General features: G+C 33.5%; 6 protein-coding genes across 9 annotated transcripts; 2 read left to right on the top strand and 4 right to left on the bottom strand.

Moving 5' to 3' along the window:
- The first annotated feature begins 650 nt into the window (after nt 1–650).
- On the top strand, nt 651–5,170 carry LOC105777084 (uncharacterized). Of its 2 annotated transcripts, XM_012600144.2 has the most exons (3): nt 651–1,251; nt 1,355–1,412; nt 1,986–5,170. In XM_012600144.2, the coding sequence occupies exon 3, from the start codon at nt 2,028–2,030 to the stop codon at nt 5,019–5,021; it is 2,994 nt and encodes a 997-aa protein (XP_012455598.1). In that variant the 5' UTR covers nt 651–1,251; nt 1,355–1,412; nt 1,986–2,027; the 3' UTR covers nt 5,022–5,170. The 2 variants fall into 2 exon arrangements, with proteins under 2 accessions (XP_012455598.1, XP_052478021.1); XM_052622061.1 differs by having other exon boundaries at nt 1,355–5,170.
- A 1,381-nt stretch (nt 5,171–6,551) lies between these two features.
- On the bottom strand, nt 6,552–16,086 carry LOC105777083 (kinesin-like protein KIN-UC). The gene is made up of 21 exons (XM_012600143.2): nt 15,469–16,086; nt 15,014–15,114; nt 14,661–14,783; nt 14,257–14,442; nt 12,640–12,861; nt 12,411–12,555; nt 11,838–11,987; nt 11,377–11,465; nt 10,952–11,164; nt 10,626–10,760; nt 10,085–10,264; nt 9,776–9,955; nt 9,106–9,225; nt 8,839–8,967; nt 8,629–8,764; nt 8,440–8,532; nt 8,102–8,227; nt 7,609–7,734; nt 7,205–7,348; nt 6,996–7,124; nt 6,552–6,832 (listed from the first exon to the last, which is right to left on the bottom strand). Exons 1-21 carry the CDS (start codon nt 15,698–15,700, stop codon nt 6,678–6,680), a joined length of 3,114 nt encoding a protein of 1,037 aa, XP_012455597.1. The 5' UTR covers nt 15,701–16,086; the 3' UTR covers nt 6,552–6,677.
- LOC105775618 (plant UBX domain-containing protein 4) lies at nt 15,906–21,415 on the top strand. The gene is given in 6 exon segments (XM_052622522.1): nt 15,906–15,934; nt 20,039–20,349; nt 20,467–20,518; nt 20,520–20,559; nt 20,719–20,783; nt 21,072–21,415. Coding segments are annotated over 6 exon segments (825 nt in total). The 3' UTR covers nt 21,400–21,415.
- Nucleotides 21,416–28,807: 7,392 nt separating this feature from the next.
- On the bottom strand, nt 28,808–32,147 carry LOC105777545 (uncharacterized). Of its 3 annotated transcripts, XR_008189651.1 has the most exons (7): nt 31,869–32,147; nt 31,504–31,577; nt 30,761–31,017; nt 30,471–30,678; nt 30,083–30,120; nt 29,547–29,999; nt 28,808–29,062 (listed from the first exon to the last, which is right to left on the bottom strand). XR_008189651.1 is itself a non-coding variant. In XM_012600884.2 (6 exons), the coding sequence occupies exons 1-6, from the start codon at nt 32,008–32,010 to the stop codon at nt 29,807–29,809; spliced, it is 912 nt and encodes a 303-aa protein (XP_012456338.1). In that variant the 5' UTR covers nt 32,011–32,147; the 3' UTR covers nt 29,319–29,806. The 3 variants fall into 3 exon arrangements, 2 of the variants coding, with proteins under 2 accessions (XP_012456338.1, XP_012456339.1); XM_012600884.2 differs by lacking the exon at nt 28,808–29,062 and having other exon boundaries at nt 29,319–29,999; XM_012600885.2 differs by lacking the exon at nt 28,808–29,062 and having other exon boundaries at nt 29,319–29,999; nt 31,504–31,571; nt 31,869–32,146.
- A 6,823-nt stretch (nt 32,148–38,970) lies between these two features.
- Nucleotides 38,971–41,854, bottom strand: LOC105777547 (uncharacterized). Its single transcript, XM_012600891.2, has 5 exons — nt 41,715–41,854; nt 40,463–40,719; nt 40,173–40,380; nt 39,785–39,822; nt 38,971–39,700 (listed from the first exon to the last, which is right to left on the bottom strand). The coding sequence occupies exons 1-5, from the start codon at nt 41,745–41,747 to the stop codon at nt 39,508–39,510; spliced, it is 729 nt and encodes a 242-aa protein (XP_012456345.1). The 5' UTR covers nt 41,748–41,854; the 3' UTR covers nt 38,971–39,507.
- Nucleotides 41,855–48,504: 6,650 nt separating this feature from the next.
- Nucleotides 48,505–50,344, bottom strand: LOC105778483 (short chain aldehyde dehydrogenase 1). Its single transcript, XM_052621633.1, has 2 exons — nt 50,177–50,344; nt 48,505–49,450 (listed from the first exon to the last, which is right to left on the bottom strand). The coding sequence occupies exons 1-2, from the start codon at nt 50,203–50,205 to the stop codon at nt 48,655–48,657; spliced, it is 825 nt and encodes a 274-aa protein (XP_052477593.1). The 5' UTR covers nt 50,206–50,344; the 3' UTR covers nt 48,505–48,654.
- Nucleotides 50,345–53,236: the final 2,892 nt, after the last annotated feature.

Here is a 53,236-nt window from a genome sequence, read left to right on the forward strand (position 1 = left end):
CATTAACTTTTAAATAGAAGGGTAATACGTTTCAATGCACTCGAATCCATATCTTCTTGTGTTGGTAACAATACCAATACTAATTGAACTAAGACTCAATTGACCACTTAAATTATTTTTTTATTTTAATATAATTTCAATTAAATTTTGCAGTCATTAATAATGATTTATCCATATTTCACTTTCACAATTTAATAATGCCAAAAAGTAGGTGAAATCATGTTAATTGAATATATGGATATATTTAGACAAAAAATTATATATTTTTCCATAAATACAAATTAAATTATTTAATCAAAATAGAATCGAAACTGAAAAATCGAAAATAATCGATTTTATGGATTTCTTTACCAATTTGCTCATCCCTTCATGCAATATCATCATTAAGAATACAAAAGAAGAAAAAATCATCATGAAATTATTAAATGATATTTTGATTTTTAAAATATTTCTTATTATATATAATGATATTTTATATTAAAATAAAAATTTTAGATTCCATAAAAAACCAATAATTATTATGTTAGATTTTCTAATATTAATTATTGAAAAACATATTAAATTTTTATAAACAAAATCTATTATTTCCCTTTTTAAGATTAATAAGAAGAAGAAGAAGAGGAATCAGCAAACAACAATAACCACAACAACAGTGACAAAACCAAAAACCCATGCTTAAATGTGAACCCAAAAGCCGAAAAACACAGTGGATTTTGTTCTTCTCAGCCAAAAAAGTTTTTTTTTTTTCAGAGCTATAAAAATGGAAGCAGTGTAAACTGTAATGGAGCCTACCAACCCGTATATATCGTCAGATCCGTCCTTTCGGGTCCCCATTTTTGCCCTTTCTTCAGTACTTCACTGCTTCTGCTTCTTCTTCTGCTTCACCATCTTTTTGAAAAACAATCAATAATTAAAACCCATAGACAAAGACACTGAAAGTGGAAAAAAAAGCCCTTGTTTTAGATTTGAACTATATTTTCAAGAGACAAGGGAGAGAGAAAAAAAGGGGTCCATTTTTATTGGACAAAGGAAACAAACAAATGTGTTTTTTTAAAGCTTTTGGATCACTATGTTGGGTTCATATAATTTCTTTGAAATTTACTGAGTTAAATTTGGTTTTGGGGGGGCATTGATGAAAACCTTTACTTTGTTTAGTATGCTTTTGAAAATGGGTCTTTATCAAATCTAACTTTTAATAGTAAAAGCTTAGCTAGCTTCATTGTTTTCATTCTCTACCTTGATTGCAATACTGTGAGTGTTTGTCTCTTTCATTCTCAAACAGTTTATCAACTTTGCCTTCAAAAATTTCATTTGAGTAACTATTTTTATTGTTAAATGCCCCCTTGTTTTGTAGTCTGTCGAAGTTAAATTTGGTTTTTTTGATTGGTTTGGCACCCATAGTTTGAAGCCAAGTAAGTTCCTCAGATCTGAATTACCGTGGAAATGTTATTTTATTCTACTAAATTCAGAAGTGGGTCTTTGTATCTAAATTTTCCTTGTATATTTAATAGTTTCTTTAGATCTGTAAGGGTCTTGAGATTATGCTTCACTCATTGCCCTTTTGGTTCTTTAATCTTTCAAAATTTCAAAACTTGGGGTCCTCTTTGTTCTTTATGTGTTGTACACTTGTATTTAGCTTTCATGACTTTAGGTATATGATTATTGTAAGACTTTAGGTTATATTGCATATATTGCATATATTTCGCTTCTTTTTATTTCTTCTCCATCACACATTGCTGGTTGATTTTTTTTGTTCTTAGTGTTCCAAATAATTGAATCGTTTGGAAATATATGAATTTTTTTCTGCAATTGTTATTTCAAGTTTTTTCTTTCTTTCTTTTTTAGCATTGATGTTTCTCAACTAAAACATTACTGGTATGGATTTATAGCATTAAATTGTGTATAAATTAAATTTAAAATTGCAGGTCTTCCTATGGTAATACCCTTTTTTTGCTAATGATTAATTTCATTCCTTTTTATCTCAGAGTGGCTTCTTATACCTTGATTATATTCATGGGATTTACCTAATGGAGATGGGAAGTACCTTGAATATGGATTTCCAAGAAGATAGCGGCACGTTGGGGTCGCTACCAGTGACAACCTCTAGAAATATGTCATCATCATCGTCGGCATTCTTTTCTGCGAACCAATCACCGTTCTTCTCTCCTAGATCATCAACCTGTCAGTTTTCAGAATCAACAAGGTCTGATGCTCAATGTGATAGTGCTACTTTAAGTGCTGATCCTCCAAGTTCCTGTTCCGGAATTCAGGGAACTGAATGCCTCGGAAATGCTCGGTTTGATTTGCCAGATATGAAATTGGAACCTACTGCTTGTATTTCAAGTGACTTCCGGAAGTCCGACCATGTTGTCTCCAATGGCACCTTATCTAGTTATGGTCATGTAGGTGACAACGGTTACTATGACCTTATAGCAAAGCACAGAAAGCAAATGAGAAGCCACGACATGTCATTTTCCCCGGTTCCGATATCATTATCTTCTAACAGAAATAGAAGCTATGACATTTACATAGGTTTGCATGGTCGAAAACCTTCCTTACAAAGATTTGCAAATTGGCTCCGTGCTGAGCTGGAACTTCAAGGGATGAGTTGTTTTGTATCTGATAGAGCTCGGTTTAGGAGTTCTCGTAAGCTTGGACTTATGGAGAAGGCAATGGATGTTTCTTCCTTCGGGGTTGTAATTTTAACGAGGAAGTCTTTCAAGAATCCATATACTATTGAGGAGCTTAGGTTTTTTTCAAGCAAGAAAAATTTGGTGCCAATCTATTTTGATTTGAGTCCCGGTGATTGTCTCGTCCGGGATATAGTTGAGAAGAGGGGAGAGCTGTGGGAAAAACACGGGGGTGAATTATGGTTTTTGTATGGAGGGTTGGAGAAGGAATGGAAGGAAGCTGTTAATGGCCTCTTTCGAGTCGATGAATGGAAATTGGAAGCTCAAGACGGTAGTTGGAGAGACTGCATATCACGAGCTGTTTCACTTTTGGCAATGCGGTTAGGAAGACGAAGTGTTGTAGAGCAAATGATGAGGTGGAGAGAAAAGGTAGAAAAAGAGGAGTTTCCATTTCCTCGAAATGAGAACTTTGTTGGCAGGAAGAAAGAATTGTCTGAGCTAGAGTTTATACTTTTTGGTGACATTAGTGGAGAAACGGAAAGAGATTATTTTGAGCTCAAAGCTCGATCTAAGAGAAAGAATTTGATGATTGGCTGGAGCAAGAGCAGTTCAGTAGAGGAAAGACTCGGGAAACGACAGTGGGGGAGTGGCAGTAGGAAGGGTAAAGAACCAGTCATTTGGAAAGAGTCGGAAAAGGAGATTGAGATGCAAAGCACTGAAAGGCAACAGAATCAAAGACCTAAAGGTGGTGGATGGACTTCACGGAGAAAGAAATCAGCAAAAATTGTATACGGAAAGGGCATTGCCTGCGTAACTGGGGACTCCGGAATAGGGAAGACAGAGCTTCTTCTGGAATTTGCCTACAGATATCACCAGAGGTATAAGATGGTTCTATGGATAGGAGGGGAAAGCCGGTATATTAGGCAGAATTATCTAAATCTCCGATCTCTTTTAGAGGTTGATGTTAGGGTCGAAAATTGCATAGACAAAAGCAAGATGAAAAGCTTTGATGAGCAGGAAGAGGCTGCCATTTCTAGAATCCGGAAAGAGCTAATGAGAAACATACCTTTTCTGGTAGTGATTGATAATTTAGAGAGTGAAAAGGATTGGTGGGATCAAAAGCTCATAATGGATCTTCTTCCTCGTTTTGGAGGAGAGACCCACATTGTGATATCCACTCGGCTTCCACGTGTGATGAATCTGGAACCTTTAAAACTCTCATACTTGTCTGCAGTAGAGGCTATGTCGTTAATGCAGGTAAGTGCAAAAGAGTACCCTATTGCAGAGATTGATGTGCTGAGGACTATTGAGGAGAAAGTTGGAAGGCTGACTTTGGGCCTTGCAATTGTAGGCGCCATTCTATCTGAGCTACCGATAAATCCGAGCCGGCTACTGGATACTATCAATCGTATGCCCTTGAGAGACATTTCATTGAGTGGTAGGGAGGCTCACTCGTTGAGGAAAAACACTTTCCTTCTCCAACTCTTTGAGGTATGTTTTTCCATATTTGATCATGCCGTTGGACTAAGGAGCTTAGCGACAAGAATGGTCCTGGTGAGTGGTTGGTTTGCTCCTGCTGCCATTCCAGTTTCCCTGTTAGCCCTAGCTGCTCGCAAGATACCCGAGAAACATAAAAGAACCTGTTTTTGGAGAAAAGTATTGCGTTCCCTGACATGTGGTTTTTCTTCATCATACTCCAAGAGATCCGAAACAGAAGCATCTTCCATGTTGCTGAGATTCAACATTGCACGAAGTAGTACCAAGGAAGGTTATGTCCATTTCAATGAGCTCATCAAGGTTTATGCTCGGAAGAGAGGAGTTACTGGTGTTGCACATGCCATGGTTCAAGCTATTGTTAGTCGTGGATCTCTATCCCTCCACTCGGAACATATATGGGCAGCATGTTTCTTGCTATTTGGATTTGGTAATGATCCGATAGTTGTTGAACTCAGGGTCTCGGAACTGTTATACCTTGTCAAAGAAGTGATTTTGCCTCTTGCAATTCGGACATTCATCACATTCTCTAGATGCAGACCTGCTCTTGAACTGCTCCAGCTATGCACCAATGCGTTGGAGGTAGCAGACCAGGCATTTGTTACCCCAGTCGAGAAGTGGTTCGACAAATCACTTTGTTGGAGGCCTATCAAAACTAATGCTCAATTGAATCCTTGTCTTTGGCAGGACTTGGCATTATCAAGAGCCACTGTGCTCGAAACTAGGGCCAAGTTACTGCTAAGGGGGGGGCAATTTGACATAGGAGATGACCTAATTAGGAAAGCTATTTTTATTAGAACTTCAATCTGTGGTGAGGATCATCCAGATACTGTATCTGCTCGTGAAACTCTAAGTAAACTCACCCGGCTTCTAGCAAATGTTCAAACTCATACTTAACCATAGGTTCTATGTTTCTTGTTAGCAAATTTTACATTAGTTTATACAAGGTTTACAAATAAAAGTCCTGTAAACAATTCTGAGAATTTTTATACCATTTTAACTTTGAATGATATGCCCTAAAGTACTGAATTTACACAATGTTGCAATATGATTTTTCTTGTTTCAAACTAGTATTTAACACGGAGAGCCTGTTGACCAAGATGAGGACTTCTAAATCTCAAAAGGTAAACTCTTACCTCGATGAATTTACTGTTTTCTAACAATGTCTCACATTTTGATAGTGCTATGCTTTATTCTCTTCAATGGCTCAAAGTTTGACAACTTAATTGCATTAGCTAAGTCAAAAAAGTTAGCTTGTTAAATTCCAAGGTACGTTTTCTGTGTCAAGCATGGTGCATAACATTACAATACAGGCTAAGAGCACCATTGGCATGTTCATTTGATTGTAGTCTCTTCTTAAATGATTAACCGATATTTGATTGGCTTATTTAGTTGTCATCATAAATTTTCTGACAGAAAGTATTTGTTGAATTACATATTTCATGCAGGTTTCTATGATATGTTTCCGAATGCTAAAGGGCAACAACAAGGATCTAAATCTTGTACCATTCTTATAACATTTGTCAGATACTAATCTTCAGAAGGAAATTAAGAACATGCTTTATTCCTGGATCAATCAAGTACTTTTTCATTCCCATTATTTTATTGTTTGGTCTGTTTTTGGCATTCCTTTTGTTTCATTTTTACTAAGGTAATACACTTGTCTAATGCTGTTGACTAAAAACTTCATACCTATGCTACTCAAGCAGTGAGCATTAAATACGGATATGCAGATGACAAAGGTACGTCTATTTCATATATTTGGAGGATCTTTAAGGGTTACATAGTTTTTAATGTTAAATAGATGTTATACTCAATATTTCCTCTTCCTAGTTGCATAGGTTTAGGGGTTATTTGACACCTAAAGATGTGATTCAAACTGGCTAATGTTACTTTGAAATGTATAGCTAGTGAAGTTGCCGCTGCAGTTCAGCATGTTCTTTCAAGGTGAGATCACATCTTTGAAAGGTTTTGAAGCCATTGACAAGCAGCCAGAGCCAAGTCTATTTACCCTGGAACGTGCTAGTGCCTACCATAGTACCTTGTAGGTAAGACATGGGGCAAGAAGCCCTGCTCAAAGAAGAAATGCCTGTGTATATCGATCAAACTTATTCCCTTTTCACACTTTTGTTCTATTTTAAGTGATGCATTGCCCCGCCATATCTCCATAGTGATATACTAAATGTTCACCGTTTTCTTGCAAATGAGCTTTCAACATGTGATTTCGACATTCTTAAGTAACAGTCGGATTGTATTGCCAAATCAAAATAGAAAGTTCTGAAAGTTCTTTTCATGACGATTTGGATCTTTCATTTCAGTTTTAAGGTATAAGATCAATGAATATGACCGGTTCTTCATGCTCAAGGAGTTTGTTCAATTTCAGAATTTTTAAAATCGAACCGACTGAATGTTTAATGTCATCTTGAGTTGATGGATTGAAGTTATTTGATGATATATATTAATAACTTAAGGTGAAAGCTACTACCCCTAATAGAAATCTAGTAACTTAGAGAATACATAAACAAATTGTAAGGTTCATACTGTATGTACATCTTACTGCTGTCCTAAACGCATCTCACTCTGAAACACAGGGTTTGATTTCAGCATCTTCTTTGCCAAGTTGCGGATATCCTCTCTGCTTGATTCATTTGATATCCGTTGAAGCTCTTGTAATGCTCCACTCGATATAAAATCCCTGGCATTGTCCTCTACAAGAGGCAGCAGATTAAGAAGTCAGCATTAAAAGAAACTGATAAGTTTCAGCCATGAAAATTTTGGCCCTTACAGTTTATAATCCAAGAATGAGAATGACCAGATTTGGATTTTAGTGAAGTACGTTTTTTGTATCAAATTTTGGCCCTAGGCCCTTACCATTTTGTGCTAAATGAGAAAGCGCCAGCTCGATGTGACGTCGGGTTGAAGCCGATGTGGTGTTACAGTTGTCAATCAACCATTCAAGTGCATGATCTTCCATTAGAAGTGAACGGCCTTTGCGATGTCCTGCAGCGACCAAAGTTCGTTAGAATTGTGAAGAGAAGATAACCTACATTGGCTATCAAACTTCAGAGACATGGATAAACCTTGAACCATTGCTCGGGATTCGCATTTAGCGAAGTTAGCCAGTCCTCTAGCAACCTGCGCAACCACATCACTATTCCCTGATCTAACCATTCCCAACATTGCCTTGATTCCTCCATCTTCTTTTAGCAATGTGTGTAGTTTTTCTGTTGAATGACGAAAACATCCATAATGAACAGCATAAATCAAGATGAGGACTTAACTTCCTGTTTCGATAAGATCAGTTATCTTAATGTGTATCAGGTGCATTGCGAAACATTAAGTTGCAAGACGGATTCTACGGTTGAAGGAAACTACAGTTTGAACAAAACAGTTCCTAAATTCCAATTGGTATGACTGACTGGTTAATGTCTCGGCTCCAGCCACGGTCAAAAGAATTCCATAGTGTACATAAAAAAAGGCATACCATTTCCACATAAATTGGCAAGTGCACCGGCAACCATTCTAAGAGTTTGTGGATCATCTGTCCCAGAAGCTGTCTTTGCTAGTAACTTAGCACCTCCTCTGCTCATTATTAGACCTTGATTCATCTCTGAGAATGATTCGGAAACAGGTTAACATAGGAAGTCTCTGAACATTATGGAGGATTTAAACATCTCAGCATGGAGAGAATGCAACAATGAGATGATTGACTTTGGAGTGAAAAACTATATTTATTTGCATGCTAAACCATAGTACATCCTGAGATTTTCTTGTAAAGGTACTTCTGGAAATGAAAGTGGTGATATGCATGTGAGCTAATTCTTCATACGAAAAAGTGTTGCCATTTATAACTATAAAAGATATTATGTGGAAATGTTTAGAAAACGGAAAAGAGTTCAATTTGAATCCATCATTGATAACCACTTGCCAGATTCGGAGTGCATAATATACCAAGGAAGATAGTAATTTACAATTACCATTCATTGCCAGATTAGCAATGGCCCCAGAAGCCACTCTAAGTATAGTAGCATTTTGAGATGATCTCAACATCGTAAGCAGGGCATCTAAACCGCCTTCCTCCACAATAGACTCCTGGTTAACATCTGCAGTATATAAAACCATAATCAACTCGGGGGAAATGATTTTAACTTTCAAAGCACATAAGGAACAAAAAGATGCAGAGATGAAAAAAGAGAAGGAAAATAGCCACGCATTAAAATCAATCCAAAAACACGATTCCATCAGAGGGTTGTCCAAGCAAGGCAAAAGGAATGAAAGCAATTTATTCAAATCCAGTAGTCATATTGAACTCCACCTTCAGCAGCAAGATTGGCTATCACTTTCACAGCATGGATTTGCACATCCGAGTCTTCAGAAGTTAACAATTGTATTATCTTTTGAAGTCCGACTGCATTTAAGAACCAAAAACATGTAAATCAAGATTGATCCTCGACTAGGAGAAATATTTTGATGGTATACGATTTTATTACAGCAGAAGTCTTACCTTCTTCACATATCTTTGCAATTGTAGCCCTCTGAGCAGATTGCGTGACCCTTAATGTGCCTGACTTATTGAGGCTTGCTGAGGTACCTAACACTGAAGTTCCTCTGATATTTTCCTTCATGTACGATTTCTTATCCTGCAAAACTTGATATTATAATACTATGAAGAAATAATAATTGACATGATGTAAAAAACGTACAAACAACTTACCTCAAAATGTTTATCGCCTTCAGGCGCACCTTTTTTAAGATTTACAAGCTCATGCTCAATAGCCTTCCTCCTTTTTTCTTCTGCCGATAATTTTTCTTGAACAGCATAAAGCTTTTCACTAATTGCTTCCTAGGAAAACCAATTTATTTCAGAGAAAAAAGCATTAAGGTTAGAACTTCAGGCCTAAAGTACACAGCTGCTGGATGTCTGAACAAAACTTGAACTAAAAGTTATGCATGCCAGCATATGCATGCACACCAATCATACCTTCTCTTGGATCTGATCTTTAAATTCTGCTTTCAGGGATTGTAGTTCATTTACAGTAGATTCATGAAGCCGATACATTTCTTCTAACTTCAATCTCAGTTCACTGGTTTCGTCCTGCCCCTGGAGATCATGAAAAACAAAAGTGCAAAAAGAGTTCAGAAACTGAATAACTTCTAAGAAAGCCGGTAAATTATCTGCAGCAGAATAATGTAAGGAAAGGCATTCCAGGAATGTTTAACTGCTCAAAAAGACTAGACTGCTTTGGTAATCAAAATATGCAACAAAAACAACAAGATAAATTCACGGAATTAGCAATGGCATGGAGCATCTGACTCTCTCCTAGGACCAGAAACAAATTGACATGTGAATCTATGTTGTCTAATACAGACAGACTACTGAGGTTTCAGGTAAAGAAATGGCAGGCAGATAAACAATATTTGGCAGTGTAAGGATATAAGCCCGAAAGTTGAGATGCACCCAAAATAAAAAATCCGATTGAGTAATATAATTGTTAAAAAGTGATGATAACAAATCAAATACAAGCAGAGCTAGGAAGGGAAGAGAATAAGAGGATACTGTACTGTTAAAGCAATTAGATTGTAAGGAGATATTTAGGGGGGGGGGGGGAACAAAAGATTATTTCACATTTCATTTGAGGAAGAAGCTTAACCTGCGTCGAGTTCTGATAATCTGCTAGCAGCATGTTTGCCAAATCTAGTTGTTCTTGTGCACCTTCAAACCTGGTGTGCTCGTCCTCTAATTGCTTAGTTAACTCCGTGATTTTCATTTCATACATCTGAGTAGTGTCGGCAAGAGCCATCTGATATTTAGAATTCTCCATCTCATGATGCTATTAGCAATAAGAATATATAATCAGGGTTTGCATAATCTTTACAAAATTGAATTTGAGGAATTAGTGAAATAGAAAACAATAATAATTCACAGAAAGAAAGATGAAACATAAGTTAGGTCCACTAACCTGAATCAACTTTTTATGCTCATCTGAAAGCTTTTTCATTGCATCTAACTGTTCTTCAGCACTTTCAGACTTGGCTCGCTCAACTTCTAGCTGCTTCATCAACTCGGCTATCTTTTTCTCATACATCTGAGTGGTATCGGCTAGTACTTTCTGGTATGTAGAATTTTCCAGCTGATTTTGCTACTAACAACCAAAAGAACAGCATAAATACTCTTGTTTTCTGGATAATAAAAATTATTAATATAAAGAACACCATAAATATATTTAGCTCAATTGTCCATTTGCATCCTTAGAATTAATGTAGAGCAAAACTTTCACATGATATCATGCGTTATATATAAATCAAAGCTGTTTACACCCACCACTGATCAAGATTCTTGGTACAAAGTAAGGCTATTCTTGAAGACCATAACATTATGAGAAAGACTTTTACAGACTTAGAGATCCACTGGAATGCTACTGACAAGAAGATTTGCTTGAATCATATAACCTTAATACATGGAAAAAACAGCCATAGCAAATATTTATCAAAGACAATTACCTTGTTCTGTTTTAAACTCATTTCCAAGTCTGCAATTTTATCTTCCAACAAAGAGTTCTGATCTTTTTGGCAGTTTAATTCAGCTAACGCCTCTTCAATGACCAACTCCAAGCGAGTATTTTTCTGCTCTAATAACTGCAAAAGAATATTAAAATATTAGAAATTTAAGAAAAAAATAGAATTATACCAACATTTAGATGCATATTGGATCCAAACACAACAAGACAGTAATGCGATTTAAGAGATGAAAAGTTAGAAAAAGGCCAGGAAAATTTCAGATCGAATATTAATTATAATTAGTGAAGTAAAGCAGGAAAGAAAACTACCTCAGACCTTGTGACTAGATTCTTTCTTGTCTCATTAAAAGAATCATGACAATCCCGCAGTCGTTTTTCTAAATCATATTTTTCACTCTCCCTCAATTTCTGTTGCCTATCAATTTCAGCAGTAAGATGGTCTACTTGAGTCTCAAGCTTCCGGCATAGACTTTCATAATCAAACTCTTCTTTAAGCTTTACCACATTTACTATTTTCATAGCCTGCAAAAACAAGACATTAGGATGCGTAAGAAAAAACATATAATGCATTGTCTTCATCAAAATTAATGGTTCAAGCATTTAACTATAATGCAGAGCAGATGCACAAAAGAAACAAGGGGGAAAGAGAGGTTTGTTGATGATTAAACATAACATAGCATGCATTCAACTGGAGATTCTCAACTTTTAAATCGCAATATTCTTCATATACTCACCCGCTGCCCAAACATTATTGTGCTAGTGGTCTCTGCATGATGTCGTGAAGATGGCCCGATTGTTATTATAAGTGAAGTCCTTGCAGAGCCTATCCATTTACATATGAATCTCATAAGAATATTAGAAGATAAAACGAGCAAGCATATTACGATAAAAAGACTAATAATGCATGCAGAATAAGCTTACTTAATCTAAAGATAAGCATCCTTTGAAAGATATCCATTAAAGCACAATATAGAATAATTTATCAAGTCATAAACCTATTAATTAAGAAAACCAACTGATATATAGATACATTAATCATATTACAATGCCATGAAAATCGTAGAAACAGTGATATTAGTGTGAGAGGTGATAGACGTCACTGATAGAATGTTCTACTTCAAAACCTTCAGGTTTTGATAAAGGTATTACAAGAAACAAAAAAAAAAAATCATAAAGTAAAGAGTTCCTTACTAACCTCCAAAAGAATCACGAAGCAATCTTGTAAGTTTAGAATCCCTCGTAGGTATATGTGGACTATTCTCAGCTAATGCATTTATGCATTTTCCCAGTGAAGTAAGAGAGAGATTAATAAACTTAGCCTCTTCAAGCAAAAGACCTTCACTGCCTGTAACATGGATAAACAGTTAGGCAAGTTTTTTAAGGATGATCTGATAAAATTATGCTCCTACTTTCAGCTGTTAACACTCAGAGAAACAAAATACATCGGAAGAGTCCATTTCCTATATACAGCTGGTAGAGTTTTTTTACTCCACAAGTGGGATTAAGAAACTGACAAGTGTTACTTTTTTGTTATATTATTATTTTTAATAATTTTAAACACATATCACCCTACTAGCCCTAATGGTGGATCAAATAATTTTCCATATTGGAAACCAGTTATATAAAACTTTTACTCTACTCAAGAAACATATACATAACTGGAGTATAAGACACTGTACAAAAATAAAACTATAAAAGATAATGGCGATACGTGTTTGAAGCATACATCTAGTCCTCTAAATGGAAATAGAAACCATCAAGAACATACCTGATTTGTCTAATCTTTCTGAACCTGCTAGATCCACAATCAGCAACTTGCTTTTCCTAACCAGAGGCAACTTGCTTTTTGTTTTCCTATCTTGAGAGTTAATATCATCTTCCACTTTTTCAGGGACAGACCTCCGGATATAAACCTACGAGATAAATGAATTCAGGATCCTTTTTGCACCTTTTTTCTAACATTTTTTCCAGAGTACCAAGTTCTAATGAATGCTTACCATTAGAATTGCATGGCTACGTGAAGATTCTGTATTTAGCTTTGTATTAGCTGCATGACGATTTCCCTCACCAATTTGCAATAGCTCTACAAAATGATCAAGATCTTGGACTTTAACTGTGACAGCACCAGGCAATGATACTTCCCCAGTCTTGGGGTCCTCATTAATAGTGATATTTGTCTTTTCAGGTGCAAGCAGATCTTGTATAGATTCCATATACAACTGGATTATAAAATTAAAACACTAAATTAAAAGAACAATCAATTCATCCAAAAATTTCTATCAATATAACTAGAGAAGACACACAAAATAATAGTTTAAAGGCTGGTGACCTACGAAATTTCCAACAACCAATCACTACGTGAACAGTCTGGTAAAATATCTGGTCAATGGTTAACAATTTAGTTTGCTTTTCACTAATAAATAAAAGTGTCTGTGTGTGTCTCCATAATTAACTACTAAAAGATTACTAGAGAAAAATAGACTGATGGAGACACAAGCTATTGATCCAAATAATGTCATCTGCTGAGCCATCCTCTAAAACACTGATAAGCAAAATTTCCATAAGCTTTGGCACCATAAATATGCTAATTGTAATATTACCATAAAGGTGAATAAGGTATGGTAGGGTTCTCCATCCAATTAGTGTTTTGAATTTCTGAGTTTTTCCGTAAGCATACTTGCTGTAAACTTCACAAACTTTTTACCGAATTTTGCATTGTTTTCAATGTAGATACCAACCAAAACTCAATCTACCAACAAGGCACTTGAATATATTGTTTTTCAGTTGACGAAGAGATATTTTAGATAATGCAGAAAGAAATTGACTAAAAATTTTAGGGTTCTTAGGGCCAGGTGACCATTGAAGTTGAAAAGTGTAGTGATAAAGTGCTTTTGAAAATTTTGACAGTGTTTGCTATTGCTGTCAAAAAGTACTTTTGAACAAATAAAATGTCCATTTTAGACATGTAAAGTAGAAGAAATGTTGGACTTCTTTAATGAGGATAAGAAATTAAGTTCAGCCAAAAGCAATTTTACAAAAGCCAAAAGCTAAAAATTTTAGCTTTTTGCTTCGGTTAAAATCTCATTTTAAAAACATGGTTTGGCTGGAAAAACTCCTTGTTTACATTATTTTTGGTTTGAAATCATGATTTGGGTTGAAAAGCACTTTTCAACCTTGGTAGTAAACGGAGCCTTAGACTGACAATGAAGAGCCAAATGGGGCTCGTGCTTTCCATTTTCATCAACTTATTATGCCATATTTATACACATTTTAGGATCTTGATTCTGAAGCCTGGTAGCTGAACACAGTGCTGTCTTCGCTTAATTATTGTTGTTTGCTACTTCTTTGTTGTGTACAAGTCTCAATAGACTATATCATGTTTCTCTCCATCCAGTATAAGTGTCATATGGCTAAATATTAAATCAAAAAGGTCCAAACAACAAAACCCAACCATGCCTATCTAGTAGATAAAGCATCAAATGATAAATTCAACTCAAACTAATACATTAGCTATAGGTTGAGGAAGAAAACACACCTCAACAGTAAATTTAATCAACAACCATGAGACAAGTGCCTACAAACTATCATACAAAAGAACGCAATATGAATCTTACCTGCAAATACGAGATTTCCACAGTATCGGAAGCAAGAGATACATTGGCCACTATGTCCTCTAGAGCTCTAACCATAATACCACGTTCAGATGCATCATCTTTACCAAGTCTGCCAAGTGTAAAAGTTTTGCCAGTACCTGTTTGACCATAGGCCATAACTGTCCCATTATAACCACTCAATACACTCTGCAAAAACATATAAAATCAACCAAAAAGATTAAATATAAACTAAACAATCTTAGAAGGCGGAAACAATGGCTTCAAAGCAACCAATTTTAAGATGAAAATGCAAACATAATTAGGGGGTTAAGTGACACACATGGAGAGAGCATTGAAGAATGAACAAGAAATAGGTATCATCTGGTTGAAAAAAACCTCTACCACTTAAGATGTTTCTCACTCACCTCGACCACAGGTTTTGCAACAACTTCATAAACTCGCTTCTGAGAAGCAGTTCCCGTGAAGACTTCATCAAATTTGTAAGATTCAGAACTCCAGTTGTTTTTTCGCAACTTTAAACGCTTCAGCTACATTGCACCGAACAACATAAATAAAACACCATCAATCTATGATTCTAGGGGAGGCCCGAAATGGGAAGTCAATGAATATTGCAAAAACAAGAGAAATACTGCAGGATCAACTTAGATTTGATAAAAAACCATGAAATCATGCTATGAACCAGAAAGAAAACATGCTTTGATAATTTACAACAATGTCAAAAAAGGGTTGTGAATTTGTTAATAGACCTATAATTTACCTCGGGTTGCAATTCAACACAATCAGCAAAATCAGCATCTGAAAGAAGATCCTCAGCATTTCTTGGTCGAAGTCTTACAGCAACTCTCACCCTCCCAGGATCTATAAACCAGGTACAGAATCAAAGGACATTTCAGAAAAATACATTAATCAAATGACAGTCAGTAGCAGGTTTCAGTCCTTCAATAAAGCAAGGACTTTTTTATTAAGCCCATATCTTAAAATCATGTTTTCAAATAATTCAGCCTTGCTCAAACAAATTATATCCAAAATTATTCCAATGCAAAATTATTCCCATTTATTTAAAGTTTCCAAAATTATTGTAAACTCCCCCCCCCCCCCCTCAAACAAATTCAGACCTTCAAACAGAAGCAAGCAAAACAACACACCAAAAAATAAAACCGAAATTTTTAAGTAAAAAATGAAGCAAATTAAAAGAAAGAGGGGGCAAAAAACCATTATCATCATCAAAGTCCCTGGAGTGAGAACGAGAATTTGGAGTAACTGAACGTCTAGAAGTAGGAGCAGGAGGAAAATGAAGAGGTTTGGTATCATTTGAGCGAAGAGAGTTTTGGCCATTATTTAAACTTCTCGTTAATGAATTCCCACCATGGATAAGACCTTGTTGAGAAACTCTTTGCCTTTCAGCCCTTTGCGCTGGTCTCAAACCAGAACTTGTTGTAGCCATTGTCAGAGTGAAAAAAGAATCTGAAACTGGGTATTGTTAAAAAGAGCTGGTTTTAAAAGAAAGTGAGCTAAGAGGCACTTAGAAAGAACAAAACCCAAATGGAAAACAACAAATAAAAGAAAAAAAAGGGTTATTGACAAGTTTTGGATCAGGTAGCAGTTGAGGCCGGCACGACACAAAGAGAAATAAATGAAAAAGAGAAGAAATGGCAAAGGGGGATTCCCGCGTTGTTGGGTAGTTTGTTTCTGTTGGGTGTGAGAAAACGTCAATGGAAAAAAGATGGGTGGCCGGCATAAAATGCACTCACCACATTTCAAATGCCTTTCTGGATATCTATCTTCTTTCTTTCGAAAGAGGTAGTGTCTTTGTCACCATTGCTGTTCCTTTTCTACATTTTCAAAAAGCTTCGCTTTGCGAGCTAAAAGAGTGAATTAAAAAAAAAAAAAAGAAAGTAAACTATAAGTTAACTAGAAATTTTTCAATTTTGTAGCTTAACTATTCAAAAGTTACAATTTAATTATTTATCCGTTAAAATTGATGTTATATAATTTTTCTTTAATTTTCTAATTGTACTAATTGCGAATCATTATTTGAAACTCATTAGTCGAATTTTTTATAAAAAAACTTACTTAAATAAAAGCTTTTGAATAATTTAATGACTTAAATGAAAATTTTAAATAGTTTAGTGATCAAATTGTAATTTTTTAGTTAAGTTACCAAAACGAAATTCAGTTTTAGGCATAATGTCAAATTTAGTACTCAGTATTTGTATTTTTTGTTAAATTTAATCATTTACCTTTTAGAAAAAGCCAATTTTTTAAGAAAATGTTAACTAAAACATTATTTCTTTTATTATGATATTGAAGTGCCAACTCTCGTAATAATAATAGTTCATTTATATTTCATGTTAACATGACATTATTTATCTAAAATGGCACATCAACAAATGATACTAAAATTATAAGATATTCAAAATTAAAAAAATATAAATATTCACGAATACTAACATTATTTCTAAAATTACAAAATGTTAGTATTTTGCGTCAAAGTTAATTTCAAGTTGCAATCATATTGTTTATTTCATATGATAATCTAATTGAACTAAATTGAATTTAAATTTATAAAATAGAATTTTCTAAAGACAAATATGAGACCTAGTTTATATATACAAGTGTATATATACTTCATTTACACTGGTCAAAATTTAAATAAGTTTATAAATTTATGTAATTTAAAATTATTTAATTCATATTTTTATTTAATATAAATATTGTTATATATTATTTACACTTTTGGGATTTCTCTTCAAATAAATTTTTGTTCATAACTTTCCAATATATTGATTATAATCAATGATCCAATGATGATGAAAAAAGAAAAACTTGTAAATTGTAATGGATAATAATGAATGCCAAAGTGAAAAGTAGAGTTAAAACATTAATTAAATACAAAATTAAATTTTAAATATTTTTTTATGAATTTAGCCTAATTGAAATCATGTTTCAATAACATATAAATATATTTTAAATATGAGGAGAAATTCACTTATAGTGATATAAAAAACTTACGAGGTTTTACATACATTCATAATTGTTTTATATGATTGATATTGATCTAAAGCGTTATCTATATTGATATGTATCTTACGATTGCTTTTTTTTTAATATAATCTATATGAATAGAACATGAAATATGATGGTTAAATCGTCAATATATTAATCATACAAAATATACTGAAATGGGTGTAAAACTAAAACTGTAGGTAGATTCTTCCCTTTTAAGTATTTTATTTTTATCGAATATTAATTTGTTAAAAAAACATAATCGAACCAAGTTAATTAGTTGAATCGAGAATTGGAATATTACCAAGTTGAAGGATGGATTTGGTAGTTATGAAATCTGATAAATTCTATTTCCATCAATAGCAACAAATTATTGAAGTTTCTGATATTCGCTTCCCTACTACCTTGATGAATTTGGTGAAATTTTATGTTTATTGGCCCATTAATCAAATAAACCTTCCAAATGGGTCCACTAATCCTATATTTCTCTCAAAATATTCTACACTTAAATATAATTGTTCCTATCTTGGTGGTCCCTCACATATTTGAAATGGTGATAAAAGCATTTAATAAATTAATGCTTCAACCCGAATGATAACTCACATCATTAACGAAATTAGTTTAGGTTAAATTGTGTTTTAAGTTCCTATGCTTTTCAGTATATTTGAAATTTAGTCGTTCAACTTTTACTTTTTAGAATTTAGTCCTTTCGCTTTTTAAATTTTAAAATTCAGATCCAGTTATTAATACCATTAAAATCTTTCAAGTTTGATGGGGTGATATTTTGATATAAAAGAAGTATTAACTTAGTAGTCATGTAACACAAAATTTGATATTGTAATAAAATTGAATTTAACCAAAGAATTTTACTATTTCAACAATTGAATTTGCATTTTAAATCTATAAAATGGGGTGACTAAATTCCTTGAAAATTGGAATAAAAATAGAGATTAAATTTTAAATATGTAGAAAAAACATCGAGACCTCATTTATTAACCTGAATTTAAAAGGTTTTGCTTTTAGTCTATTAATTTTGTTATTGCTTTTGTTTTTATATTATACATGTTCATTTTATGATTCATGTGCGGAGTTCAGTAGTTACCCTTTTCAATAATATAAATAAGTAATTTTTTCAATGCATTATAAAGCCTAACATGTATTATCATAAAATGTTCCCAATACCAAATTTATAAAAAAATTATTTTAATGTACTTGTAACACCTTAAAAATAGTGAATTTCATGGTTCCAACTAGATTACAAAATATTCTTTCAGTAACTAAATTGTAATTAATTATACATTTTATTATACATTTGGTGGATGAAAATATTTTATATTAAAAATATATTTATAAAATTATTTTAATAAATAGTTTTGGTGGAGTAGTAAGAGAATTTTATATGAATTTATTAGTTTTGTGTTTTTTTCAATTAATGTTTTAATTGTTTTATTTAAAGATTATATAAAATATGAAAAGATAAAATATTATTAAAGGGTATTTTAATAATTTTAAAATTAAATTTAATGTTAAATTAATTGTAATATCAATTTAATCAATTGTTTTATATAATATAAATTTCTCGTAAAACAATTTTAAAATAGCCATCAATAAAATCTTATTTATGGCTAAATAGGCTAAATATGCCGGCTTTTTTTTCAAAATTTAGGAAAATAGACCCATTTTGACGAGAGTGTGAAAGCGTGCCCAATTGGACAAACTTTCTACTGACATGTTAGGGGAAAACACACGCAGCTGAAAATTTCAAAGAAAACGCGTAGCATGTCAATAGAAAAACTCGCCTAATTGAATGAGTTTTTTTGCCAACTGTACAGAAAGCACGCCTAACTAAATGCGTTTTCACACACTCTTTAAAATCAACTTATTTCTCTAAATCTTAAAAAAAAGAGTCTATTTGACCGATTAAAAAAATCTATCATATTACCTGTTTAGCCCTTACTTATTCTACCAAAAAATAAAATAAAATCCTATATAAACTTGAGGTGGTTGAGTGTGTTTCCTTAAAACGAATGAACAAGGCTAACCATAAAATGCTGGCAAATGGCAATATTGTGTTGGGTTTGATTGAATTGAATAACATCAATGAAAATGATACCCCAAAGATTTGTTTTCATAAGAAAAACAAAACATTAATTAAATGCAATCCAAACTTACCAGACTTGCATTACATCACAAAGGTACCTTGTTTCAGTGTTTTGTCATTTTCTACTTGCACTGTTACGCTGACATTGTGTCTTCAATTACTCACTCACCTCTACACTTGTACATCCTAACCAAATTTTAAGTCCCATGCTAGATTTGGACTCAATTCCATAAAAAAATTAAGCTTAAATTTTTATTCAACTTCGACCTAAATTATATAAGTGATTTAATTTGTATTAAAAATTTTTAAACATTACTTTATTATCTAAAAAGATTAAAAAATATAATACATTAAATACATTGAAATAAATATTTTCAACAAATTTTAGAAAAACATGTATTCGAGCGGGATCAGGCTAAGAAAAGCTTACCAAGGCGTAACTTATTTAGAAAACGGACCTGATTTTTTTCCAAGCCTAGGCGGGCTTTCAGGCCTGATCGGTAGCCAGGCAATGGACAACTTTTATATATACACATTCGTCATTCTTCTCATTGTCGATGAAACCATTTACTTTTCTATGTTAAGCTTTCTCAAGGTGTTCAACTTAAAAGAAAATACCAAGCCTATAATTCAATATGATGAAATGCTTAAGGGTGATCGAGTATAACTCTTTAGATTTTGCAGTGGCATGCTTGTTCAAGATCCTTCGAAGAATAATGAAGTAGATGAGATTTTCAATCAAGCTAGGCAACTGGGAGCCGTAGAACGGCCAATTGAACAGCTTAATCCATCGTCAAGTTCAACGAGTTTTACTGGAACCGGTAGATTACATTCAGGGGAAACTGTATCTTCTGTACCTCAGCTGCCTCAGACTGTTATTCACAACATTGTTTTATGGGCTAATGGCTTCACTGTAAATGATGTTCCTCTGAGAAGGTTGGATGATCCCGAAAATGCACATTTCTTAGAGGTAATGCTAATTAGGCGTTCCATTCTTGTCGTTTCTGTTTCATGCATCTCGCAAACATTTGTTTCATTCTATATGTTTTCAGAATACCTTTTCGTGTTGTGTTAATAACTTGGTTAAATCTTTTGATGCAGAGCATCAGAAAGTTCGGGGTGTCCTAAAGAACTTGAGGGTGCTGATAAAAGGTCCTGTTCATGTCAATCTGATAAAGAGAAACGAGAAATACCCTGTAAGTCTCTGTTTTCAGCATTGTGTAGAATTTAGGAAGGGATCGAAAAGGCTTTCTTCAGACATGTATCTGTCTTTTTCTTACGTACATTTAACACTAATTGGCTGATTCTTGAAGTCCACTCGATGATATCAATCATGTGTTTTGTCTTTCATGCAGGAACCAAAGAAGCACCAGACAAAATTTCAGGGTGTTGGAACAACTCTCAGTAAACAGGTAACCAGGTCCGTTTTTGACATTTTTAAGTCTAGTCAAAACAATAGAATGGAGTTTTAGATTTCTTAAATGACGGAGAAAGACTATTTTAGGCCCTTTAAAAGTTGGAAAAAAAGAATTATGAGTCCTTAAAATTAAAAAAAAAATTCGACCCTTGGTAATTTTTCTTTGACCTTTAAAATTTAAATTTTTTTTGGGCCCCTTAAAAATTAAAAAAAAATATTTTGGATCCTTTCAGCCTTGGGCCTTGAGCGGCTACACCTCTAGATAACCCCGAGGGCCGGGTCTGTTGGTAGCAACAATACTTCGGCAACTCCTGAACAAACCAGCAGTACCAGTCCTCTCAACACTGCTCCAAGTCCTTCTCCTGGCCTGGTTGTAGAAGAAAGTTTACCATCAACCTCAATTTGGCTTAGGTTGGCTGACGGGACTCGCATGGTCGCTCACTTCAATTCGCACAATACAATTGGAGACATTCGTTCGTTCATCGATGCATTTAGACCTGAGAGTGCAACAATTTATCAATTGCAGATGATGGAATTCCCTCCTAAACTTCTTGTTGATCCAACCCAAACCGTCGAGCAGGCAGGCCTGATCAATTCCGTGGTAATACAGAAATTCTAGCTTGGGCTGCATAGAACTCGTCCATCTAGTCATTACTATAACTGCTTATTGTACCGAGTGAAGATTTTTCATAAATTTGAACCGTTACAATGTACAAGAAGCAGGTTTTGATGACCGAGTCTGGTTAAATGGGATCGAATTACACCAAAGATTATGGCTCAAGTTATTAATAGACTCCTTGGCTTTCAAAGAAATACATCGAATGTTCACTAATTACATCACTTTATCTAATTTAATCAAAATTAAGATTTTGATGAGTACATACACCACTTTATTAAAAAAAAATTATAATTTATAATAAAATAACGTGGTTTATCCACTTAATTACATCATAATAGTTCCTATAAATGCGGCAAAAGTACAATTTTATTAAATAAATGCTTTAAACCGTCTATTACTATAAATACTTATATGGGAATAATTTATATTAGAATCATTTAAAAATATAATTTTAGGCATTATTAAAATATTGCCACATCAACCAATTTTAAAAATAACAACGTATCATTCTACACTCATCTATACCTACTATCATCTCAACTTAATTTAACTTTAATTACTTAAAATAATTATTTTTTAAATAATACATCTTTTCTTCTTTTACAATTTTAAATCATTTTAGTTTTTTCCAAAAGTTATTATTATTATTATTATTTTGTGCAGTAAATTTTAAAAAAGTAATTTATAAGAAGTTAATTTTTCTTTTTAACTTTTAATTAAATAACATAGTTTGATAATACAATTAGTGGAGGCTATAGTTTTCAATTTCCTACTAAAGGTTTTTTCCTAAACTGTTGGTTTCATTTTTCTCTTATTTTCAATTTTTTCTTTTATCTCTTCTTTTAATTTTTAATTTTTAATTAATTATTTCAGGATTTTTAATTTTGTTACGGTTTTTTTCACTATAGTTCTGCTAAGATAACAGTAAAGATGGAGAAAAAGAATTATTCCATTCCGGTTTCTTCTAATACAAAATGCATGTATTTAAAGTAAACCTAACAACTGCTACGTAACTGCTTTACAACTAACCTCAACTGCCAACTAACAACTTCTTTATTAACTCATTTATTTTCCCTAATATTCCCCATACTATTTTCCTTTCTTTCCTGGTAAACAAGTCATCCACTAAGTTACATGAACTACTCTCAGATGATCACGAAACCTATTAAACACTGCAACTGATAGGGGCTTAGTCAGGATGTCAGCAAGCTGATGAGAACTTGGAACATGACCAACTTGGAGAACACCAGCAGCCACCTTTTCTCGAACAAAGAAGACATCCAACTCCACATGCTTGAACTTGGAGTACATAACAGGATTTCCAGCCACTGCAACTGCAGCTGAACTATCACACCAGACCAAGGCTTTGGACAACCCAGGAACACACAACTCAGTCAAAAGCGATTGTATCCAAACCATTTCTGCAGCTATGTGGGCAACACTCCTGTACTCCGCCTCTACTATCGAACGGGACACAACTTGCTGCTTTTTGGAGCTCCAGGAGACTAGATTGCCACCTAGAAAGACACAATATCCCGATGTAGACCTACGATCATCGACATCGGATCCCCAACTAGCGTCTGAATAGCCTTCAAGAAATAATTTTGAATTACGAGTAAATTGCAACCCATAGTTCAACGTTCTTTGAAGATATCGCAAAATTCGTTTAACAGCTTTGAAATGAACATCCAATGGCTTGTGCATGTATTGACAGACTTTGTTGACCGAATAGGCGATGTCTGGCCTGGTGATGACTACGTACTGCAGGGCCCCGACTATGCTCCTGTAGTGATGCTCGTCCTCAAGTGGATTGCCATCAGTAGCTGATAAATGATTACTTAAGACCATCGGAGTTGGAAGAGCTGTTGACCTGTCCATGGATACTCTGAGGAGCAGATCTCGAATGTATTTCGCCTGGGACAAAACCATCCCTCCTAATGTGTATTTGACTTCAATTCCGAGAAAGTATCCCAACTGACCAAGGCCTTCCAATGCAAACTGACCATGAAGTTGATTAACAAACCGATCAATGCCAAGAGAATTACTGCCCGTTATTATAATGTCGTCAACATACACTAACACGTATAGTTGCTGGGCATCTTTTTGAAATATAAAAAGGGAGTTATCAGCTTTAGAGGCTGTAAACCCCAGAGTAAGCAGGAAGTCCCTAAGCTTTTGAAACCAAGCTCGAGGAGCTTGCTTAAGACCGTAGAGAGCTTTTTTTAACTTACAAACAAGAGGTTCTCCATGTGGACCATACTGTTCAAATCCCGGTGGCTGTGTCATGTAGATGTCCTCACTCAATTCCCCGTTTAAGAACGCATTGTTTATGTCGACTTGTCAAATGGTCCAGTCGAAGTGCACTGCAAGAGCAAGTACCACTCTGATTGTGGTGGGTTTGACTACGGGGCTGAAGGTCTCCTGAAATTCAATTCCTGCTTCTTGTAAATACCCTTTGACTACCAGTCTCCCTTTGTATCTAGCAATCGACCCATCGGTATGTCTCTTGATACGAAACAGCCACTTGCAACCAACAGCGCGGTGACCTTCTGGTAAGGAGACAAGGTGTCATGTGTTGTTGGCAATCAATGCTCGATATTCTTCATTGGCTGCAGTTGTCCATGCAGAACTCTGAAATGCCTCAGTAATAGTCGTAGGTTCAGTGTCTTCTAGGACTGAAGCAAAAACCTTTGGTCTGAAAACTCCACTCTTGGAACGGGCCTGCATGGGATGGAAATTTCCTTAAACAGTAATTGACTGAGCCATGTCAGTAGCATCAGGTGGAGCTATGTCAAGACTGGCAGGTGGAGAATTAGTAGGACCAGTAGGTATAACTGGGTTCATAATATCAGCAGTTGCTGTTGACACCCTAGGTGAGACTCTAGAGGAGGTCTGATCACCAGAGTGGCTCGAAGATGTTCTTTCTGTAAGTGGTTGACACTCACGATTGGCTACAACTAGAGGGAGAACCGATCTATGAGGGACATTTGTCTCAATCCATGAGGATGACTCTTTGTGAAATCCATTTTTAAATAGCAGTGTTGTCTCATCAAACGTAACATGCCGAGACACATAAACACAACCATCTGCTGCAAGGCACCTATAACCGTTGGTGTTGGGAGTATTTCCAAGAAACACACATTGCTGAGTGCGAAAATTTAACTTGTTCTTGTGAAATGGCCTGAGGTTTGGGTAGCAAGCACACCCAAAAAGACGTAGTGAAGTGTAATCTGGTTTGACCTTATAGAGAACTTCATATGGACTAACTTGACTTAAAACAGAAGAAGGTAGTCTGTTAGTCAAGTGAACAGCTTGCACAAAGGCGTAAAACCAATATTCTAAATGCATATGAGATTGAGCTAAGAGTGTCAAGCTCATATCCACGATCTGCCTATGTTTCCTTTCAGCAACCCCGTTTTGCTCCGAGGTATAGGGACACGAGACCCTGTGTTGAACACCAAGTTGAGACAGGTCTTTTGCCAAGGTACGATATTCACCCCCTCCATCTGTTTGGAGCATTTTAATAACATATCCAAATTGAACTTTGACCATCTGATGAAAGTGCAGAAAGTATTGAGTCACTTCAGACTTGGTTTTGAGGAAATAAATCCATGTATACCGACTATGCATGTCAACAAATGAGAGATAGTAATGAAACCCATTCGAAGATACATGAGCAGGGCCCCATACATCTGAAACCACCAGTTCAAAGGGTAAAGAATACAATGTTTTTGAAGCAGTAAAGGGGAGTTTATGAGCTTTGCCAAGCTGACAAGCTTTACATACTGCCGGTATACTATTCTTGTTGCATGAAATATCACAAGAGTGCAATGTACGATGCAGAACTTTATTGCATGGATGGCCAAGTCGGTTGTGCCATAAAGAGGTGGATGAGAGTTGAGTGTTGTTCAATGAACTGTAGCGAGGCTTGGAAGAGACCCCAGTAGCAGTTGGAGCAGGCTTGGTGAACTGAAACTTATACAACCCATCATGCATGAGGCCCTCGAGCAGCGTCGTCCCTGTCTGTAAGTCCTTCACAAAACACAAGACCGGGTGAAATTCAAAATAAACATTATTTTCTTTAGCAAATTGACCCACTGACATTAAGTTTTTGCATATGGCAGGTACATGCAACACATTTTGAAGTCGTAGCAACCTAGCCCCAACGGATAAAGTAGACGTTCCTACATGTGCAATAGATACTGCATCACCATTACCCATGAGGACACGATCTTTACCTGTATATGAAACAGCATTCGTTAGATCGGAGACCTCAGATGTTATGTGATTCGTAGCTCCAGAATCGGGGTACCAAGTAGAATCAGTTGGTGAGGAAGAAGAACCATGATGAGTAGAATGACTGGAATGAGGTACTGACCCACAGCAATGAGTCAGAGCATGACAAGTAGGAGCAGATGACACACAATTGGAAACTGAAGACCCATAACCAGAATTAAGTTGATGACAATTTACTTGCATATCACCAGAAAAATTCTCATCAAATCTATGATAACAGGTCTGAACAAGATGACCGATCTTGCCACACAATTGACACTGTGTACGAGCACGAGACTAGCCTCTTCCATTTCCACGAGACCTGCCACGATACCTCCCTCGACCCTGGTCTCTATATCATTGCTTGGAGTCCTGAGAATACCGAGACGACTCAGTAGGCTGTTTTAAATCAGCATCATTATTTTGTTGTCGAGCTACTAAGTTCGCTTGACAAGGAGGTTCGGTTAAGGACTCAAGCTGACGAGACTCACAATCAAGAAGCAGTTCCATCAAAAGATCAAGGGATAAAGCTGTTGTAGAGGCAACACCCGAATCGACTCAAACTCAACCGAGAGTCCAGCGAGAATAACACTCACTTGTTCTTGTTTAGAGATAACACTACCAGCAGTGGTTAGATCATCACTAAGTTGTTTTACCTTAGCCACATAATCTTTCACAGACAGACTGCCTTTCTTGATGGAGTACAAGGCATGCCTCATACTGGACACTTTTAGAGAAGATTTTGCACTAAACCTCTTTTCAATCGCAGTCCACAAAGCAAAACTTGTTTTAGCAGTCGTAAGATACGCCATAATATCATCTGTGACTGTTGATACCAGCCAAGAAGCAAGAAATTTGTCTTGCTTCCGATGAACAATAAACTCTGGATTTTCCACCTGCTGTCCATCAGAACTAACCACAAATTGAGGAGGAGAAGGAATAGTACCTAAAGCAAATCCTTCAAGTCCATAGCCTTCAAGAATCAACAGAAGTTGATGCTTCCAGAGAAGATAGTTGTACAAGGAAAGTTTGATGGTGTCGTGCTTAGAAAAATAGTGAACTGTTGACGTGGCCAGAACACCACTGCCTGGCGAATGTCCAGCTTCTCCGATGTTAGTGGAATTATGCAGAGAACCACTTGCCACATCAGATGCCATGATAAAAGAAAAAAAAATTTACACTAGAAACACCAAGAAAACCTTGGCTCTTGATACCATGCTAAGATAACAGTAAAGATGGAAATAAAGAATTATTCCATTCCTGTTTCTTTTCATACAAAATGCATGTATTTAAAGTAAACCTAACAACTGCTACGTAACTGCTTTACAACTAACCTCAACTGCCAACTAACAACTTCTTTATTAACTCATTTATTTTCCCTAATAAGTTCCAACATATTTGTTTTTTTTTCCTCAAAATTTTAATGATTTTTATGTGATTTACTTAAAGTAAAATTAAGTTAGAGAAAATGCCACATATAAATGAGTATATAGTACTATTTGTATGTTTTTTAAAATTTGATGATGTGGTATTATTTTATTAGTGCCTAAAAACTATATTTTTAAGTTAACTATGTTTTTAAGTTATTCCATGCTTATATGCATATATATATATATATATATATATATATATATATATATGTGTGTGTGTGTGTGTGTGTGTGTGTGTGTGTGTGTGTGTGTGTGTGTGTGTGTGTGTGTGTGTGATACTAATCAACATGTTAATTAGGTTTTAGAACTTTAATATAAGAGCAAACCCAATTTTAAGCTACCTGTTTTTTTTTATTCAGATATTTAACTTATGGATTTTGATACTTACGATTATTAGTTATGGGGATTCCTTTGGGTTATCGGTTTGAATCAACTAATTTTGAGCTCATTTAACATTACCTCTCAAAGAAAGTGAATGGTCTAGGGGTGTTCAATCATTTAACCGTTAAATGAATCGATTTTTTCAAAAAAATAAACCGAACCTAAATATTTTGGTTAATTCTGTCGGTTAACCGAATTAACCGAAATTTATATGTTTTTTTTTGTTAAAACAAGTGTAAAACATATAAAAAAATTGATAATGTTCATTTGATCGAATTAATCGAATTAAAACTATATATAAATTGTATTATTAATTATTAAGTTCGGTTAATTCAATTAACTACCCGATTTCGAACCGAATTAACCGAACTTCCAAAAAATTATTAACCGAACTCAACTGAATTAAATCGGTTAACCGTAATTGAATTAGATCAGTTTTGTCAGTTAATTCGATTTTAACCGGAATTTGAACACCCCTAAAATGGTGAATCATTACCCTACAATATTATTTCCGAATACGAAATCTACGAGGATGAAAGTAAAGAGTCGTGGAAGATTTTCGATGAGACTTCAACTGAAACTTTTTTACGTTTTCACCAAGTTGAAGAAAAAGGGTAAATGCAAAAACATTGATCGAATAGCTGGGTGTGGGACATGAAAAAGGTCAAAAATCGAATGAAAAATATTTTTAAGTAAGATACCAATTTGTGCATTTTTAGATAAATTGTGGAATTATCTGTATTTTGAGTTAGATTTGAATTTTTTATATGAAAAATCAATTGTAAATTTACGATTTCATCAAAATAAAACAATACTTTCAACGTAGCAAATTAAACTCTTTTAATTATGATTTTTAATAAATATGAATTTAATTTAGGTAAACTATACCCAATATTATTAAACTATTAATAAGTTTATACTTTATCACCTAACTTCAAAAATTACAAAATAGTCATTTAACTCTTTCAGAGCTTTCATTCAAATCATTGAACTATTTAAAAATTTTCATTTAGGTTATTGAACTATTTGAAAGTTTTTATTTGAGTCACTAGATTGTTAAATCTTTTCTAAAGTCTAGCTATAGGACTCCAAACGATGATTCAATGATCAGTATGGTGGATCAATATCCTTCGACAAGTAGAAAAATATACCTTAGATTCAACTCGATCTGATGATCAGTGTTGGAGATCAAAGAATACAATTATTTAGATTTTGGCTCGCAAATTTGAGATGTTTAAAGCTGTTTCATGAAAAAAATTGAACTATAGAAGAAAAAGGAAATGAGAGTTTTCGATTGGTGCAAGCGATGTAAATAGAAAATGTCATACAACAACAATTTTAACAACCCAATGATTTCAATAACAACTTTGACCATTTCATAAAATTTTGAAGTTAAGTGACCAAAACGTGAACTTACTAATAGTGTAGTAACTTTGATGGAATTTAAGCTTTAATTTATTTGGGAAAAAAAAAAAGAACACTTGAGCAAAACTTGGATCTATCTTTAAGAGTCTGGCCTGACTCGTATTGTCTTGGGCCTGGATAGACTCATGTAATTCAAGCCAACGTAATTCAACCTGAAAAATGATATAAAACCTACTTAATATATTAGTTAAAATTAACTATAAAATATGATTAAAAATTTGATAAATGTAGAATTAAAATTATTAATTTTAAACATTTCACATTATTTAAAAATAAATTGAAAATATAAGTAACACGTCATCTTATCATATCTTATCATTTTACAATATTTTTACTTAAAAATTAAATAATTGAAAACTGTATAACATTAGCATCATTTTAAGGATTCAATTTAGAGAAAAACAATAATTTGAAAATATGTTCATTATCAAATAATAACAGTAACCTCTCAAATTAACAACGTTGAAGCTCGTACACATGGTAATAACTCAACCAGATAAGAAAAATGCAATACTCTATACTCGAAATGTCACGTTCATTATCAAAGTAATTATGATTACAGATTTCAACCAACTAATAGATCATTTCATCATTATAACCCATTATATAATCTAATATGAGTTTATATGAGCTTACCAAAACTCTTTCCTTAACCCCAGACCATTTGAGAACCAAAATGCAAAATTTTCAAAGTTCATCGAGTTGGCATCGCAACCATGGAAGGCTCCAACCGCGACATCAACGGCGGATGCTTGGCGTCAAGGCTTCAATAATGCAGTGTCGTGACTTCAAAAACAGTAGATTGAAGTCGCAACTTCAAGAAAGTGCAATAGTTTTTCACTGGTTTCTCTCGCAACACATTTTTCCCGACAGCAACAGCAATGCTAAACTAAGCTTCAGTGTCGAGTGAACTGTAAAACAGTTTTAGCAGATTCCAAGACGTGTATAATATCAGCTTCTCCAAGACTGATTTCAAGGCTAGTGAAGAACCTCAAGTCCACCATGTTCGATGTTGAATTAACTTTTATTTCAATGTTTCCATCTGCCGGAGGTATCTTGGAGTTATCTTCAGTTGACATTGATGTATACCTGCAAAATAAATAAGGGAGCTTAAAGACTTTAAGCAATCACTTGTTTACAAACTTCATTTGAAATATTATAAGAATTCTCACACTTGCAGTCCCATACGAGCAATCCCTCGAGAAACAGCCTGCAAGCGAACTCAGATAAGTAAACAAATCATTTGTAGCAAAGCAAAAAAGAGAACCCATATTTGATATAACAGATGTAGTAGCCATAGGAAATGTTGAGAAGTAATATATGAGTAGATGGAAACAGAAATTAATGGAGGACTCACTTTCTTTAGAGAGTTTATTTGCCGAGTTTAGGCAATAGCACTTCCAAAATACAACTAAACCTCACCTAATGAGTTATGCAATGAGCAATATTAAACAACTCCTCAATCTCTTTTTCTTGCTAACGAATTTGTTGAATGAACATTAACTATTGAAAGTTGATATTAAAGCAAACAATCAAAGGATGGAACTCCCTTTCAGATACCTGTAGCTGCAACATTTGTGATGACACTGCAGCACTGGAAATTGGGTCCTGTGAAATGCTTAATCGGCCATATGTATTGCTATTGGACTCAGTCTTGTTCAAGAACCAAGTGGCAATCCCAGCAGCTATGGCCTCGGTACCTGGCTCTCTGTGGTTCAAAGTTCCCTCCGCCACTGTAACATTGCCAACAGCTTCAACTAGAGTTCCTCTGTATCAACACTTTCAACATCAGGGGAACAGTATTGAAGGGAAAATGAATGAACATTAACATGGATTTTCATTTCCCCCACCCGAGGTTTTCAAGACTCAGAGTAAACTGGCGACAACCGTTTGCGGCATTGCAACCCCTTGTCGGGTCATTAACAGGTGGAGGGTGTGTCGAAGGAGCATTATTCCTCCTCCCAAATGTGCCATACTGTAAAGTTGGGGTTTTGGAACCCCCTTGTACTGGTTGAATCAGCAGCAGCCAGCAGGGCAAGGCAAAAGCCAGTATTGCTTTGGTTAACTTGTCACCCTTCTTCAATTTCTCGGGCAAAGCAAGTCCAGACTGCAAAAATAGAGAAATAAAGTAAGTACACACCAAAGTCGGACGAAATCTGGGAAGGCGCAAGTGATGAAGAGGGTGATTTCAGACTTCTTTAAGCTGAGCCTCGTCATCAACGTCAGATATCTCAACATGTTTATGGGAAAACAAATGAAGGGAAAAAAAGGGTTCCTAGATCTGAAACAGCGTGATAATAGATTCTTGTTTTCTTTTTTCTTTTTTTTTCTGTTCAGGCAAGGCCATACCCAAAGCAAGCAAGGAAGGCCCTACAACAGCAAGTGAAAAGGTAAGAGAGACTCCATCATACAAAAACACAGAAAATTAAAACCCCAAAACAAGGGCTTCAGCCATTAGATTCATTCACCTAATGCGCTGATTAAGCCAAGCAAATGTCAATGGAACAGTATACCTTTCACAGCCTCAAAAAATAAAGACAGGGATAACCCAGACCTAAAACACAAAGGACCGAGAAGCGATGTTAATAATTACCTTATGAAGCTGAGAGAGGGTGTTGCTCTGAATGGCATTGAATTTGGATATCAACATCTTTAAAGTAACTGAAACTAAAAAACGAGAATATGAAGGGAAGATTTAACAATGGTCTTGGGACAGTGATATTTATAGATGTTGACTACCAAAGGATTCTAGTTTTGTACGGAAAGTAATTTTCCTGAAGTCGTGACAACTAATCAAAGCTGACTGTGTGCCTTTTCAAACTAGGAATGCGGACAAAATTGACAAAATCAGGAATATAAGTTGATTTCAAGAATAAATTAAGGATATTTGTACTTTTCACGATGTTTCAAGTTGCTTTTTTTAATTAAACCCCTGCAAATGTGAATGGAGCAGTATACCTCTCACAGCCGCAAAAATCAAAGACCGGCATAACCCAGACCTCAAGCAAAAAGCATTGAGAAGCACGCAAATCCAGACCCGCCAAAAGCCTCGGGTAGTCCATCCCCAACCCGCAGATTGGCCCCGCCCCACAACAACCATTCGGGAGCCTCTGCCAGAAGAGAGCAGGAAAACGGATTCATTCCAATCTCACCGCCCCAAGAGCGGAAAGGCAAAAAAAGGAAGAAGGTTCATTGAACCGGGCCAATTCGACTGCGGCTTTATGAGACATGACAGAGTAATGACAATAATAATATTTTTATGATAATAAATACCTTATGAAGGTGAGAGAGGGTGATCGTATTTTAATGTCATCATCTGCTCTCAAATTTTTAAAGTTTTCTTTTTAGAATTTTTGTAATTTTTTTGAAAAAACAAATTTTGAAATTTTTATAAGTATTTTAATTTTTTTAAAAATTTTTGTTGAAAGAAAGATTACTGTGCTCATATTCAAAATTGATGTTCATGGGCCGAGGTAAATCAAAATGCTAAAATTTGAGCCCCGCTAACTTGCCCATATTAAAATTTTTATATAATTTTTAAATATATATAATGCAGCAAAAATATTAGAAACATTATAATAAATATTTTCAAATAAATTAAAAATAAAATTTAAATATATATATACTTAAATAACATTAAGATAGATACAACTTAACAAGCAAATATTTTTAAAATAATAACAAAATTAACAATAAAACACTTGTTATACAATATCTAAACAATAACAAGTACTAACATAATAGTAAAATTGTAACAAAATAGGGAGAAACCAAGAAAATAACATTAAAACAGGAAAAAAATAGTAATTTTTTTGTCCATTAGTGAATTCGGGCTGAGTTGGGGCTAAAAATATCTTATTCGAGGCCCGACCTATTTTTTTAAATTGGCCTTATTTTTTTGCCTAAACCTTCTTATTTTTCAAGCAGACCTTCGAGTCTAGTCGACAGGAACTAAAAGAATATTTACACAAATTTATCATTTGAATTATTCAAATTATAAAATTTAATTAAACTTAAACTCAAATAATTTAAACAATTCAAAATTCGAATTTCTATTTTACTCAATCTATTGAAAAGTTTACCATTCAAATGTGACGAACTGGTGATTGCGACTATGATATTTTGAAAAGGCCGCATCAAGTTGGTGTGATATATTCTAGAAGCTTCCTAGTTATTAACTGAGTCTTCTTTCTTTATCCATTAAATCAAAATGGTTGAATGTACAGGTAAAAGGAAAACACACGCATTTGTCAAATGGAATGTACATATTGACAAAAATGTTTTTTGAAAAAGATTTTCAACAAAAATGTGTCTTCTTTGCATCAAATCTAATTGTTTTCCTTGAATAGAATTATTTATGGGTCGGATTATTTGATCTGATTGAAAAATAAAAAAATTTTAGGTAAAAATATAAATTCGGAAAATGATTTTGAACAAAAAAAAATAAAGTTCGTTTTGTAAATAAGTCGGACCTCGGACAAGCTTTTTTGACCCGGGCTCAATTCAGCTCAGCCCAAATTTGTAAAAAAATAACTGTTGCTGTTTTACCACTGATTTTTCATTATTTTACTATCATTTCGCTATTATATTACTACTATTTTATTGTTATTAAGTTACACTTATTTTAGTGTTATTTAAGTTTTTTTTTATTTTTTCTATTTATTGGCAAACATTTATTTTAATTTTTTAATGCATTTGATGTATTATGTTTTTAAATTTTATTTTATATAAGAATAAGTTTTAGCATTTTTATTTGGGTCAGTCTTTGATAAAATTTTAGACTCATTTTTTAAGTCGGACTTAGCCTAAGCTTAAAAAATGAGCCTAATTTTTTATTTGGCCCTGCCCAAACCCGACCCGGCTCATGAACAATCTTGTCCCAAATTCAATTAATCTCATAAATATATTTATATTTTTTTATTTTATTTTGTTTCAAGCTTTGTTTTAATTTTTAATTAATAAACATTGTTTTCAAGTTTTTTATTTTTATTTCATCTTTTTAACTAATAACTCTTTTATTTATATAAATAAATTAATAAATATGTAATTATATATGTAATAGCCCGAATTTGGGCCTAGTCGAAACAGTGGTTTCGGGACCACAAATATAATATTTTGAAAATTTCTACAGTAAGATATTATCCTTGGTATAGTAAAATAAGGAAATAAAGTAACAAAAAGGGAAATTTTGAGTTATGTCAACATTGAGAAGTTTATTATGACATATTAATGCAATGAAGGATTAAATCGCAAAAGTGAGAAAAGTATTGTTGCCCAAGAGTAAATACTTAAAATTTGAGGGGTTAAAGTGTAAATATGAAAAAGTTGAAGGACCAAAGGTGTAAATATTTTAAGGGTGGAATGATCTAGAAAGTAAGGAAAATGGATGAATTAGTACCAAATTGAATAAGATAAGAATTGTGAGGGACTAAATCGTAATTTTACCAAATTAAGTGTGACTCAATGATGGAATTTTAAAAGATTATGAAGGGCAAAATGATCAATTAGAGAGAGAGAAATCTAGAAGGCAATGATGATGTTGGTGATATTTTAGATTAATTAATTAAATAAATATTAGTTTATTAATATTTTAATATGATTTTTAAATGATATTTTATTAATTTATTATTATTCTATTTAGTATATATATATGAAAGGAAAGATGGGGAATTATCATCTTCTTCCCCATGCAACCAACGTATGAAGAGGAGAGAAAGAAAGAAACTTTCTTTTCTTTACAATTTGGTCCTTTTACCAAAAATTCACCATTTTCACTTAGAAATCAAAAGAATTTCTATATCCATCAAGAGAGAAAGATAATAAGGAGACCATGGGGAGCTAGAATATCAAGTTAGATTCAAGAAATAGAAGCTGGAGGAGAGAGAAAGTCAAGTTAAAGATTGAAATCAATTGAGCAAGGTAAGAACATCATGATTTCAATATATTTTTGAGTTTGATATTATTGAAAAGGTATGAAATTGATGTTAATGTAGAGTTTTATTATATAAGGTTTTATGTTCTTGGTATGTTAGTGAAGAGAAAATAAGAGAAAGTGATGAGAAATAGTGTAGAGAAAGAAAATAAGAGTGTTATAAACTTAGTAATCAATATTTTGCACTAAAACAGTTTGGACAGCAGCAGTAGGTTAACTTTGAAAAATCACAAAAATTTTGGGAATTGAATTAGAAGATGAATAAAATATGAAATTAAATCTTATTAAGTCTAGTTTCTCATAGAAGAAACGGTGTAAGCAATAGAATTGCAGATCATGAGATATAATAAATTTTGTGAGACAGTGTCAGAATGATTTCGGGTTCCCCTGTTCTGACTTTAGAAAATCATCAAAAATTGAAGAAAAATAATTATGAGTTATAATTTATATGATTAGAATCCTTAATGAATCTATTTTCAAATAAAATAAACGAGAACATCATCCAAATTCTGTACAATTAGATAATTCATTTTTAGTGAAGAGTGGTCGGAACTGTTAGACAGCAAAATAGGGGAAACTTTAAAGAATAAACTGTACTATTTGGATAAACCAAAAATTCTGAAAATTTTATGGCAAGAAGATATGTGAGTCTAGTTTCATGGAAAATTAACGGATCTTAATTTTGATTTCTGTATCTCAAGATATAAATGTTTTAGTGACTATGACTCAAATGGACAGCTTTGAATAAATTTACAAGAAAATAGTGAAATTATAGATAATGTTACTTATAAGCATGTTATGTAAATTAAGGATGTGGAATGGAGAGGAGGAGGAGGAAAATAAATTTATGAATATTATGCTAGCATGGATTTGCATTTCAAATGGTTAATTTGCATGATTTGGGCTCGAGGACTAAATTGAATAAAAGTAAAACTTTAGGGGCAATTTTGGAAAAATGTCAAAATGACCAAATTGCATGAAATGAGTTGTTTTATTAAATGAAAAATTAATTTAGATTAAGATCGGGTAGAAAATCGAGAAAATGGAAAATTACCAAAATGCCCTTGTATCTTGGTATTTCTGCAAATTAGTCTGGTAAGTTCATATGGCTGAAATTTAATGATTAAATGTTAATTTCATGAATTATATAATGTATGATGAAATATATATATATTTATTGATGAAATGAGAATAAAATAAAAGTGCGAAAACTGATAAACGATGAAATATGAATTATACTTATATTTGTGCATTATTGGTCATGGTTTAAACTCATGTGTGAAAATAAGTTTCATAGTATGTGTGTATGGTATATTCAATATATGATTTGGCATGAAATAATGTCATGAATGGTTTATGAATTAACACATGTTGGTAAGCCTGATATATGAATAAATGATCAAATTGAGCGGAACGCCGGATTTGAGTACTTCTGATCAAGTGATAAAGTGATAAGTGGTAGCATTAGCTACACTTATCTGATCAAGTGAGAAAGTGATAAGTGGTAGCATTAGCTACACTTATCTGATCAAGTGATAAAGTGATAAGTGGTAGCAATAGCTACACTTATTTGATCAAGTGACAAAGTGATAAGTGGTAGCTTTAGCTACACTTATCTGATCAAGTGACAAAGTGATAAGTTGTAGTTTTAGCTACACTTATCTGATCAAGTGACAAAGTGATAAGTGGTAGTTTTAGCTACACTTATCTGATCAAGTGATAAAGTGATAAGTGGTAGTTTTAGCTACACTTATCTGATCAAGTGACAAAGTGATAAGTGGTAGCCTAACTACACTTATCTGATCAGGGACAAGTGATAAGTGATCATAAGTAAGACCATAGTTATACTATGGCAAAGTGGAAGTGAATTACTCAATTTTTCGTAACCGTTCCCTAATTTGTTTAAGGATTGTAAGTGACAAATGGGCCTAAAAGAATTAAAGCAAATGGATAAGTGGTAGTGTATTTATACTAGGATGATGTTGTTATTTAAGCTAAAGTGATATCTTCATTGCAAAATTGAGAATTTCATAAATGTGTTAATGAATGTTATAATTAGACCTGTCCATGGGCCGGGCCGGGCCCGGAAAAAAATTTCGGCCCGACTCTTAGGCCTGGGCCCGGCCTGAAATATGGGCCTGAAATTTTGTCCAGGCCCGGCCCGGGAAAAAAATAATAAGCCCGAGCCCGGCCCGGTTTTTAATAAACACAAAAAAAATTTTAAAAATAAAAAAATAAAAATTTTTTAAAAGTATTTTAAAATTAAAAAATAAAAATAAAAATAAAAATAAAAAATATATATTTATTATATTCGGGCCGGGCCGGGCCCGGGCCAAAAAAGTTGAGCCCGAGCTCGTCTCATTTTTTAAACGGGCCTCATTTTTTTGCCCAAGCCCATATTTTGGGCCTATATTTTTACCCGAATCCTCCCATATTTCGGGCGGGCCGTCGGGCCGGGCCAGGCCACCCGGCCCATGGACAGGTCTAGTTATAATCGATAAACGTTGAGTTAAATGGTAAATACGTATTAGTGTTAAACTTAGTGACATTGAATTGTACGTGAATTAAATGGAAATTGCTAGTGATATGATCTAAATTGTGAGCATGAGAAATTGCAAATTGAATGAAATGGAAATGAAGCATTGAATTGCATGAATATGTATCGGGTCTCGTAGACTCTATTTATTAAGATTATAATATTTTGAGGATATATTGTGAAGAGTTATAAAAGCATGTTAATAATTTTGAAAGTTTTAATTTAGATGAAATTTTATAACTCGGTTAAATATGTTTACAAGTGTATGTGTTCTGGTATTGCCTTGTACCCTATTCCGGTGTTGGATACGGGTAAGGGGTGTTACAATATAAAATATATATTTTTATATCTATAATTATATTAAATATATTTTATTTTTAAAAAATACCAACTACTTTTTTGACATATTTTTCTTTATATATAATTTTTATATGTCAAATATTTATTTTCTTCACCTACATTATTAGTATGGTGATTTTAATATTATAAAAGTAAATAATTATTTTAAATATCATTATTATTTTTATATGTAAAATATTTCAAGTATGATTGATTTTTCACCTACATTAATTATTTTATTTCTTATATATGAGAAAAAGTGCTTGCAAATTTATAATCTTCATATTCACATTATCATGCTTTAACGGAATCCAAATTTAGGATATACGAACTATTAAATCTTAAAACTAACGTGGATTGAAGAAAAGCTTAAAGACTATATTTTTTCTACAAATTTTTTAGATAAATTACCAAATTTAAAAATTAAATGTTACTTTTATCTAAAAGAAATTTGTAGAAAAATCAAATTCTATCAAAATAAAACCATACTTTCAACATAGCAAACTCAACTCTTTTAATTATGAAATTTTCATAAACATGAATTTAATTTAGGCGAATTAGATCCAATGTCATTAAAATATTATTAAGTTTACATTTTATCACTTAACTTTAAAAGTTATAAAATGATCACCGAACTCTTGAAAGTTTTCATTTAAGTCATGAACTATTTAAAATTTTCATTTAGGTCATTAAACTCTTTGAAAGTTTTTATTTAAATTGCTAAATTATTCAAAAGTTATCCTTTAGGTTATTGAACTATTTAAAAGTTTTTATGTAAATCACTGAGTTGTTAAGTTTTTTTTAAAGTCTAGCTATCGAACTCTAAGCTATTTGGATTTCGATCCGCAAGTTCGAGAAGTTTAAAGCTGTTCCATGGAAAAAACTGAACTACAAGAAGTGCAAATGGAGAATGTCATACAACAATAATTTTAATAACTTAGTGATTTAATTAAAAACTTTGACCATTTTGTAACTTTTTGAAATTAAGTAATTAAAACATAAACTTACTAATAATTTAATGACTTTGGATGCAATGAAAGAAAAAACACTTATATAATATATTACTTAAAATTCACTATAAAATATAATTAAACAATTTGATAAAATATAAATGATTATTATTTAAACATTTCATATTATTTATAATAAATTGAAAATATAAGTAACACTTCAATTTGTATAAAAAATTAAATGACTGAAAACTATACAACATTAGCATCATTTTAAGGATTCAATTTAAAGAAAAAAAATCATTCGAAAATTTGTCTATTATAAAATAATAACAGTAATAATAACCTCTCAAATGAAAAAACGTTTAAGCTCATACATATGGAAACAACACAACTACATAAGAAAAATGTAACACTTTAAACTCAATACAATCTCGAGTCTGAGTCATGAGATGCCATATTCGTTACCAGTGTAGCTATGGTCACAAATTTCAATCAATTCCACAATTTGTACCAACTGATAAGATCATTTCATCTTTATAATCCATTATATATTCTAATCTGGAGTTTATCCGATACGAAAACTCTTTCGTTAACTCAAGACTATTTGAGAACCACAATGCAAAGTTTTCAAAGTTTATCGAGTTGGCATCGCGACCATGGAAGGCTCACATTGCGACATCAACGGCAGATGCTTGGCGTCACGACTTCAATAATGCAGTGTTGCGACTTCAAATACAGTAGATTGACATCGCAAATTCAAGAAAGTGCAATTGTTTTTCACTGGTTTCTCTCGCAACGCATTTTTTCCTGACAGGAACAACAATGCTAAACTAAGCTTCAGTGTCGAGAGGACTGTAATATAGTTTTAGCAGATTCCAAGACGCGTATAATATCAGCTTCCCCAAGACTGATTTCAAGGCTAGTGAAGAACCTCAAGTCCACCATGTTCGATGTTGAATTAACTTTTATTTCAATGTTTCCATCTGCCGGAGGTATCTTGGAGTTATCTTCAGTTGACATTGATGTATAACTGCAAAACAAAATAAGGGAGCTTAAAGACTTTAAGCAATCACTTGTTTACAAACTTCATTTGAAATATTATAAGAATTCTCACACTTGCAGTCCCGTACGAGCAATCCCTCGAGAAACAGCCTGCAAGCGAACTCAGATAAGTAAACAAATCATTTGTAGCAAAGCAAAAAAGAGAACCCATATTTGATATAACAGATGTAGTAGCCATAGGAAATGTTGAGAAGTAATATATGAGTAGATGGAAACAGAAATTAATGGAGGACTCACTTTCTTTAGAGAGTTTATTTGCCGGGTTTAGGCAATAGCACTTCCAAAATACAACTAAACCTCACCTAATGAGTTATGCAATGAGCAATATTAAACAACTCCTCAATCTCTTTTTCTTGCTAACGAATTTGTTGAATGAACATTAACTATTGAAAGTTGATATTAAAGGAAACAATCAGAGGATGAGACTCCCTTTCAGATACCTGTAGCTGCAACATTTGTGATGACACTGCAGCACTGGAAATTGGGTCCTGTGAAATGCTTAATCGGCCATATGTATTGCTATTGGACTCAGTCTTGTTCAAGAACCAAGTGGCAATCCCAGCAGCTATGGCCTCGGTACCTGGCTCTCTGTGGTTCAAAGTTCCCTCCGCCACTGTAACATTGCCAACAGCTTCAACTAGAGTTCCTCTGTATCAACACTTTCAACATCAGGGGAACAGTATTGAAGGGAAAATGAATGAACATTAACATGGATTTTCATTTCACCCACCTGCGGTTTTCAAGACTCAGAGTAAACTGGCGACAACCATTTGCGGCATTGCAACCCCTTGTCGGGTCATTAACAGGTGGAGGGTGTGTCGAAGGAGCATTATTCCTCCTCCCAAATGTGCCATACTGTAAAGTTGGGGTTTTGGAAGCCCCTTGTACTGGTTGAATTAGCAGCAGCAAGCAGGGCAAGGTAAAAGCCAGTATTGCTTTGGTTAACTTGGAACCCTTCTTCAATTTCTTGGGCAAAGCAAGTCCGGACTGCAAAAATCGAGAAATAAAGTATGTAAACACCAAAGTCGGACGAAATCTGGGAAGGCGCAAGTGATGAAGAGGGTGATGTCAGACTTCTTTAAGCAGAGCCTCGTCATCAACAGCAGATCTCTCAACATGTTTATGAGAAAACAAATGATTGAAAAAGAAAAAGGTTCCTAAATCTGAAACAGAGTGATAATCGATTCTTTTTTTCTGTTCAGGCAAGGCCATACCAAAGCAAGCAAGGAAGGCCCTAAAACAGCAAGTGAAAAGGTAACAGAGGCTCCATCATACAAAAGCACAGAAAATTAAACCCCAAAACAAGGGCTTCAGCCATTAGATTCATCCACCTAATGCGCTGATTAAACCAAGCAAATGTCAATGGAACAGTATACCTCTCACAGCCTCAAAACACAAAGACAGGGATAACTCAGACCTCAAACAAAAAGGACTAAGCACGCAAATCAAGACCCTCCAAAAGGCTCGGGTAGTCCGTCATCGGAAACCCTAACTCTCCAAACCCGCAGATTGGCCCCGCCGCTCAACAACCATTCGGGAGCCTCTGCATAGCACCCAAAAGAAACAAAGGCCCTGGCAGCAGGAGAAGGAAGAGAGCCGGTAAATGGATTCATTCCAATCTCACCGCCCGAAGAGCGGAAAGGCAAGAAAAGGAAGACGGTTCATTGAACCGCCGGCCAATTCAGACGCTGCTTTAGGAGACATATAATAAATAAATGGTGATAGTTATATTTTTATGTATATTTTAGTGATAGATACCGAGGAATGGAATGGGCAGGACTGTGATGTGACACCCTGCTAAAAACAAGGAAGTGAAAAGGTAACATAGGCTCCATCATACAAAAACACAGAGAATTAAACCCCAAAGCAAGGGCTTCCAAGCAAATCCCAAGGACAGTATACCTCTCACAGCTTCAAAAAACAAAGACAGGGATAACCTAGACCTCAAACACAAAGGGCTGAGAAGAGATGTTAATAATTACCTTATGAAGCTGAGAGAGGGTGTTGCTCTGCATGGCATTGAATTTGGATATCAAAATCTTCAGAGTAACTTGTTAAATGGCTCTGAAACTAAAAGATGAAAGAAAGATTTATAGATGGTCACTACCAAAGGAAATCTAGTTTCCTTGTAAGAAAAGCAATTTTCCTGAAGTACTTTTCCTTGCAAGAAAAGCAATTTTCCTAAAGCAAAGTCAAATACGGCTAAAACAAGGGTGCCACCTGTTAAATGGGTTTGGACCTATTTTTGCACTTTTGAAATTAAATTTAAATATATATGCACGCCCTTTTCAGTTCATACACCAAGTTGCTGTGAGAAGACCATCTAGATTTCAGAATAATCTAGAAACCACCATATCATTCCAAATAATTATTTTAATTTCTTATATTTTTAGATGTAAAAAAAAAACAAAAACAATTAGTTCTTTGTTTTCCATTCAACTTTCACAATGCTTCAAAAATAGCCTCTGGATTTGAACTTTCAAAATATATAAAAAAAATCCCTTCTAAAACAATTAAGCTCCTTTTTTTTTTTGCATTCTATTGGGTACTTAAAGAACCACCCTTAATTTTTTTTAGTTAAAGCCATCACGTGTCACAACTAGAGGTAATCATGGGTTGGGCTACCCGGCCTGGCCTGACGGCCTGCCTGAAAAATGAGAAGATTCGGGTAAAAATATTGGCCCAAAATATGTGTTTGGGCAAAAAATGAGGCTCGTTTAGAACACGGTCCGGGCTAGGGTAAGGCTTTTTTGGCCTAGGCCCGGCCCGAATTATATATTAAATATATATTTTTATTTTAAATTGAATGGTAAATCATTTTTCATTGATGAAATTATTTTCTATAAAATAAACTTAAAGAAATACAAAAAAATATTTTCCGGAAATTAAAAAAAAAAAAAAACAGATCATAGTTGGATGTCTTATAAAATAACTATCAATATAAGGAAAAGTAAAGTTTTGACATCATTCGTAATAGAATCTCATTTTCAACTACACGCCGTAGACGTAGAGAATTAAAGAGGAGATATAGTTTGTCTTTTTCTTCTTTTAAGGGAAAAAATTAACTTTTTCATTTTCTAAATCAGGTCAACCATGTCTTTTATGATTTTCTTCTTTCTTTCTGCTTTATTCATGCCCCCTTTTAATTTACTTTTTTTTTCGGAAAATAATCAAATTTTTTTCCATACCGGTAGAGACAACAAACTCGACACCAAAATAATTGGTGTTAGCAATATTAAAAAATATTTTTTATTTCGAAAAATACACATATTTTGTAAAAAAATAAAAAATACTTATCGATGTTGATCATGACACTAAAAAAAATATTTTTAGTTTCAATCCTATCGGCATGCAATAATTACATGATAAGTCGGGTGGGTGACGCTAGTTGGCACGGTAGATTTTATGTCATTTTCGTAAATATTTATATTTTTGGATTAGTTTATCAAACTAACCTAAAAAATTTTAATATTGATAAAGTTCTAAAATAATAACAAAAATAACTTAAAATGAACAGTGCCAACCGGTGCCGGCATCCCATGGGCTAACACCCACTTCATCATCGTGTAATTATTACTTAACCTGAAATTAAAAAATATATATATATTTGTGTCAGCCCAGTCATAACTGGAATCGATATATAATTTTTTTATTTTTCATTTGCAAATTACGTGTATTTCTCGAGATAAAAAAATATGAAAAAAAAACATATTATGCTTTACATTCAAAAAATGAACCGTCAAAGAAATTTTGAGAAAACGAAACAGACTTGGATGAAGGGATGAAGAGCAGAGAAATTGTCAGCTTTTCTTTAATAAACAAAAAAAATTCATGGCTGCTGGTTTTGCCGACTGCATTTAATTTATTATTACCACCTGTATATTTATCATCTCTTTGTTTAGGACAGCTGTATATATATTTTTTCGGAAAAATAAAACTTTCTCCCTCCACTTTTTTATTAAAATATTATGAAAATAAATATTATTTAGTTATTAAATAATATGGGTCTTAAAATTATGTACAATTGATGTAAGACATTAAATTCGTAATTAATTATCTTTAACTCTGATTCATTTTAGAAAAATCAATTTGTTCAATTTTAAAATTAAGTGAAATTGTAGAAGTTTTTTTACTTGTAAAAGAAACCTTCCTCAAATCTATTCTACTTTTCCCCATAAAATCTTAAAACCAATTTATTTTTGAATGCTATTAAATTTAAAATAAAATTATATTCTTACATATTTATTTGTATAAAAAACCTTAAAACATATTAAATATTTTAAATTTAATCATATTATTTATTTTAAAAATAAATAAATATTTTTAAAAATATATTAAATTACTAATTTATTAATAACAAATCGACTTTTACATTCCTAGAAAATTGCTCAATGAACCAAATGTATATTTTTTGTAATATTATTAATTAACACTTTCTCTGTAATGTTATATTTCTGTGACTACATTCTTAGTAATTATATTTCAAAGAATCACTTTCTCTGTAATGTTATATTTCTGTGACTACGACCACTCAGCTTAAGCTGATGTATTGATTGGGCCGCTTTGGAGCAGGTCCAGTTAGTTGATCATGTTCGAGCCTTTATTACTATAGCCCCATGAGACCGATTTTTCTCCATCATTGAGCCCACATACATGGAGCTAACTTTAGAGTTCTGCTCGACAATCACTCTACAGCATGTCATGACGAGTCATAATGAGCCGGGCACTATCACTTTCTAACTCGGTGACCTGGTGCACCATATGAGTGTCCCTGAATTCGGCGCTGCTTTGGGACTATCCACTGCGGAGTTTATGAGTGTTAAGAACTTCCTCCTTCTACATCGACATATTCAATACTCGCCATCTAGTTGTTGGGTAGATCTTACGGTGAGTACGACACCTTAGACGCGAGTCGCTCGAAGGCGACTTCTCTCCCTCCGGTTTTACGGTATATTCATGCCCTTTTAGCTCATACTTTGACCGGTAGGAGAGAGAGAGCACTGGAGCTGTCAGTACCACCGATGCATATTTTTTATGGAGCATGGCCACCGGGCATATTTTTTATTTAACCTACTTCATCGCCCTCGCCTTCCGCCATCAGATAGATTGCAACAGGAAGGGTCATATTTGTTTAGGCCCTTATGTAACTTGACTCGCTCGAAACTTTGGTCTCCTCGACACACCAGAGTAGTCCTCCACGCTTACACTCACCGACCAGATGTCTCCACAGGGACTATCAAGCATGACCCATATGAGGATGATCGAGCAGCTTCGTGGAGTAGATCCTCCTCAGTATTGATTATTTTATTCTGACTCTCAAAATGAACCCGAGGACTTCACTGATGATGTCCCTTTCCATCACGAGGACCCATCTGATCTTCCACCTTCTAATTACCATAATGTTTCTTCTACTGCTACATTAGTGGACCTCTCTGAGCGGTTCACTCACTTTGAGCAGCACTACTTTTAAAGGTTCGATAGCATTGACGCGACACTGCAGTAGATCTGTTAGCACCTCCATGTCCCTTCTTTGGCACCGACGACTCACCCTATTGATGCCTCCGATGATGAGGATCAATGATTTTATTTGTGTTTATTTTATTATTAGTTTGCTCAGAATCATGCACTACATCTACATTTGTCTATAATTCCGCTTTTCACCATTCTGGCAATTTCATTCAATATTCAGGGCAGTTTCAGTTTTCTCCCTCTCTTATGATATTCCATTTATACTGTGATTATATCTGTTTGTACATTGAGGACAATGTACATCTTAAGTGTGGGGAGGTTATTTATATAATTATTAGAAAATCCTTGAATTATGTCTTGTATTTAAGTAATTTTATCATACTTTCATTAGAATGAATTTTTATCGATGTAGAATTTTGATTGATGTGTTTTAGATTAATTTGTCAATAATTATGTATTGGTTGATTTAAACTTTAAAACATGAGAGAATCAAGCATGATAAGTTATTTTTCAGTAATTAAAATTTTTATGTTGTTTGCCTAAATTGAAATACTACCTTGAAGTTTGAGATTTGCAAGATTGACATCAAAAACCATGATTTTTTGTGAGATTTTGAGCCTTTAGAGCATACATTTTTTGCTCATTTTTTTATTGTTTATGAGTGTGTCAGTTTGATTTGTTGTTCTAGAACTTGCTTCGATTATTCATATCGAGACCACACCTTTGATTTGATATACTGAGATGATAAAGACACTTATGTTTTAACCCACTTATCCCATAAAAAGCCTACCTACATAATTAACCCTTAGTGAACCCCGTTGAGCCTAACACATCATTTCTTAAATTACCCATTAATGTTAACCCATAATTCATTTTTTGTTCATTGAGAATTTTTCCCATTTTATTGACCCTCTTTTTGTCGAGATTTGATTGAAACAAATAAACAGAGTTTAACTGGAAAATTATTTTTCAAATTTGACTGAAATAGGAGTTATACTCAACATTAGCAATCAGAACCTTGGCTCCATTTTTGACAAATAGTTTGGATGTACACTCTCCTAAGCCACTGGCACCACCAGTTATCAATGCCACCTTGCCATCCAGCCTGTACCAAATAAAGAAGAAACAAGGTTTAGATACTATTTGATAGGTAAAAGTGCTCGTAAGGTCCTCAATTATATGAACCATATCAAAATAGTTCCTCTATTATTGAATAGATAAACTTAGTCCCTATATTATTGTTTGATTCCTTGTAATAGTATATAGACTAATTTGATCCATTTAACAATAGAAGGATTAATCTGATCTAACCTCTATAATAGAATGATGTAGTACATTCACCAAATTCAATTTCATCTTTTAAAAGATTGATTACATGAAAATACTTAACGAAATTTTTGTTAGACTTTTTCACTTTGAAAACACATTGGTAAGCCTATTCTAAACTCTATCATGTTTAAGAAAAGTAGGTTCTTTTTTACGAAATACAACATATTGATTTTAATGTTTTGTATTGAATTCATTTAGGTCTGTCAAATTTGATCTTAATGTAAAAATTGATTCGAATAATCTAAATTTAAATTCGATCAAGTCAAACTTGTTCTTAAAAAGTCAACAATTCAGATCTATTCAACTTGAACCTGAATATAACTCGAATAAAAATTATTTAAATATGAAATGACTCAAACTTAAAATATAGGGATAGGTAACTTAATACGACCTAAATTGTGATGAATTGAAATATCTAAAATGACCTTTTGGAATCTTAGGATTTAGTACCTCTTGGTTATGGAAGAATCGGAGCTCATTGTACTCGTGATGAAAATAGACCCTCCCCTCCCCTTTCCTTTTTCTTTTGATTTCAATGATTGGGATGCTGTGTTTTCTCTTTATAACTTCAGGGTGTGACATTGTTCGTAAAATTCAACAATGGTATCGACCTTATTTGAACACTATCATTACTTTCTAATATATCTTTTAGAATATTATATTTAATGTCCCAATAATCTTGCACCCAAAAAATCGGAACTCTTCCATTTTTAAGGCTTTCACGTCTACAAATACCGCAACACATTTCCCATGACTTTTGCTTGGACTTATATTTTTTTATTTTATATGTATTATGATTATCCAATTATTTGATTCAATCAGATGTAATAATTAACACAAATTCAATAACAAATACTTTAATATCAAAATCAAATAATATACCTATGACATTTTGTATATAAAATAAATATTTTTATTTTAATGTATTTAAGAAACTCATGAACATTGAACCCTATGTGATGGTCTAATAGTTAAGGATGTTCACCACCCCAAGTGTAGCTTAGGTTCAAGTTGCACTAGTCATGTTGATTGTTTGGATTTTGTTCTATTATTGTAATTCTAAGAAGAAGAAAAAACTCACGAACACTAAGTTATGCTCATGCCATTTTTTTTTAAAAAATACAAAAACATGAACACTATGTATGTCTTTGGTTGGTAAATGGGAGTCTCCGCATGAATTGTATCTATTAATGAGCAATTGTAAAATTGATAATTTACAAGTTGGTTAAGAAAATAAAATTTTGAAGGTAATGAATGTCTTAATTATATTAAGATCTAATATGCAAATAAGATAAAATAAAATGTAATAAATGTTTAGAAGCAATTCACAAGATTTAACAATAATATTATGAATAAGCTAGAACAATTACAACTCTTGGTTTAATTCATTCACAATCATGCTTTAACAAATGTTCTGACAATTTCTTGGATGTCTATTATATATAAGGATATCTAGTTAACATACTTTTACGTTTTTGCTTCTGTTTTTTTTCTTCTTCCTTGTGTTCTTTTGCTAAACCTTTAGAAATTTCTAAGTTGGAATCGTTAACAAAGAGTTTCCAGTATCTACCTAACGTCATTGTTATTACTAATTTACTGGTAATTTTTGATAAACCCTTAGATTATTATCAAAGGAATTTATGTATTTAAAGTAACGCAGGTTTTAGAATTGTTTGTTAGGAAGGAAACTTCCTGATTGTGTTTTGCATGTAACCTATTCATGCATGCATGTTAATTTTCAGTAGTTTAATGACCTGGATATAATTGTCTCTCTTGTTAGCTCGAGAAGCTAATGATGGTCCAAGCAACAAGGGCAAATGATTTGCTGAGTAGATTATTGTATTAGACTTTTTGGTGAGTTCCTTCTTACTTCCTTGTGTTATAAAATCATTTACCTGTATAAAATATGTAAGACAAGCGTTCCCTCCCAATGATGTAGTGTGTAGATCTGGTTATGGTGGTATTAAACCAAAGTTGTCAGCAAATAGTGCCTGGATTAGAAGATGAACTTAATTTGGTCATTTGAACAACAAAACAAACAGTATTGATCAAATCCGACCATACAATTTATTACAAGTGAAATTTAAGAAAACATTCAAAGAGTAAAGCTGAGGACTTGTTGGTTTATTCAGAAAGTGCTGCGAATCCCATCTTCCATGATTGATTGTTAACACTATACGCTCCATCGACTGGTAAATTAACACCACTGATAAATTTGGCCTCATCACTTGCCAAATAGAGTGCTGCATGCGCAAAATCTTCAGGCTCCAATACGGTGCCTTTCAACACGGCTGAAACCGCAACCATCTCCTCTCCTTTCTTCTTATCGACATTCCCAATTGCTTTTTGTAACATTGGGGTCACAATTCCATTAGGCGAAATGCAGTTAACTCTAATTCCATGCTCACCTAACTCCACGCTCAAGCTCTTCGTCAACCCTGCTACGGCATGCTTTGATGCCTTGTATGCATGGGGGAGACCGAAGGAGATTTTTGAAGCAAGACTTGCTGTGAAGAGTATGCAACCTTTCTTAGCCGGAACCATGACCCTGGCAGCATACTTGGCACCCAAGAAACCACCCAATACATTGACATCGAACACTCTCTTGAAGTCCTCAGTACCGGCATGTGTCACTCTTACCTCATTGTCACCAGGAATGCCTGCATTGTTGAACATGATATCGAGCTTTCCGTACTTGGAGACAGCCAAGTTTACGGCATTTTCGACGTCGGATTCGCATGTTACATCACAGTGGACATAGCTAATGTTTTCAGTTCCAAGCTCTTGGCAAACGGAGCGGCCCAGTTCGTCTTGAATATCAGCGATCAGAACCTTGGCTCCGTTTTTGACAAATAGTTTGGCTGTACACTCTCCTAAGCCACTGGCACCACCAGTTATCATTGCCACCTTGCCATCCAGCCTATACCAAATAAAGAAGAAACAAGGTTGAGATACTATTTGATAGGTAAAAGTGCTTGTAAGGTCCCTCAATTATAGGAACCATATCAAATTAGCTAGTACCTCTATTATTGAATATATGAACTTAGCCCCTATATTATTGTTTGTTTCCTTTTAAGTTTGATCCATTTAATAATAGAAAGAATAATTTGATCTAACCTCTATAATAGAAGGACGTAGTAGGTACATTCACCCAATTCAATATTATCTTTTAAAAGATTGATTACATCAACATACTTAACTAAACTTTTGGTTCGACTTTTTTCACTCTGAAAACACATTGGTAAGCCTAGCCTATTGTAAACACTATCATGTTTAAGATAAGTAGGTCCTTTTTTGACAAAAATACAGCATATTGATTTTAATGTTTTGTATTGGATTCGATTATATCAGTCAAAATTGATTCTAATCTAAAAATTTGATTCAAATAATCTAAATTGAAACCCGGTTAAATTAAACTTATTCTTAAAAAGTCAACAACTCAAATCTATTCAACTTGAACTTGAATATGAGTTGAATATAAAATTGACGTGAATAAAAATGATTCAAATATGAAATGACTCAAACTTAAAATATAGAGATAGTTAACCTAGCACGACCTAAAGTGGGATGATTCTCGGAAATTCACCTACTTTATGGAATTGAAATATCTAAAATATGACTTTTTGGAATCATAGGATTTAGTTACCTCTTGGCTATTGAAGAATCGGAGCTCATTGTCTTTGTGAAGAAAATAGACCCTTCCTTTCCTTTTTGTTTTGATTTCAATGATTGGGATGCTGTGTTTTCTCGTTGTTATTCTGCTCTTTATAACTTCAGAGAGTGCGACATTTTTCTTAATACTCAACAATGGCAACAACCTTTTTTGAACGCTTTCATTAAAATATATTAAAATAATTGAACTCCATTATTAAGGCTTTAAGGCACAAGAAAACGTTTCCCATGAGTTTTGCTTGGACTTATAAATTTAGGGGCAATTTACCAAATAAAGCCCTATTTTTTAAAATTTACTGAAATGGGCCCATTATTTAATTATTTTAATTATTTAAAATTTACAGATGTTTTTAGCTTTTTTCCCTTAGTACCTATGTTAATGTAATATTAAAGAGTTAATTGATTAAAAAATGCAACAAGTACAAAAAGATTCAAAATTGTTACCAACAAGATTTGAACCAAGGTACTAAGAGAAAAGAGCTAGCATCTTAACCAACTAAGCTAAACTAATTAATTGACATATTATAAAATATTGTTATTATCTTAATTATATTACTTACGTCCTAATGATTTATCGGACCTATTCCATACACGTGTCAAATCGAAAAATGATACAACAATTACGTAAAAAAATCCGGTGTTTACTTCAAATAAATAAGGAAAATAATGATTTGAATGTTTCAAAATTCAATTTTAAATCGAAAAAATCAAAATTTAGGGGCAAAAAAGGATCTTTTTCGACGAAAGCTACGGAAAACCGCCTTCAGCCATTTGTCAGTGTGTAGATCTCGAAAATTTATTCGAAATAAAAAAAAATCGTCTCAATCGGACAACCGAGCGAAAAGTTATGGCCTTTCAAAGTTTTCCAAGTTAAAAAACATAAACTGTTCATGCCACGTCAGCAAATCGCGTCCTAGAGGGCGCGATTTGTGTCCGCGTCAGCAAATCGCGCTGATGTGGACGCGATTTCCTGGCGCGTACCCTGACATCGCGCTGACGTGGACTCGATTTCGAGGAAAATAGACCATTCCGATAAATAATTAAATAATGAGCCCATTTCGATAATTAAAAAAAAGGCTTTTTTTTGTCATTTACCTATATTATGCTTTACATTCAAAAAATGAACAGTCAAAGAAATTTTGAGAAAACGAAACAGACTTGGATGAAGGGATGAAGAGCAGAGAAATTGTCAGCTTTTCTTTAATAAACAAAAAAAAAATTAATGGCTGTTGGTTTTGCCGACTGCATTTTATTTATTATTACCAGCTGTATATTTATCAGCTCTTTCTTTAGGACAGCTGTATATATATTTTTTTCCTTTAAGGAAAAATAAATCTTTCTCCTCCACTTTTTTATTAAAATATTATGAAAATAAATATTATTTAGTTATTAAATAATATGGATCTCAAAATTATGTACAATTAATGTAAGACATTAAATTCTTGATTAATTATCTTTAACTCTGATTTGTTTTAGAAAAACAAATTTGTTCAATTCGAAATTGAGTGGAGTTGTAGAAGTTTTTTACTCGTAAAAAACCTTCCTCAAATCTATTTTACTTTTCCCATAAAATTTTAAAAACAATTTATTTTTGAATACTATTAAATTTAAAATAAAACTATATTCTAACTTACATACATATTTGTATAAAAAACCTTAAAACATATTAAATATTTTAAATTTAATCATATAATTTATTTTAAAAATAAATAAATAAATAATGTTAAAAATATATTAAATTACAAATATATTAATAATAAATCAACTTTTACATTCCTGGAAAATTGCTCAATGAACCAAATGTATATTTTTGTAATATTATTAATTAACACTTTCTCTGTAATGTTATATTTCGTGACTACATTCTTAGTAATTATATTTCAAAGAATCACTTTCCATTAAATATGTACTAAATAATCATAAACAAAAACATAAGGAAGCCAATTCCTTAATTCATTGAATACAAATTCAATTAGTTAAAATATACGCTTAAATAAACTTCATTTATGTTCTTCTTCTTATTATTAGAACAATAACGATACCAACTGAGATAAAGTTTAGAGATGTAGATCAGGGTGGCAGTGGCCTTGCCTCCATAAAAAAATAAAAATAAAAAACGGTTTATATAATCCCTTCAGTTTTCATGAAATCACAAATTAATATAATGATTAACCCTTAAATTTTTTATCTGTTTCTGGCACCCTTAAAACATGCTCTTATATATTGTTGCCATGAAGGGATCAATTCCAATGCTCTCGATAAATACAAGACTTGAGGGATGTGTAATGTCCGATTCAAGCCTCCTCCATGGGAAAATATAGGGCTCTCATGAAACCTCTAACAATTGAAAGTGGTACTTTAAGAAGGTTAAATAATCAGCAGGATAATTAATTCAAGGTTAGAGGACTGTGATGGTCCTCTTTTGTACAAATAAGGTATTCATACCTGCAAGATTCAAATCCTAAACCTTCTAAATATTATTTCTTACGGATAGTTATATGAACCAAAATTTTATCTAAGAGTTTAGGTTTTAAGCGAGATCGACTATTACCCTTCCAAACTTTCTTGGGAATTGATCCTACTGTGATTTTCCTGGATGTACGAATATTGAAGTATTGTGTTAACCTTGGGGGACAATATCTATTACACGATTACACCGATGAGGACAAATTCATTTCTAAGACAGTGGTTTACCATGACACAGTAAATTTCTGATTTCTTAATTTGTTATTTATTTTTCAAATAGTGCTAATAGAGTTCTTTTTGCAGTAGCTTATTTTCCAACAATCAACCCATCTATTAACTAAAGCTGGAAGCACTCTAAGGCAATTGATTTCAACTACGACATTTTCAAGGTGCAAAGACTTTATGCAAGATAGCACCTCTCTGTTCGAAACCGCTTACGCAACATGAAGAGCATATACCCTTTGAGAAAAGCTAGTATAGATAGGCTCGTCAAACACTCCATTTTCGTCCCTCAACATTGCTCCCCACTCTATTGCGCGTTCACCTTGAAACATCGCTGCATCGACAC

This window comes from Gossypium raimondii, chromosome 10 (genome assembly GCF_025698545.1).
Source record: "Gossypium raimondii isolate GPD5lz chromosome 10, ASM2569854v1, whole genome shotgun sequence".
Classification (NCBI taxonomy): Eukaryota; Viridiplantae; Streptophyta; class Magnoliopsida; order Malvales; family Malvaceae; genus Gossypium; species Gossypium raimondii.

What these genes read in the sequence shown, in the direction of transcription:
- LOC105777084 (XM_052622061.1), top strand. Translation starts at nt 2,028, where the DNA reads ATGGAGATGGGAAGTACCTTGAATATGGATTTCCAAGAAGATAGCGGC.
- LOC105777083 (XM_012600143.2), bottom strand. Translation starts at nt 15,700, where the DNA reads ATGGCTACAACAAGTTCTGGTTTGAGACCAGCGCAAAGGGCTGAAAGG. An exon ending in AGCCAATCTTGCTGCTGAAG is followed by an intron (nt 8,228 to 8,439) that starts GTGGAGTTCAAT and finishes TATATACTGCAG; the next exon opens with ATGTTAACCAGGAGTCTATT. An exon ending in TGCCAATTTATGTGGAAATG is followed by an intron (nt 7,349 to 7,608) that starts GTATGCCTTTTT and finishes GTCATTCAACAG; the next exon opens with AAAAACTACACACATTGCTA.
- LOC105777545 (XM_012600884.2), bottom strand. Translation starts at nt 32,010, where the DNA reads ATGGTTGTTGTGGGGCGGGGCCAATCTGCGGGTTGGGGATGGACTACC. An exon ending in GATTTTTGCGGCTGTGAGAG is followed by an intron (nt 31,578 to 31,868) that starts GTATACTGCTCC and finishes CTCGTTTTTTAG; the next exon opens with TTTCAGTTACTTTAAAGATG. An exon ending in CACAAATGTTGCAGCTACAG is followed by an intron (nt 30,121 to 30,470) that starts GTATCTGAAAGG and finishes GTTCGCTTGCAG; the next exon opens with GCTGTTTCTCGAGGGATTGC.
- LOC105777547 (XM_012600891.2), bottom strand. Translation starts at nt 41,747, where the DNA reads ATGCAGAGCAACACCCTCTCTCAGCTTCATAAG. An exon ending in CTGAGTCTTGAAAACCGCAG is followed by an intron (nt 40,381 to 40,462) that starts GTGGGTGAAATG and finishes GTGTTGATACAG; the next exon opens with AGGAACTCTAGTTGAAGCTG. An exon ending in CACAAATGTTGCAGCTACAG is followed by an intron (nt 39,823 to 40,172) that starts GTATCTGAAAGG and finishes GTTCGCTTGCAG; the next exon opens with GCTGTTTCTCGAGGGATTGC.
- LOC105778483 (XM_052621633.1), bottom strand. Translation starts at nt 50,205, where the DNA reads ATGAGCTCCGATTCTTCAATAGCCAAGAG. An exon ending in GATTCTTCAATAGCCAAGAG is followed by an intron (nt 49,451 to 50,176) that starts GTAACTAAATCC and finishes TATTTGGTATAG; the next exon opens with GCTGGATGGCAAGGTGGCAA.